The 72089-nt window shown below is 33.5% G+C and overlaps 5 protein-coding genes, 1 long non-coding RNA gene and 1 other non-coding gene across 7 annotated transcripts in view; 2 read left to right on the plus strand and 5 right to left on the minus strand.

Moving 5' to 3' along the window:
• Window positions 1-2059: 2059 nt before the first annotated feature.
• On the minus strand, window positions 2060-2544 carry LOC133321963 (uncharacterized). The gene has a single exon (XM_061531033.1). It carries the CDS (start codon window positions 2540-2542, stop codon window positions 2060-2062), a length of 483 nt encoding a protein of 160 aa, XP_061387017.1. The 5' UTR covers window positions 2543-2544.
• Window positions 2545-8247: 5703 nt separating this feature from the next.
• Window positions 8248-8319, plus strand: Trnap-agg (transfer RNA proline (anticodon AGG)). Its single transcript has one exon. It is a non-coding gene; the product is annotated as a tRNA-Pro (tRNA).
• Window positions 8320-11102: 2783 nt separating this feature from the next.
• Window positions 11103-11645, minus strand: LOC133321964 (uncharacterized). The gene has a single exon (XM_061531034.1). It carries the CDS (start codon window positions 11643-11645, stop codon window positions 11103-11105), a length of 543 nt encoding a protein of 180 aa, XP_061387018.1.
• A 4797-nt stretch (window positions 11646-16442) lies between these two features.
• LOC133321965 (uncharacterized) lies at window positions 16443-16949 on the minus strand. Its single transcript, XM_061531035.1, has one exon. It carries the CDS (start codon window positions 16947-16949, stop codon window positions 16443-16445), a length of 507 nt encoding a protein of 168 aa, XP_061387019.1.
• A 5763-nt stretch (window positions 16950-22712) lies between these two features.
• LOC133321966 (salivary glue protein Sgs-3) lies at window positions 22713-23168 on the minus strand. The gene has a single exon (XM_061531037.1). The coding sequence runs from the start codon at window positions 23166-23168 to the stop codon at window positions 22713-22715; it is 456 nt and encodes a 151-aa protein (XP_061387021.1).
• Window positions 23169-28743: 5575 nt separating this feature from the next.
• LOC133321960 (uncharacterized) lies at window positions 28744-33234 on the minus strand. The gene is made up of 2 exons (XR_009754024.1): window positions 33153-33234; window positions 28744-28800 (listed from the first exon to the last, which is right to left on the minus strand). It is a non-coding gene; the product is annotated as an uncharacterized LOC133321960 (long non-coding RNA).
• A 30492-nt stretch (window positions 33235-63726) lies between these two features.
• LOC133321967 (uncharacterized) overlaps window positions 63727-72089 on the plus strand; it is a gene marked incomplete at its 3' end in the record, with an annotated part of 14336 nt that continues 5973 nt past the window's right edge. The window contains exon 1 of the mRNA XM_061531038.1: window positions 63727-63961. Within this exon, the coding sequence (XP_061387022.1) occupies window positions 63727-63961 (235 nt within the window). The remainder of the gene's footprint in view (window positions 63962-72089) is intronic.

Consider the following 72089-nt stretch of genomic DNA (forward strand, 5'->3'; position numbering starts at 1 on the left):
TGAACTAAACATTGTACATATAAACTATTGTATTTACCAAGTTTAAATCAAGTCCGAAGATGGGACCAATTGGTCCACTCCTTCTGGTACGAAGGGCCAATATTTCATACATTTGTAAATTCAATTTGAAATGTTTTGAATAATGAATTCAAATGGTTCAACATTAAATCCGAAACCTACTAGATAAAAACATATACCTTACATAAAGCAAATAATACAACTTCTGTTTAATTGTAAAGAATTCGTCAGATTTCCTCTAAATTGTACACCATATGCGCACCATCTATCCGATTGAGATGAACAAAAATGCGGCATATTTGGTGTAAATCGCTTCCGATTTACATATATCTCTAATATATATTTTTTCAAATTTCGTTCTCCTCCTCTCTATATATCAAAAGTAGCGTATGGTATAATATAGTCGGTCCCAATTAAACACGGCTCATTAAAACTAGGACTCAATGATGGAGTTAAATGAATATCCTACTTTTATATAGGGATGTGTCGGTTAGAAAATGTGCCGAATTAAATAACATAAACACAAAATCACTTGAAAGGTTTTGGAATTTCGTAGAATGTAGACAATTTAGGGATTCATTTGTGGTACAGTCCACAGCAGCCTCTTTTAACATACTGTATGTCTTATTCAGTAAAAATTATAAATATGTATGTTACTGTGTATGAAAACGATTGTTGCACTGTAAAACTGGTTATTTTAGTTTATTGCTTATATTATTCATTTCAAGCATGATCTTTCTCATGGTTATTATCATTTTTATATTACAGTTCACTCCCAATAAAAGCAATTTATGTATGTTATGTTATGTTATTTATGTTATGTTTCGAAATTTTGGGGTTCTTGAGCGCCTTTTTCAACCAAATTCGCTGTAATTTGGCATTTTGTAGTATTATATGGTATCAAATCTCCCTCCCGCAACTTATTAATATTCGCCCACTTTTAGAAGTAGTCCCCATATTACCCCTTTTTTATTAAAACAGTTATGATTTGTTAGGCGGTTTGAATTCGGTTCTAATAGTACGTTTACATTTAACAGGATTTCGTTAACCCAGTGGGTTTCAATTGTCAATTCCTTTGCATAAATGCCAAATAAATCCTCATAAAGTAGGTTAACCCGGTAAAAAGTTCTAATGTATATGCCGTTTAAGACTTTGTGTAATAATTCTACCTGCTGAGGATATCGAGATAAAAAAAAACTATAAAGTGAGGTTCCGCCCGCAGTTAAGTCCAGCTCCCATATAATGATACCTACCGAATTTCGGTATTTTCAATATTTAGCGTAAAGGAAGTTATTCTGATGCAAAAATGTTAGATTCAAAATTGAGCTATATATAATGATAACTACAAATGTTCGATAATTCCTACACGGAATCCCGGTTTAGGTATCGCTGAAAATTGCTGAAATTTGTACTTGTTGTACAAATCGGTTTTGGAGAAATGTCGGTATAAGTCCACTTTTTGGTATGTACCTGTCAGTATACCTGTGGTGGAGGGTATGCAACGTTCGGCCCTCCCGAACATAACGTTTTTTAAGTCATATATCTGTTACGTGGAGTGCACTGTACTAATTACATATCTTACCCTATTGTTTGTGATACAAATCAATATTAAAACGAAATTTACAATACACAACGATAGGGTTGGCCTTTTGTTAATGTTGTTAATATAGCCCTTGCCCAAGTAATTGGTAATGCGCCGTGAGCACATTTAAAATGTCTAGATTTTAAACCGGTTATTCTTCTAGATGATGGCAGGTGCAAAACAAAGCTACAGGCATAACAATTTCAATGTCAGTAGACAACATTATTTGCCAACTGGATTTTTAATGCCATATTAATTTATTTATATTTGTATTTATTTATTTTTCTTCATACTTAACCTTTTATGGTATCCACATTTTAGCACAAACAGACAGACACACACTAGGTGTCCACTATTTTTTCCATGTTTGTTTTATTTATACCAATTACAAAAATAAAGAAGAAAGAATAGAAGGAAGAAAAGAAGAAAAAAACAAATAGAGAAATAACAAAAAACATTTCACACTCCGGCACGGCACTGATTTCTATGATCGCGTACTTGGCCATTTGGACAATCACGCCCCTGATACTGCAAAAGGAAACGATCATCTATAGCTTCTGGTACGACTGGTGTGGATTTGTAATGCTCACCTGTGCTGGATTTGGAGGCATCTTCGTGGCCAGGCAATGGTGCCAGTGGTATCTTCTCGGTGGATGTTACCACGGTGGCGGCTGGAGCGGAGGATGCTGCATCAGGCTTCTCCTCACTATCGGTAAGTTTATGTTTGACCTCATCGTATTTCTGAGCTACGGTATTACCGAATTCCTTGGCCTTAGTGGCGACAGTATCGGCATAGGGTTTCAAGGTGCAACCGGCATTTTTAAACCAAGCAGTAACTTGACCATCCTTTTCGGGATCACCGCAATCTTTCTTCTCTTCCTCGGCGTTGGTGGCCGACAGCAAAATCAATGCCAAAAATGTCCAAACGATTACGAATTTCATGTTAAGGTTTTGTTCTTGGCTTTCAAAATCCAGAGAAACAAATGCGATGAATTCAATTTAAAACGCGATAATAACAAAAACGATGCTTCTCCACTAAAGAGCTTTGAGCAACTAATCGTTGTTGTTTGCAATTCCGATTTGACTAAACCACACACTGGCCACTGTTGGTAATTTAAGCTTTGATTTGTTTTCTCAGTCTCCAAATCTCGTTTGACTTCTCACAGCACTGTAAAGAGAGTTAACATTTTAACACAAAGAGAGGGCCAGCTATAAATAAGACAATAGCGTTGCCATTTCGAAATTGGTCGGGTTTATGTATTTGTTCCATTTTCTAAAGTAAAAATAAAATTTTGCCTAAATTCAGGTTTTCTATAGGAAAACTTCAATTCAGCCTGGCTGAATGAGGTTTTCTATAGGAAAACTTCAATTCAGCCTGGCTGAATGAGGTTTTCTATAGGAAAACTTCAATTCAGCCTGGCTGAATGAGGTTTTCTATAGGAAAACTTCAATTCAGCCAGGCTGAATGAGGTTTTCTATAGAAAAACTTCAATTCAGCCAGGCTGAATGAGGTTTTCTATAGGAAAACTTCAATTCAGCCAGGCTGAATGAGGTTTTCTATAGGAAAACTTCAATTCAGCCTGGCTGAATGAGGTTTTCTATAGGAAAACTTCAATTCAGCCTGGCTGAATGAGGTTTTCTATAGGAAAACTTTGATTCAGTCTGGCTGAATTAGGTTTTCTATAGGAAAACTTTGATTCAGCCTGGCTGAATTAGGGTTTCTATAGGAAACCCGAATAAGGTTTTCTATAGAAATACTTCAATTCAGCCTGGCAGAATAAGGGTTTCTATAGAATTACTTCAATTCAGTCTGCCTGAATTCGGTTTTCTATAAGAAAACGTCAATTCAGCCTGGCTGAATGAGGTTTTCTATAAGAAAACTTTGATTCAGCCATGGCTAAATTAAGTTTTCAAACAATAAACTTCATGTGCCATTCTCTTTTCCATGTTTACTTACTTTTTTAATATTCAGCCTCTCGAAATTTTTGTTGTTGTTGTAAATTAATGAACATACGACTTATAATGCATACTTTTAGGATTTTATTATATTTCGTACATAACGTTTGATTTTAATCTTGTTTAATTTTTGTTCTTTATGTATTACATTTGTCACATCTTAACTGTGGGAATACATTCCCTACTTAAACTGCTGTTCTAGAGAGTGTTTATAAAAAAAGTATTCCAAAGAGCTATTTGGGTCAAATACACCGATGTATGTACATATTTAAAGAAAAAAGTGGAAGAACCAGAACAAGTTATTCCATATACAGGCTACTAAGGTATAATAACACCTATGCGGTTAGTGAACCACATTGGACATGCCCACATTCAGTTGAACGAAGACAATTACAATTACAACTTCTTCATTCATCAGCTTCCAAAGTCGATTGCAACATCAGTTAAGTGTCACATAACAGTTCGCGATCGCATCTTGAACGTAAAACATCATCAACCAACCAATAAATAACGGATAAACGATGGCATATCTTCCGTATTTCATTGCTGTCCAATTAATTGTCATTTCGCATTTTCTAATTTTTATGGAAAGTGCCGCTATAATATGCGACAATAATCGTTTCATTAAAAAATCAAATGATCTTGGTGACAAATTCGCCCACAACATTTCACACATTCACATCTCAGTGCAGACGGAAACGAACGAAAGTGAAGTAAACAAATTTCTACATAAAATTCAATGTACCCTGGAGAAGGCCAAACCGTGGATGGATGAATTGCAACAGGAAGCTAAGCGATTGGAGGAGGCAGCAAAGTTATTAGGTCTTGGTATTATAAATAGTTTTGGAGCATTTATTGATAAAATCACAGAGGATGATGAACCGAAAAAGCCTCTGCAAACGGTGGTGGTAATCTCAAACAGTGATGTGGATACTAATAGTTCGACAACAACTACATCTCCGGAAATAACAACAACCGAAATAATATCTGAATTTTTATGCCCTGAAGGATTTATTGCCGATCACAATGGTATTTGTGAGCGTATCGAATAATTTGAAGTGGAGTAGATGGAGTAGACAAAAAAACAATTTAATATTTAAATTTTATTATTTTGAATAAATAAAAAAATAACAATAGCGACAGTATAAAACCATAGGTGTATTTTCTTTCTCTAGGAGTAAAAGTTTTCCTATGGAAACACAAGGTTTTTCTGTAGAAACCCTTATTCAGCCAGGCTGAATTGAAGTTTTTCTATAGGAAAACCTTATTCAGCCAGGCTGAATTGAAGTTTTTCTATAGAAAACCTTATTCAGCCAGGCTGAATTGAAGTTTTTCTATAGAAAACCTTATTCAGCAAGGCTGAGTTGAAGTTTTTCTATAGAAAATCTTATTCAGCCAGGCTGAATTGAAGTTTTTCAGCCAGGCTGAATTGAAGTTTTTCTATAGAAAATCTTATTCAGCCAGGCTGAATTGAAGTTTTTCTATAGAAAATCTTATTCAGCCAGGCTGAATTGAAGTTTTTCTATAGAAAATCTTATTCAGCCAGGCTGAATTGAAGTTTTTCTATAGAAAATCTTATTCAGCCAGGCTGAATTGAAGTTTTTCTATAGAAAATCTTATTCAGCCAGGCTGAATTGAAGTTTTTCTATAGAAAATCTTATTCAGCCAGGCTGAATTGAAGTTTTTCTATAGAAAATCTTATTCAGCCAGGCTGAATTGAAGTTTTTCTATAGAAAATCTTATTCAGCCAGGCTGAATTGAAGTTTTTCTATAGAAAATCTTATTCAGCCAGGCTGAATTGAAGTTTTTCTATAGAAAATCTTATTCAGCCAGGCTGAATTGAAGTTTTTCTATAGAAAATCTTATTCAGCCAGGCTGAATTGAAGTTTTTTCTTTATGGGTATTCAAGGGGTTAAATCATTACAAAGCGTACAAGTAATTTCTTTTTATATTTGTAATCATGTTTTTATATAGAAAATCTTATTCAGCCAGGCTGAAATGAAGTTTTTCTATAGAAAATCTTATTCAGCCAGGCTGAATTGAAGTTTTTCTATAGAAAATCTTATTCAGCCAGGCTGAATTGAAGTTTTTCTATAGAAAATCTTATTCAGCCAGGCTGAATTGAAGTTTTTCTATAGAAAATCTTATTCAGCCAGGCTGAATTGAAGTTTTTCTATAGAAAATCTTATTCAGCCAGGCTGAATTGAAGTTTTTCTATAGAAAATCTTATTCAGCCAGGCTGAATTGAAGTTTTTCTATAGAAAATCTTATTCAGCCAGGCTGAATTGAAGTTTTTCTATAGAAAATCTTATTCAGCCAGGCTGAATTGAAGTTTTTCTATAGAAAATCTTATTCAGCCAGGCTGAATTGAAGTTTTTCTATAGAAAATCTTATTCAGCCAGGCTGAATTGAAGTTTTTCTATAGAAAATCTTATTCAGCCAGGCTGAATTGAAGTTTTTCTATAGAAAATCTTATTCAGCCAGGCTGAATTGAAGTTTTTCTATAGAAAATCTTATTCAGCCAGGCTGAATTGAAGTTTTTCTATAGAAAATCTTATTCAGCCAGGCTGAATTGAAGTTTTTCTATAGAAAATCTTATTCAGCCAGGCTGAATTGAAGTTTTTCTATAGAAAATCTTATTCAGCCAGGCTGAATTGAAGTTTTTCTATAGAAAATCTTATTCAGCCAGGCTGAATTGAAGTTTTTCTATAGAAAATCTTATTCAGCCAGGCTGAATTGAAGTTTTTCTATAGAAAATCTTATTCAGCCAGGCTGAATTGAAGTTTTTCTATAGAAAATCTTATTCAGCCAGGCTGAATTGAAGTTTTTCTATAGAAAATCTTATTCAGCCAGGCTGAATTGAAGTTTTTCTATAGAAAATCTTTTTCAGCTAGGCTGAATTGAAGTTTTTCTATAGAAAATCTTATTCAGCCAGGCTGAATTGAAGTTTTTCTATACAAAATCTTATTCAGCCAGGCTGAATTGAAGTTTTTTCTTTATGGGTATTCAAGGGGTTAAATCATTACAAAGCGTACAAGTAATTTCTTTTTATATTTGTAATCATGTTTTGCATGTTATACCACAATATCACTTATTTATCATCTAGTTTTATATATAAATTACCGCATGCCGATTATACATGATCGTCTATAAATATTATCATGATACAGCATTGTATATATTTTTTATTTATTCTTCATTTTCAAGCCATTTCATTTGAAATCGTAGAGTAGAATATTTCGATCCAGAGGAATCGCATCACCGTTATAAACAATAATGCAAATAGTATTTTCATTTGTTTTCTTGCTTTGCCTAATGGCCATTATCGGATGTAATGGAAATAATTCCGATACGCTCGGTAACGAAAAGTCTGCAATACAATATTTTTCGAGGCACCTTGTAAAACGTGACATCTCAAGTGCGCCTCGCAACTGCAAAGCTGGACCAAATAATAAATGTTATCGTACTCGTAGTGCCATGAAAGATAGTGACATACAGAGTGGTCAAGTGCGTGCGGTGAGTTATATTCAATAGTAATTTTAATGACGTATCTAAATAATGTCTGGTGTTTTTTTATTTTTAGGGTAACCGAAGGAAGAAGTCTTTTATGGGAAAGAAGTATTAGTCGTGTTATTAAGAGAAATGTGAATTTTATATAAATACCTGTCCGTTAATCATGTTCCATTTAGAAAAATAAATATATGTAAATTTTTTCGAACTATATCCTATTTCCTAAAATTTCTTTAAAAAGCTGGAAGTTTTCCTATAGAAAACCTTATTTAGCCAAACTGAGTTGATGTTTTTCCGAAGAAAACGTTATTCAGCCACGGAAAACCTTAACCAGTGGAAACCGATCGGGAATTTTATGTAGGGTCTAAATGTCTCAAATTCTACAAATACCCAAAATTGGAGTACTATTTTTCATTGGACTAACCTAAAACAGTGGACCAATGTTAATAATTTCTAATAAGTAGATTTGCCACCCAATGAAACAATTAATATATATATATATATATATATGTATATATATATATATATATATGTTTCAAATTCGATACCTGTTAATTAGGGCTGTACCAATGCCAGAAACGATATTCGATATTAAATGACAAAGCCACATAATCCTAAGCCTCGATATTGAATGACGATGTTCTACGCATAATGAATCCAAATCCACTTTGGTTGAAAAGCTTTGCCCGAACTCCTGAAAATATCGAAATGTATTAAGGTCAGCCCAAAAAAGTGGACCGCTACTTCTAATGCTTGGTAAGAAGACGGATTGTTCCATATTTGGTTTTTCAAGTCTATCTAAAGGGTGTTCAAGACTTAATTTTAACAAATCATGGCTCTATAGTACTGGAGTGTGATCAAATTAAAAATTTCTATATTTCATAAATACTTCTAAAAAATTTAAAAATTTTACATTTAAATGCAATTGAAAATTCTTTTTTGTTTTTTTTTTTTTTTTTGATATTTGTAATATGTACATATATTTTTTGTGTCACAAACGGAATTTTAAATTATCTTAATTTTATGCTATGCTCTGTGAATGTTATCACAACAAGAACAACAACAAAAACTATGCCCCCACACACATTAGTGTTTATGTGTTGTATGTTATTGATTGTTGTTTATAACTCTGCTATTTATAGCTCCACATTAGTGTTTAGGCAACAAAATGTTTAACAACTGGCTCGTTGGTCTAGGGGTATGATTTCCGCTTAGGGTGCGGGAGGTCCCGGGTTCAAATCCCGGACGAGCCCAAAGATGAAATATTTTTTACATTTCTTAAATATATATTTTAAAGAATATATTTTTTTAATACATAGAGGAAGGTGTTTTTAAAGGCTATTTGTAAAAAGTTTAGAAGAAAAGAGTAGAGGTTTCACAATATTTTTTAAATAATTCAAAACCGTGAATGTTTCAAAGGTTTTTTTTTAATAAGTTCACTAGCGTTGAATTTTTGAAAAAAAATTCGATAAAGAACACATGTTTGGATTTCTTGTGAGTATTTTGATACAATGAATATCGAAAGCTTAATTTTTAATTTTTTAAAGCTTAGATTTCTTAAAGATTTTTTTTTTTCAAAAAAAGTGAAAGAATATATTTTAATTTTCAAGATGTTTGTTTCTGTGGATTTTTAACCGATTTTTTACTCTCTGGGGATGATTTAATGAATATTTCAAACGAACATGAGAAGTGAGAGTTTTTAAATAATACTTTTTTCAGAAATAATCCGATATATTTTAAAAAGACATAATAGGAGTGTTTTTCTTGTATATTTTTCACGAATATCAGAGGCATAGATTTTTATTAAAATAATTTTTAACAATTTATTTAACAAAGCGTGCCATATTTAATTAATTTGTCATTCCATTTGCAAAACATCAAAATATCCATTTCAGATATAATAGAGCATATATTAGGTTGGGGAAAAAGAAATCCATTATTTTCGACAGATGGCTGTACCGATAGATTTCTCGTAAGGAATCGATCATATAATTTCACATTTATGACATTTCGCATTAAAAAAATATATTTTGCTGTTCTTTGTCTGGTGCATTCAATTGTGTGTTACAGGGTGTTAAAAATAGATGTGAACAAAGAGAAAATTCGGTACATTTACATTTGCTCTTCGACAAAGTGGAAAATGCAAGCCAAGCGGCTAATATTGTGAATAGTGTTTATGGTTCCGATACTGTATCAGTCAATTATGTGCAATTTTGGTTTCGTAGATCCGTTCAGGAATTTTTGATGTTAATGATGTACCTCGCACAGGTAGGCCGGTCGACGAAAATGTTGATAAAGGAAAAATGGTCGAAGTTGAGCGGCATGTTAGTAGTTGTAACAAAAATTTTTTAATGCCGACTTCTATGAGAGATGCATTATAAAGTTACCTTTAAAATGACAACAAATCATACAACAAAACGGTGCATATTCGGACATTCCGAAGCATGTTAAATAAAGTCCAAAGTTTATATACAAATAATGGATTTATGTTTCCCCAAACTAATATATTCTTGATCAGAATAAAATGTTTATATCGATTTTGCCATGTCCGATTAAATAGAGAGAACTTTGAAATTACATTACCACTGTTCCTATAACGATAACCTTAAGTTCTAGCATATTGGACATGTTCTGAAACTTTTTTAAATTGGCTGCAGTTTTTTCTTCGCCTTTTCGGAAACGTTGACATGAAATTGAACGAAACTAAATAAAAACATCAATCCATACAGATATCATTTTGCAATCTATGCTACATTTCATTCGCGCAGATTTAGAGTCATTGGCGTACAATGCGACAAAATTAGGTAAATCCATTTAAAGCTAACTTGTCATACGCTATTCGGTATGCTGCTCTGTTGAATATTTAATCACAATCAGACACCCGTTGATTATTTGGTGCACAATTACCATAAAGTCGGTCGAAAAAAACGCAATAACGTCATTTTAGTCTCAATTTGATACGTTGTGTAAAATTTCGTGTTAATCGGCAAACATTAGTAGTCTGTTGTCCATTTACTTATAATTGGACGAAAATGTATATAGGACCTATATCTTTTTCTGAACCGATTCCTATATAACATGACAAATGTTAGGCTACATCTAAATCTAAACCGATTTTTGTGAATTTGGACATTTATTCAGCTATATTTCTTTTATGTTGGATTCTCATTGAGTAACAAATTTCCCTATACAAATTATTTATTTTGGCTCACGGTTCGGGGTAGACTCCATATAACGGTACCCGCCATTATTCGATATTTTGGAATATCATTCTGTATTTAATTTACAAATAAGCGTGGATTTGTTAAATAATTATATTCAACCTTCCACGGACCCATAAGCGTGGATTTTTTAAAGAATTATTTTCAACCTTCCATGGACCCATAAGCGTGCATCTTTTAAAGAATTATTTTCAACCTTCCATGGACCCATAAGCGTGCATCTTTTAAAGAATTGTTTTCAATCATCCATATACCCCAAGCGTGAATTTTTTAAAGAATTATTTTCTACCTTCCATGGGCCCACAAGCGTGGATATTTTAAAGAATTATTATCAACCATCCATGGACCCATAGGCGTAGATTAAACAAAATTAACCTTCTATATATTTATAAGCGATGATTTTAAAGAATTATATTCAACCATTCATGGACCCATAAGAGTATATAGAACAAAATTAACCGTCAATATATCTATAAGCGAGGATTTTTAAAGAACTTCTTTCAACATGGATGGTCTTATTATATCGGATTTTTAGCCACACTTGCCAACATTATTTGCTGCACTAAATGCCTGTATTTACATGGTTCAGAATAGTAAAAAATCGGCTCTGTCCAAATTTAACACATTTTTCAAATGTATATATTTTATAAGCATAGTTGAATTACTTTATTGATATCCTCTAAATATTTTGTTACAATTATTCTACTATGATTCATAACACAAATTTTCCCACGCCTTAACGTAGTAATTTTTGGTGTATTCTTAGCATATACATTCACTTTTTTAACTTAATTTTATACACTCATTTCACTTAGTTAATTAATGATCTCGGTAAATTCGCGAAATTTCTTACAATTACCCAAGGCATCTAAAATATAGCCATTACCACATTTTTGAGTATCGATTATCACCACGTCAGTATCAATGACTTCCTCAGGTTTAAACAACAATTTCTTCTCCGTTCCACGTTCAAGATACTCAGCTGAATCCTGTTTCAAATTATCCTTGAAATCATTATATTTAGTTTGGATTTTCTTTCCCAAATCTTTAGATTTTTCTTTGAGTTTCTTTAGGCCTTCGCGTATATTTTCCGACCATTGTTTGGTTTTCTCTTTGACATTGGCCCCCAGATTTGCTGTACTCTTCTTGAGTTTACAACTCCATTCTTTGAGGACATCTTTTACTTTGTTTCCCGCGGCAATCTCCTCACTTTCGATTTTGTGACCAATTATTGATGCATCTGCAACACCGCTTGATAGTTTATCATCATCCTCATCGCAGTGCAGTAAATCAGCCTTGGTGGCAACAAAGCTTAATAGGAAAATTAATGCTGCTATAAATATTACTTGATGTTTCATCGTGTTGTAGTTTTTTTTATTATTTTTTTAATTCTCTTATCGGTTGTGTAGTTGTTGCTCTGACGTTGCTTGTTCGACTGATAGTAGTTCTGATACTATTATGTCGTTAGACATATTCAACAATACTGTTAAGTGATTTATTTTTCTTTTTTGTTTAATTTAATATAGGCAAATTGTCTCCCATCCCATGTAAGACCTCCACTACTCATTCAATTGTTGATCTTTTGTGTATTCACTGAAGAATATGCACTTTTGTGTGAGACCCACCGGCTAACAAGCAGCGGGTGGTCCACAACTTATTTATAATCATCATTTTCGTATTTATATTTCTATGTTATTCATCTTCGAAGAAAGTCATCAAATGAGAGAAGATTAAATGAATCACTTCTAGATTACTAAGAACTATAAGTTTTGTTAATCTTTAGATGTGTAAGTACCCTTCTGTAAATTGGTGTAGTGTGAAAAGTATTAAATGCCGCGTAATAAATGAATTAAAAAAACTCGAAAGAAATGCTTTAAAAAATCCACGCTTATGGTTCCATATGTGGTTGAAAATATTTATTTTAAAAATCCAGGCGTATGGTTCCATAGGCGGTTGAAAATATTTATTTTATAAATCCACGCTTATGGTTCCATAGGTGGTTGAAAATATTTATTTTATAAATCCACGCTTATGGTTCCATAGGTGGTTGAAAACATTTATTTTAAAAATCCACCCTTATGGTTCCATAGATGGTTGAAAATATTTATTTTATAAATCCACGCTTATGGTTCCGTAGGTGGTTGAAAATATTTATTTTATAAATCCACGCTTATGGTTCCATAGGTGGTTGAAAATATTTATTTTATAAATCCACGCTTATGGTTCCATAGGTGGTTGAAAACATTTATTTTAAAAATCCACCCTTATGGTTCCATAGGTGGTTGAAAATATTTATTTTATAAATCCACGCTTATGGTTCCATAGATGGTTGAAAATAATTCTTAAACAAAATCCACGCTTATGGTTCCATAGATGGTTGAAAATAATTCTTTAAAAAATCCACACATATGGGTCCATGGAAGATTGAAAATAATTCTTTAAAAAATCCACGCTTATGGGCCCATAGAAGGTTGAAAATAATTTTTTAAAAAATCCACGCTTATGGCTCCATAGGTGGTTGCAAATAATTCTTAAAAAAATTCACGCTTATGGTTCCATAGGTGGTTGAAAATAATTCTTTAAAAAATCCACGCTTATGGGTCCATGGAAGGTTGAAAATAATTCTTTAACAAAATCCACGCTTATAGTTCCATAGGTGGTTGAAAATAATTCTTAAAAAAAATCCACGCTTATGGTGCCATAGGTGGTTGAAAATAATTCTTTAAAAAATTCACGCTTATGGGTCTATGAATGGTTGTAAATAATACTTTAAAAAATCCACGCATATGGGTCCATGGAAGATTGAAAATAATTCTTTAAAAAATCCACGCTTATGGCTCCATAGGTGGTTGCAAATAATTCTTAAAAAAATTCACGCTTATGGTTCCATAGGTGGTTGAAAATAATTCTTTAAAAAATCCACGCTTATGGGTCCATGGAAGGTTGAAAATAATTCTTAAACAAAATCCACGCTTATGGTTCCATAGGTGGTTGAAAATAATTCTTTAAAAAATCCACGCTTATGGGTCCATGGAAGGTTGAAAATAATTCTTAAACAAAATCCACGCTTATGGTTCCATAGGTGGTTGAAAATAATTCTTTAAAAAATCCACGCTTATGGGTCCATGGAAGGTTGAAAATAATTCTTAAACAAAATCCACGCTTATGGTTCCATAGGTGGTTGAAAATAATTCTTTAAAAAATCCACGCTTATGGTTCCATAGGTGGTTGAAAATAATTCTTTAAAAAATCCACACTTATGGGTCTATGAATGGTTGGAAATAATTCTTTAAAAAATCCACGCTTGTGGTCAATGAATGGTTTGAAATAATTCTTTAAAAAATCCACGCTTATGGGTCAATGAATGGTTGTAAATAATTCTTTAAAAATTCCACGCTTATGGGCCAATGAATGGAAATAATTCTTTAAAAAATCCACGCTTATGGGTCTATGAATGGTTGGAAATAATTCTTTAAAAAATCCACGCTTATGGGCCCATAGAAGGTTGAAAATAATTTTTTAAAAAATCCACGCTTATGGCTCCATAGGTGGTTGCAAATAATTCTTAAAAAAATTCACGCTTATGGTTCCATAGGTGGTTGAAAATAATTCTTTAAAAAATCCACGCTTATGGGTCCATGGAAGGTTGAAAATAATTCTTTAACAAAATCCACGCTTATAGTTCCATAGGTGGTTGAAAATAATTCTTAAAAAAAATCCACGCTTATGGTGCCATAGGTGGTTGAAAATAATTCTTTAAAAAATCCACGCTTATGGGTCTATGAATGGTTGTAAATAATACTTTAAAAAATCCACGCATATGGGTCCATGGAAGATTGAAAATAATTCTTTAAAAAATCTACGCTTATGGGTCCATGGAAGGTTGAAAATAATTCTTTAAAAAATCCACGCTTATGGCTCCATAGGTGGTTGCAAATAATTCTTAAAAAAATTCACGCTTATGGTTCCATAGGTGGTTGAAAATAATTCTTTAAAAAATCCACGCTTATGGGTCCATGGAAGGTTGAAAATAATTCTTAAACAAAATCCACGCTTATGGTTCCATAGGTGGTTGAAAATAATTCTTTAAAAAATCCACGCTTATGGGTCCATGGAAGGTTGAAAATAATTCTTAAACAAAATCCACGCTTATGGTTCCATAGGTGGTTGAAAATAATTCTTTAAAAAATCCACGCTTATGGGTCCATGGAAGGTTGAAAATAATTCTTAAACAAAATCCACGCTTATGGTTCCATAGGTGGTTGAAAATAATTCTTTAAAAAATCCACGCTTATGGGTCCATGGAAGGTTGAAAATAATTCTTAAACAAAATCCACGCTTATGGTTCCATAGGTGGTTGAAAATAATTCTTTAAAAAATCCACGCTTATGGTTCCATAGGTGGTTGAAAATAATTCTTTAAAAAATCCACACTTATGGGTCTATGAATGGTTGGAAATAATTCTTTAAAAAATCCACGCTTGTGGTCAATGAATGGTTGGAAATAATTCTTTAAAAAATCCACGCTTGTGGTCAATGAATGGTTGGAAATAATTCTTTAAAAAATCCACGCTTATGGGTCAATGAATGGTTGTAAATAATTCTTTAAAAATTCCACGCTTATGGGCCAATGAATGGAAATAATTCTTTAAAAAATCCACGCTTATGGGTCTATGAATGGTTGGAATTAATTCCTTTAAAAATCCACACTTATGGGTCTATGAATGGTTGGAAATAATTCTTTAAAAAATCCACGCTTATGGGTCTATGAATGGTTGTAAGTAATTCTTTAAAAAATCCACGCTTATGGGTCTATGAATGGTTGTAAATAATTCTTTAAAAAATCCACGTTTATGGGTCTATGAATGGTTGTAAATAATTCTTTAAAAAATCCACGTTTATGGGTCTATGAATGGTTGTAAATAATTCTTTAAAAAATCCACGCTTATGGTTCCATATGTGGTTGGAAATAATTCTTTAAAAAATCCACGCTTATGGGTCTATGAATGGTTGGAATTAATTCCTTTAAAAATCCACACTTATGGGTCTATGAATGGTTGGAAATAATTCTTTAACAAATCCACGCTTATGGATCTATGAATGGTTGTAAGTAATTCTTTAAAAAATCCACGCTTATGGGTCTATGAATGGTTGTAAATAATTCTTTAAAAAATCCACGTTTATGGGTCTATGAATGGTTGTAAATAATTCTTTAAAAAATCCACTTTTATGGGTCTATGAATGGTTGTAAATAATTCTTTAAAAAATCCACGCTTATGGTTCCATATGTGGTTGGAAATAATTCTTTAAAAAATCCACGCCTATGGGTCTATGAATGGTTGGAAATAATTCTTTAAAAAATCCACGCTTATGGGTCCATGGAAGGTTGAAAATAATTCTTAAACAAAATCCACGCTTATGCTTCCATAGGTGTTTGAAAATAATTCTTAAACAAAATCCACGCTTATGCTTCCATAGGTGGTTGAAAATAATTCTTTAAAAAATCCACGCATATGGGTCCATGGAAGATTGAAAATAATTCTTTAAAAAATCCACGCATATGGGTCCATGGAAGATTGAAAATAATTTTTTAAAAAATCCACGCTTATGGTTCCATAGGTGGTTGCAAATAATTCTTAAAAAATTCACGCTTATGGTTCCATAGGTGGTTGAAGATAATTCTTTAAAAAATCCACGCTTATGGTTCCATAGGTGGTTGCAAATAATTCTTAAAAAAATTCACGCTTATGGTTCCATAGGTGGCCAAAAATAATTCTTTAAAAAAGCCTCGCTTATGATACCATAGGTGGTTGAAAATAATTCTTTAAAAAATCCACGCTTATGGTTCCATATGTGGTTAAAAATAATTCTTTAACAAATCCAGGCTTTATGGTTTCATAAATAATTGAAAAACTCACTATTATAGGTATATGGGGTCTACGAATGATTGAAAAAACACACACTTTCTTTAAATCACAGATTATATTTATTAAAAAATCGTATAGAAAACTAATTTGATTTCTTTTATTTATTTAAAAAACACACATTTTTATAAAGAAAAATATTTATACAAAAACGACAATCTCATCCTCAAATATTCATTTCATATCTCCCTCCATCCCAATTTGCCTTTGAATTGCTTTTCTCTTTCCCATTTTATTTTCTCACTTGTTTACAATTGCCCAATACATCCAAAATAAATCCATGACCACATTCCTGATCGGCCTTCAATTTGTCGGGATTTGTCATTTCAACATTTTCCAAAACGAATTTCTTATCCTTGTGTGGTACAAATTCAGCGGAATCCTTACTCAAATGATCTTTAAAATCATGGAACTTCGTTTCGATTTTCGTATGCAGTTCCTTGGATTTTTCGGTGAGTTTTTTAAAACCATCACGAACATCTTCACCCAGCTGTTTGGACTTCTCCTTGACACTGTCACCAAAATCGCTGGCAGTTTTCTTGAATTTACAGCCCCAATCCTTGAAGACACCCTTAACCTTGTCCCCAGTATCTTCGGTGCTGGCTATTTTCGGACCAATACCAGGTATTTCGGAGAGTGATGGTAAAATCTTATCATCACATTCAAATAAATCTGCATTGACACTGATGACCGCCAAGGTCAGGAGCAATGCGATTGTCAACAACGATGTGTGTTTCATTTTAACTTCAAAAAAATCGGATTTATTTGACTTAAGAAACTCAAGGAGTGTAGTTTTGTAACTAATTTTCTGTTATTTTTTGTAATTTGTGTGCGATTCTGTTGAAGTTTCGCGAAAAACTGATATAGTTATGATTGAGCTTACCAGCTATGCGTTCACTTTATTTATTTATTTATTTGAGAATTTGGCGAACCTTTGTATGCGATTTACAGTGTTTTTGTTTTTTAATTGAATCAAAACTAAATTGCCTATCGTCCTCTCACTTCCGCCCAAAATAATACATGAACCTCTCAGAACATTGTGTTATACGTCATTTCTACAGAAAGAATGAAATTTGTTGTGCGATGCGGTCGTTGTTTCGACGTCGTCTTGACATTCCCATTGTTGTGGCTGCAAAATTTCTCAATTAGAATTACAGTGAACTACCCTAATTTAAGGCTATTTTCGTATAAATATCTTAGTTGGAATTTTTGAAAATATAAGTAGGGGGAAATTCTTATATTTTGAAAAATTCCAACCTCAGTTGCCAGGTTCCACTGTACATGCATGCGAGCGATCTTTTATCGCAATAGGAGAGCAAATATTTAACATGTTCGTTCTTGTCGTTTTTATTTAAACATAGGGAATTATGTTTCGGCAGATTAAATTTCGAGTACTTTTGAAGTATCACTGTTTTGTTTAATTGTTTTGGACAGTGGGCTGCCAGAAGAGATAAGATAAAGCAATACAACAAATATATTTGTTGTTTAAATAAATAACATGATTAGAACATAATTTCATCTCATAATAGACTAAAAATGTATTATTTTTCGACTATTTTCATTGAACTGGTAACTTATTGTCCAAAAATAGATATAAAAGAATTCCAAGTGATTCTTTTTTCTGTAACACGAATGCATCAATTCCCTTAGAAGTATTTCTGAGGCTCTTAGGATCCACCCCAATAAAACGATACCAACTATTGGTTTGGTATTTTGGGTTTTCCGTGAGTAGTACATATTCTAACCAAAAACTATTTATATTGACTTAATATTCGGGGCATATATACCATTACCATGTTGGCGATTTTGGGTACGTTTTTTCACCTGTACTTTGGGTACATATTGTGTAATGTTCCTTTCAAACTTCATATTTTTGTAGAAGTTGGGTTCTCATGAAGTAGCATATCTTTGAAATTATTATTTTTATGGATTCGCAGTACCCTTTGGATTACTACCATTACATTCTCAGGACATTTTGGATTGTTTTTTTTTTTCAATAGAAAAATTGTTTTATTTCTTTTTATTATTTTCAACACATTTATTCTGGATAAAATATGTTTTCTATTAAAAAAATAATAAAAGAAAATTGTCCAAATTTGCTCTGTTCATAAAAATAGTAGTAATAATCTTAAAAGGAAAAAAGCACTAACTTTTTGGATAAAAGCAGCGGTATTTTGTTGTAAATACCTTATTTTTATTACAGGCTCGTAACGTCAAGGGTATAGTTGATTAGGTCCTTGCATCGCTGTTCTGGTATTTGGGCCCATATTTGTTGCACTGCATTCCATAGATCGGCTTTTGTTGTTGGTTTGGCATTGGTCACACATCGTCCTACATCTGCCAAAAAGTTTTCTATCAGATTAATATCCGGTGACTGCACAGGCCGTGGCATTACGTCAGTCCTTTCTGATACAAATCAGTACTTTGCGAGTTTGCTGTTTTGGATGTGTATTAAAGATGGTATTCCGTTTTTGGGGGTAATAAGAACATACTGCCTGAAGCCTGTTCTTCCATATAAGACCATTTTTTGTTTCATTTGTCCATAATATGTTACGCCACTTTTCTAGAGGCCAGCCTTTATGAGATTTTGCAAAATTCAACTTAGTGTTGGCATGCTTCCTGGTCAAAATGGGGACCTCTCTAGGACTTCTGGCATACAGATTATTTTCGATCAATCTCCGGCGTACAGTCACATCACTGATTTTTAGATTTAAATTAGTTTTTATCATTTCAGAGGTCGATGAAGGGTTCAACATACTGTACCGTACTAGGCACCTATTTCCCAAATTTCTAGTGCTACGCCTACGAATACGTTGTTCAAGTTTTTTTCTTATCCGTTATTGCGTTGAATACCCTTGTAGCACTGTATCCAATGATATTTTTCATGTCTTTGTACATTGTTATCAACCATCTTGACGCAGCCGTGCAAGGTTTTCCTCTTTCCACTAAAAATTAATACCATCAAACGGCACTATAGTGCTTGTTTACAAAACACTTATTTTTGGCATTATTTATCTGTTTTATTAACATTCACTTCGACCACTACTATTTTAATAAACAGTACATTTTTCATGAATTCTACCAAACTAGAGGAAGTTTAGAATGCAAATCTCTCGGGACGTTATTCGTTTTCATGATCTTTAGATTCCATTCTTAAAAATGTGTATACCAATGACGAATTTGGTTGTTTGAATGGCATTTGTAAATTGATCAATTCCACTACTATTTTTGTAAACACAACTGTATATACTTGATCTGTATATAATTCTATGTGGTCTGCTGAAATAAGATTAGAGCTCGCAATATTTAATATAGAATCTTTTGAATGTTCAGTATTGAAAATGGGATATATCAGTCCACATTTTGGTATAGCTCTCATATAACGGTTTGAACCAAATTCCTTGCAATTTAATATCTACACATTGGACAGAAAATCATCCTACCGTATATGGTTATCTACCTAATTTCGGGTCAAAAATCCCCAAATTTAGGGGACCCATATTATGGTGGCTACGCTTAAACGTAGACCAATATTAAAAAAATTGTGTACGGATATGTGCTATACAATTAGAACCCATAATACAAAATAACAGCCAATTTGATTGGAAAACATGTGCAAAATACGAAATACTTGGGGTACCATTATATGGTGGCTACCCTGAAACTTGGGTCAATCTTAGATATTTTTGGTACGGATATGTGCTACGTAATGAGAACCCAGAGTATCAAATTGCAATCAATTCTGTAAAACGTGTCTCTGAAACTTGCGTCAATATTAATATTTTTTGGTACGGAGCTATTCTATGAGAACACAAAATACAATTACGGTAGTACAAAATGAAAAAATTCGCTGTGGAAAACAGAAATTTACTGTGAAAAAAATGCATTCCGCCCCCCCCCCCCTTCTTACGTCCCTGATGGGAGCTATATCTACATCTGAAGAGATTTTCTCGAAAATCAACACACATCATTCTACACTTAATTCAGTACGCTATGCCAGATTTCGTGAGCCGTGCCAAATTTCATCGAATTTGATATAATTATAACCATGATGATTCATTTTTTGGACCATGACTTTATTTATAGAGACTACTCAGATTTCCTACATAAAAACTCAGGTTTAGATAATTATTCATTTCTAGAGAAGCAAATATTTGTATGGAATAGAAAATTCACTTATGTACCAAAAAATAACTTGAGAAATTATGGAAATAAACTCCTCAGGTCATTCTACGAAAAAATAAATAACTCAGGCTACCGAAGAAATTTCTTCTATTGAAAAAAATCTAAGGACTCTCAAACGTTTTTTTTTTTTAACATAAAAAATCGAGAAAGCCATTATTATTGAAAACCTCTAGAAATACATTACAACATGAAATTGAATATTTTTATATACGTGAAACCACTGTGTAACATATTGTCGTTATAGTTTACAGTGATAATTATTCCACATACATAGTATGTGATATTGCTATATATGTAAATACATATGTATTCTGGAATTCCTCAACAATGTGTACATCTGTGAAAAAAACTTTTAAGAACGAATTCATTTGATATTGTTTTCGTTATTTTTTTGTATTGATGACGTGTTCTCCCAAACACTTATTTGCTAATTAAACTGCATTCAGTCATTCATTCATTTTCCAACGTTGAATCATTTCGATACTGAGATTATTTCCGTCAAATCAAAACAATAAAACCGTTAACCGGCAAGCGAGTCGAATTGAGGAAAGGAATTTCACCTGTGAACAAAGTGCTTCACATTGTCTTGCCATTCACAACAATTAACGATGTTTGTGGATATGTATGTCATGTTATTTTGTGTATAATATAGGCATTTTTAAAATGTAATTTTCTTTGTTGGACCAGATTTTTATAAAAAAAAACCCTCGTAGCTTGACCATTAGGACTTTTTTAAGGTCAGGAGTCCTTAACTACAGACACTCAGACCGGGCTAGTTCCTTGAACATAGCGAAAATGAGACGTGACCTTTGTATTAGACCACATATAAAGAAGAACTATTAGGTTGGGAAAAATGTCGATAAAATCGGAGAAATGATCGACGTTGAGCGGCATGTTAACAGTCGCAACATCACCCAGGAGCTAAAATTCGACCATAAAAATGTTTCAAACCATTTAAATAAAGCTGGATTCGATAAGAAGTTCGATGTTTGGGCGCCACAAAAATTAACAGAAAAAATAGGATGTATCGAATTTACATTGGCGAAGCCTTGGCCAAACAGAATGAGATAGATCCATTTCTTAAACGGATGGCAATTGGAAATGAGAAATGGATCATATACGATAACCCTGTGCGAAAACGATCGTGGTCAAAGATCAATACCTGGCCAAACCAGGACTAACGGCCAGAAAGGTTCTGCTATGTATTTGGTGGGACTGGAAGGGGATTATTTATTATGAGCGACTCCCATATTGTCACACGCTAAATTCTGATCTCTACTGTCAACAACTAGACCGTTTGAAAATAGCAATTTAACTGAAACAGCCAGAATTGGCCAATAGGAGAGGTGTCGTGTTCCACCAGAACAACGCTAGGCCACAAACATCAACAGTGACTCGCCAGAAACTTCGGGAGCTTGGTTGGGAAGTTTTAATGCATCCGCCATACAGTCCGGACTTGGCAACAAACGATTACCATATTTTCCTTGCATTGCAAAATTTCTTTAATGATAAAAAAAATGGTATCTAGGGAAGATTGTGAAAATCGACTACTAGAGTTTTTTGCAAATAGAGAGCAGGACTTCTATGAGAGAGGCATTTGACCCAAACTGGACATTCCGAAGCATGTTAATGTCCTATAGTGTATATAAAAATAATGGATTTTTTTTTCCCCAACCTAATATATTGAATATGTTCTATGGTGGTGTTATATACCCTCTTATGAGGAGGCTATCCCGAGGTTTGGTCCTATATTGATAGATTTTCGGTAGACAGGTTTTCTATACGATTTTTCACTTAAAAGTCCGGGTCTCTTTGAAATGCAAAATATTGAACGATTATAATTATTATAACATCGGCAGTGACAAGTAAAACAGACTAGCAGGGCTAGACTTTAACCGATATTGAAGTATCAAATTCCACCTAATATCAGTGGGTGGAAAACTCCAAAAGCTAAAAATTTGACGTCCGAATTTAGCCCAGAATGATGTGTCTTGAGTTTTGTCGAATTTGGTTTAGATTTAGAACCCATTTATATTTTAATTCGATCATATGAACCAAATACCCAACATTTGTTCGATTCAATGACATTTTGCACAGAACTGTGTCCACCAGGGATGGTACGCCTACATTTACAATCAAAAATCATTAAAGTGGAATATTTGGAGCAGAGGGACTTAGGAGCATATCTTGTATAAATCCAAAGTGGTGTATCATATATTCGGTTCGTCTGACTTCGGTCTTTATTGGAATACACATATACAGGTATTTTATTTCCATGTAGATATATTTACATAATAAAATTTAATTCTCAAATTTACTAAAACAATTTAAATGGATTAAATCCAGACGATGGACCTTCTGTTGTTTTTTCTTCTTTTTCCATTTTTAAATTTTCTGTCTTCTCTTCGTCATCATCAAATGGGTTCGGTGACATTTCAGCTTCATAGTCCGCATCGTCACCATCTTCGCCATCGGCGAAATTGGAATCGTAAGTCTCATCATCCCACTCAACATCGGGTAATTTCTCCATTTCTGTAGGTTCGATTGTTGTTGTAGTAGTCATTGGAGTAGTTATGGTAGTTGTAGGTCTGGGTGTAGTTGAAGTCGACGGTCTGGTAGTAGTTGTTGTGGTAGTCGTAGGTCTAGCAGTAGTAGTTGTTGTGGTAGTAGTTGTTGGTCTAGCTGTAGTAGTTGTAGTCGTAGATGTGGCAGTAGTGGTTGTTGTGGTAGTCGTTTTGGCAGTTGTAGTGGTTGTCGTACTTGGGGGTGTCATTGTAGTGCTCGGCCTTTTATAGGGACCACCTTGTTTCCAATATTGTTGACCTAAATATATATTTTCGTTAAATCACTTTCCCTAATAATTATTTCTTAAGAAAAAGTAATCCTCAGGACCTGTGGGTCTTGACGAATTTTTTTCTATAGAAAAAAAACTGATCCTCAGGGTCCTGACGAATTTTTTTTCTATAGAAAAAACTGATCCTCAGGATCCTGACGAATTTTTTTTCTATAGAAAAAAGTGATCCTCAGGGTCGTGACGATTTTTTTCTATAGAAAAAAAACTAAGCCTCAGGGTCCTGACGATTTTTTTCTATAGAAAAAAACTGATCCTCAGGGTCCTGACGATTTTTTTTCTATAGAAAAAAGTAATTATTATTGGCCTGAGGATTTTTCTCTATAGAAAGAAATCTAGTCGTCACGGACCTGATCAATGAATCTGATATTTTTGTTTTTTTTTCACTATACTTACATTCTTCCAATTCCCGATGAAAATCACAAAATATATATCTGTCTAATTCCTCATCGGATATATGATACCATGGTGCTGGTGGCCTGCGACGTGTTTCAAATATCTCAAAATATTCATCCACATACTGGTCTGGCTCTGCAGATGGTCGACGTCGTACATAGCGGCGATATATTATAGGTGTATTACTTCCACTCGTTTGGAAATCTCTTCCACTTCGTAATCCGCCGTCAATGGGTATTGCATCGACATTACTAAAAGTGAAAGTGTACACAATCACTAAACTTACAGCTGATACAAGCGTTAATACGTTCATTACGATCGCAAATTTACGAGAAGAATGAATTCTAATATTTTTTTAGAAATGCAAATATAATTTTTTTTGTTATTTATAAATCAAGACATCGAGCATCTTGTTTTTGGTGTTTGCTGATAAAGTTAATTAAGTTCATGATCTTCATATTTTGTGATAGAGATAATGGAGACATTATATATTAAAAAAAGTATTGCACACTTATTTGCTAATTAAACTGCATTCAGTCATTCATTTATTTTCCAAAGTTGAATCATTTCAATACTGAGATTATTTCCGTCAAATCAAAACAATAAAACCGTTAACCGGCAAGCGAGTCGAATTGAGGAAAGGAATTTCACCTGTGAACAAAGTGCTTCACATTGTCTTGCCATTCACAACAATTAACGATGTTTGTGGATATGTATGTCATGTTATTTTGTGTATAATATAGGCATTTTTAAAATGTAATTTTCTTTGTTGGACCAGATTTTTATAAAAAAAAACCTCATCGCTTGACCATTAGGACTTTTTTAAGGTCAGGAGTCCTTAACTACAGACACTCAGGCCGGGCTAGTTCCTTGAACATAGCGAAAATGAGACGTGACCTTTGTATTAGACCACATATAAAGAAGAACTATTAGGTTGGGGAAAAATGTCGATAAAATCGGAGAAATGATCGACGTTGAGCGGCATGTTAACAGTCGCAACATCGCCCAGGAGCTAAAATTCGACCATAAAAATGTTTCAAACCATTTAAATAAAGCTGGATTCGATAAGAAGTTCGATGTTTGGGCGCCACAAAAATTAACAGAAAAAATAGGATGTATCGAATTTACATTGGCGAAGCCTTGGCCAAACAGAATGAGATAGATCCATTTCTTAAACGGATGGCAATTGGAACTGAGAAATGGATCATATACGATAACCCTGTGCGAAAACGATCGTGGTCAAAGATCAATACCTGGCCAAACCAGGACTAACGGCCAGAAAGGTTCTGCTATGTATTTGGTGGGACTGGAAGGGGATTATTTATTATGAGCGACTCCCATATTGTCACACGCTAAATTCTGTTCTCTACTGTCAACAACTAGACCGTTTGAAAATAGCAATTTAACTAAAACGGCCAGAATTGGCCAATAGTAGAGGTGTCGTGTTCCACCAGAACAACGCTAGGCCACAAACATCAACAGTGACTCGCCAGAAACTTCGGGAGCTTGGTTGGGAAGTTTTAATACATCCGCCATACAGTCCGGACTTGGCAACAAGCGATTATCATATTTTCCTTGCATTGCAAAATTTCTTTAATGATAAAAAAAATGGTATCTAGGGAAGATTGTGAAAATCGACTACTAGAGTTTTTTGCAAATAGAGAGCAGGACTTCTATGAGAGAGGCATTTGACCCAAACTGGACATTCCGAAGCATGTTAATGTCCTATAGTGTATATAAAAATAATGGATTTCTTTTTCCCCAACCTAATATATTGAATATGTTCTATGGTGGTGTTATATACCCTCTTATGAGGAGGCTATCCCGAGGTTTGGTCCTATATTGATAGATTTTCGGTAGACAGGTTTTCTATACGATTTTTCACTTAAAAGTCCGGGTCTATTTGAAATGCAAAATATTGAACGATTATAATGATTATAACATCGGCAGTGACAAGTAAAACAGACTAGCAGGGCTAGACTTCAACCGATATTGAAGTATCAAATTCCACCTAATATCTGTGGGTGGAAAACTCCAAAAGCTAAAAATTTGACGTCCGAATTTAGCCCAGAATGGTGTGTCTTGAGTTTTGTCGAATTTGGTTTAGATTTAGAACCCATTTATATTTTAATTCGATCATATGAACCAAATACCCAACATTTGTTCGATTCAATGACATTTTGCACAGAACTGTGTCCACCAGGGATGGTACGCCTACATTTAAAATCAAAAATCATTAAAGTGGAATATTTGGAGCAGAGGGACTTAGGAGCATATCTTGTATAAAACCAAAGTGGTGTATCATATATTCGGTTCGTCTGACTTCGGTCTTTATTGGAATACACATATACAGGTATTTTATTTCCATGTAGATATATTTACATAATAAAATTTAATTCTCAAATTTACTAAAACAATTTAAATGGATTAAATCCAGACGATGGACCTTCTGTTGTTTTTTCTTCTTTTTCCATTTTTAAATTTTCTGTATTCTCTTCGTCATCATCAAATGGGTTCGGTGACATTTCAGCTTCATAGTCCGCATCGTCACCATCTTCGCCATCGGCGAAATTGGAAGTAGTTATGGTAGTTGTAGGTCTGGGTGTAGTTGAAGTCGAAGGTCTGGTAGTAGTTGTTGTGGTAGTCGTTTTGGCAGTTGTAGTGGTTGTCGTACTTGGGGGTGTCATTGTAGTGCTCGGCCTTTTATAGGGACCACCTTGTTTCCAATATTGTTGACCTAAATATATATTTTCGTTAAATCACTTTCCCTAATAATTATTTCTTAAGAAAAAGTAATCCTCAGGACCTGTGGGTCTTGACGAATTTTTTTCTATAGAAAAAAAAACTGATCCTCAGGGTCCTGACGAATTTTTTTTCTATAGAAAAAAAGGATCCTCAGGATCCTGACGAATTTTTTTTCTATAGAAAAAAGTGATCCTCAGGGTCGTGACGATTTTTTTCTATAGAAAAAAAACTGAGCCTCAGGGTCCTGACGATTTTTTTCTATAGAAAAAAACTGATCCTCAGGGTCCTGACGATTTTTTTTCTATAGAAAAAAGTAATTATTATTGGCCTGAGGATTTTTCTCTATAGAAAGAAATCTAGTCGTCACGGACCTGATCAATGAATCTGATATTTTTGTTTTTTTTTTCACTATACTTACATTCTTCCAATTCCCGATGAAAATCACAAAATATATATCTGTCTAATTCCTCATCGGATATATGATGCCATGGTGCTGGTGGCCTGCGACGTGTTTCAAATATCTCAAAATATTCTGGCTCTGCAGATGGTCGACGTCGTACATAGCGGCGATATATTATAGGTGTATTACTTCCACTCGTTTGGAAATCTCTTCCACTTCGTAATCCGCCGTCAATGGGTATTGCATCGACATTACTAAAAGTGAAAGTGTACACAATCACTAAACTTACAGCTGATACAAGCGTTAATACGTTCATTACGATCGCAAATTTACGAGAAGAATGAATTCTAATATTTTTTTAGAAATACAAATATCATTTTTTTTTTTTTTGTTATTTATAAATCAAGACATCGAGCATCTTTTTTTGGTGTTTGCTGATAAAGTTAATTAAGTTCATGATCTTCATATTTTGTGATAGTGATCACGGGAAAATTATATACTACAAAAAGTATTGCATACCTTAGGGGATGTAAAAATAACGAGGCGATCTTCTATTGCCTTCGAATTCATGAAATTGACTTAACTGTAATATTGAATACTTTAGGGATTGTACTAACTGGAAAACACTTCAGAAATATTACACAGGGTAGTACAACCTTTCGAAATTTCTTATCAAATACACAAACCTATCAAATTAATAGTCTGAATTTTTGCATATATTTTTTTTATAACTATCAGATTATTAGGCGTGGATTTTTTAAATATATTTTTTCAATGACTATCAGATTATTAGGCGTGGATTTTTTAAATATATTTTTTCAATGACTATCAGATTATTAGGCGTGGATTTTTTAAATATATTTTTTCAATGACTATCAGATTATTAGGCGTGGATTTTTTAAATATATTTTTTCAATGACTATCAGATTATTAGGCGTGGATTTTTTAAATATATTTTTTCAATGACTATCAGATTATTAGGCGTGGATTTTTTAAATATATTTTTTCAAAGACTATCAGATTATTAGGCGTGGATTTTTTAAAAATATTTTTTCAATGACTATCTGATTATTAGGCGTGGATTTTTTAAATATATTTTTTCAATGACTATCAGATTATTAGGCGTGGATTTTTTAAATATATTTTTTCAATGACTATCAGAAGGACTAACTTGTAATTTTTTTAACATTTCCATGTTTTTCAATGACAATGAAATTTTTTCTATTCAATATCCCACAATAAAAATGCTTCATCTGCGGAATATGAATAAAATGTTAGCGTTACCAATAAAATGACGAATATTTCTTAGATATATGTAAATATTGTTTGAAATTATCTCTATGAAATGGACATTAAATGTGATTCACGTTATAGTGACTTTGTGTTAAATGTTTCTTGCAAAAATAAATCGTAGATATAGCTCGATATATTTATATAAATCTATTATAAATGAAAATTTAAATAAGAAATTAAACATTTATTTTCGTATTTGTTTATTTATAAATTGTGCGAAAATAATCTCTGCACAGCTAGCGAAACATAATTCAAACAAATAAAACAAAACAAAAATACTTTAAAATTAGTGATACATAAGATAGAACGTGTACATACATATATTTGCGAATGATTAGAAGTAAGAATATACATATATTTCAATATACATTATATTAATAATAAAGGCTGTAATTTCGGTTATAAGCGTGGATTTTTAAGGCATTATGGTGTTATAAGTTTTTTAAAATAATTGTTTGTTGTAACTCACATTTATTCAAGACGCACTATTGAGTGTGTTTTTCAAATACCTGCAAACTAAACTAATTTTTTAGAATAATACTTTTAACCTTCATATTAATTGAAATAAAAACTATTATCATTTTTTGTAAATTTTGGATTCATTTGGTATATTTTCGAGATTTTGTTATGTTTTTCATGATTATATGTTTTCTACAATATATATTTATCTAATTTTACCATTACGTTGTTGTCCCACGGTGGAAATACTCGCATTAAGATCTGAAAGTGAAAAAAACATTTGAAAATTTAATTATTAAACACACTTTATTTATTTGTATATATTATAGGTATGAGGTATGTTAAAGGGAGGGGGGTAACAATTGTTTTCATGAACTCTATAAGGAGAATTAGGAAGATGAAACACCATGTTTAACAAACATTTTATGTAAATGGTGCACCAAAGCCCCTATATGTCGTTCGATTTGCACGAAATTTGGCATAGGATACTGAATTTGGTGTAGAATGATGTGTGCTAAGTTTCGTGAAAATCGGTTCAGATATAGATATAGCTCCCACATATAGTTTCGTCCGATTTTAGGTAAATGGTGCACCAAAGTCCCTATATATCTTTCGATTTGCACGAAATTTGAATTAAGTGCAGAATGATGTGTATTAAGTTTCGTTAAAATCGGTTCAAATTTAGATATAACTTTATCAAATTTAGATATATATTTTCGTTCGATTTTATAGAAATAATGCCCAAAAGTCCGTAGATATCTTTCGATTTGCACGAAATTTGGCACAGGGTACTGAATTGAGTCCAGAAAGATGTGTGTGTGCTAAGTTTCGTGTACATCGGTTCAGATTTAGATATAGTCCCATTTGTATTTTCCAAGGGATTTAGGTAAATTTTGCACCGGTTGACACGAAACGTATCAAATTGAGACTAGAATGACGTTATAGCTTTCTTTAACTGGGGCAGATGCAGACACAAAAGGCTATCTGATTGAGATTAAATGTTTCCCATTATAAGCAATCGACGCTAAACTTGCCCGAATGTATGCCAGAAAGGCATACAGATCACATATTCAAGTTTGTTCAATGACATGTTAATGTTCTTTAGAAAAGGCGGAGTTTGTTAGGAGACATATGTAGAATATACCCAAAGAGGTGAAGGGTATCATATAGTCCGACTTTACTACTTTCCTTACTGGTTTATATTAAATTAGTTATCTGATTTGTTCCGCGTTTTGGGTATGGTTCTAAGACTCTGTTGAAATCATTTCACTTGCGGATAATATCGAGATAAAAAAATAGAACGTAAGGTTCGATAATGAACTTTATATGAACTATAGCCCGCATTTAGGCCTAGCCTCAGTCCCTGTGTGGGAGGTACCAGAAGGAGTGGACTGATATTCCCCATCTTCGAACTTGAACTAATTTTGGAAGAAATAATAAGATGAGCAAAGTTTGGATGAAATCCAAATTTTCTGAAACGGATTTGGTGCAAAGAAACATTTGGGTCTAGAACCAATATTTCGAAATAATATGAACACGATCTTACCATCACACGCAAAAAAAAAATGCGAATGGGGAGAACGATTACTCTTGTTCGTTCTTTTAATGAACTAAAACGAAGATCTTTGTAAGACCTAGTTCAGTCGCTCTTTTCAGGGAATCATTATTTTAGCTCGTTCGTGCTGTACAACTTTACTATAGACAAATAAAGTGTTGGAAATTGGTGAAAATCGGCTCACTTGCGGAGGATATATATATATATATGGGCAATATTGCCAATTTTTTAACATAGCTGAAGCGGAGGTTCACCCCTTTATAACTCGGGAATTACTTAAGTATACGAAAAAAAGTGAATAGTTTTGGGTTAATTGATCTGTCGTTGCAAACTGTTCATGATATTGACCTCCAAACTTTATTTTGGTGGAAGCTGTGTCGACTTTAATGTAAAAAAATGTGTAAAAACACGTTGAGGCGAACCAGTTTTTTTATGTTCTCTATCGATTTGTGACTAAATCACTCATTGCACGGTCTTCGTGTCAAAATAATACTAGAAGCCAACAAAATGGGGACTACGCCCCTTATGTACCATTTTTCAAAATTTTCACTACATCTACCTTTAAATGATGCTGACATTTTGAAGCTCGATTTTGAGTGTTTTTTTAATTTTACTTCTAGCTTTAATACGCAAACAGGAATTTATAAAAATCGATTATAAGATTATTGTAGTCGCGAATCTGCGTCATTTGATATGTATTTTGTGTATGTAGTATGCACAGCTTCAGAGTAATACTCATCCGAAGGTGCGAATTTTGTGCGATCAAATTTCTAAAAAACCTATTTTTCGGGCCAAATTTTTAGATCTGTCAACTGAATGATATGGGTACCCGCGATCAATAAGGGTTTTTACGTTTCGGATGATATAAAATCTTTTTCGTGAAAATCCATCTACTAGAACGGCGGGAACTGGCCTTCCAAAAACACGAAATTTGGCAAAAATTGTTTTTGAAAATATCGCGGATTTATTTGCGTTTTCTGTGCATCATTTCCGCTTCAATAAATGACCTCATACGGATTTTGATCTTTTTCGAAAAGAGAACTTTAAAAACTTCAGCCGAAAGAGAGATGTACGCAATTTATCTCAAAAATAGATTTTGCTGGCACATCCATGGTTCTTAATGGACCACATTGAAATCGGTATAGATCGATGTATTTTTTTAGGGTGCACACCGAAATCGGATGCGCGTTAATGGCATATGGAATTTTCGGAAATTATTCGCGTTTTACGATTTTTTGGGTACTTCAATGTAACGTGCGGCACATCTTAGCCGTCAAATGAAATTTCGCAAAATATACATGGATTGGAAGATAAACTTCAGTACTTCCTGGAAACCACATGCGCATCAAATGATTTTGAGGACTACGCGATTTAGACGCAATTTATCTCAAAAATAGTGTGAGCTGGCACATCCATGGTTCTTAATGGACCACATTGAAATCGGTATAGATCGATGTATTTTTTTAGGGTGCACACCGAAATCGGATGCGCGTGAATGGCATATGGAGTTTTCGGGAATTATTCGCGTTTTACGATTTTTTGGGTACTTCAATGTAACGTGTGGCACATCTTAGCCGTCAAATGAAATTTCGCAAAATATATATGAATTAGAAGATAAACTTCAGTACTTCCTGGAAACCGCATGCGCATAAAATCATTTTGAGAATTACGCGATTTACACGCAATTTAAAATGTATATTTCATAATATTATTTTATTTTAAGATATATTCCTATTTATAGAATTCTAAGATTTATGGGAGGCTCTTGATATAATCCGCAAGGCGTATACTTATACACAAAAAGTGATTATTATTATATATGTCAATTTTTCGGCGAAATTCGGGTAAAATAGCAGAATAACCCCAACATTTTTTTCTGAAATTTCTTGTATAAAATTAATAAAATAAATATGATGACATTATTTTTTCGAACCAAAAACAAATATTTTTCCTCAATATCTTGTTTTGTTGTCGCTGTGATTTACAAACCGCTACACGGACTTGTGTAATTTTGATATCATTTGATTCAATATGGTGTTTAGATTATGTAGATTTTTTTAAATTAATTTTTAGGTGTGTGTATGTCATTAATATAATGAAAATATTGATGTAATCTGCTAATTTTTTTTATTTTTCTCATATTTCGCGAATATGTGCAACTTTATCGTGATTATTATAATATATTCATATTCTTATTTTACGGAGGAAGATATATATCAACGTTTTTGGTCAATATAATAAACGGCGTAATTTTAAGATTTTTTTCTTATGCTCAAAATTAAAACCCCGATAACTTTTGCGCGCATCAACCAAAAATTTGATCGCGAACAGTTTCGGAGTCAGAACATTTTTCTCTATATGTGTACCAAAAATCATTGATGTGCCACAAAAACAAAAAAGCTGATTTTTTGAAAATGGAATATTAAAAAATTGGCAATATTGCCCATATATATTTTTTTTTTTTTGAAATCGGTTCAGATTTAATTTCGGATCCCATATAATTTATTTAAATGGTGCATCAAACTCCCAATGTTTGTCCGATTGAGACAACATTTTAAATAGGGTATTTAATTGAGTATTTGTTGAAATCGGTTCAGATTTAGATATAGCTCCCATATATTTTTCTTCCGATTTTATGCAAATGGTGCACCAAGCCCCTTGGTATAGAAAATATATCCCAACGTAATAGACGTGGAATCTGATAAAAGTATATATGGAGCTTTGGCTTAATCGGAACTGATTTTCATTTGGTCCTTGGGCCAATTTCATCACATTCGGATCATTTTGCACTTTGTGACAGACGAATGGACAGGTTCACTCAAAAAATAAATCTAAAATCGAGGTGATAAATATTCTGGTATGAATTACCCTCGCAGTCATTCGTGGGTCTTTGAAAACAACAGAACCTACCCTTGAGCAACCGGACGAAACTTATAGTTATACATAATGCTGCAGATTATAAAAACAATAATTCTATCCGATACAATTCTAGAAAATACACGCTTTATTTTTGCACACCGAGTATGTTATTTTTGTGCGAATGCTGGTGATATCCTACCTTTGGTTTCATTACGTTTATATCGCCGATGATGGACACAATTGCAGCCACCACTTTGGACAACGGCTGGTTCGGGTTCAATGACAATTTTTGGGTTCTCCTCCCGTATTTCTTCAATATTATTTTCTTCCTTCTTTGTGTCATCTTTACTGATGACCGTTACGGCCAATGACTCATCTCGATCCTCTGATAATAATTTATCCTTATTGGGTAATATAACGTTATTATCACTTAATAGGCGACGTATTGGCAACAACTTCCTTCTTCGTTCCTTGGTGGATGGGGTGGTGGAGGCCTCACTCAATGGACTGGCGGCGGCATCAAAAACGGGTGGTGTCAGCGACAATTTTGACGGCGTTTCATTACGATTAAGGCTATCACTGGAGGAGATGTATTTTTGTGGCTTACGTCGCAGACGGGTACGGGAATTTTGACTACTGGAACTATCCTGATGCACTATTAAAGTACCAGCTTCATCAGTGCGTAGAGAATAACGTGGACCAGCAGCCTCATCGCCATCTTCCGATTCGGGCGACGAAAAACGACCCTTTTGATAACTTAAACGTTCCAAAATGGAACTACTTGTTCGACTGGGCAGTCTACCGGAACTGTGAGAACGACGATATTTACGTTTCTCACGAGGACCCGACGATGATGAGGTGGTGGGTGTTGTCGTTGAGGGGGGAGTGGGTAGAAAATCGGGTATTTTAGAATCATGATCAACATTGAATCGAACACCCTTGAGGGACGAGGAACGTGGCGATGAATCGGGTAAATCACCGATGTGTAAATCGATGGGTTTGCGACTGTGACTGCGACTACGGTTACGTATTGTGCTCGTTGGCGTCGTCGTGGAGGTATTTGTTGTGAAGGCGGAATTTTTCCTTGGGGTCGGCGGTACCTCTTCTATGTGCAGGCCATCGAATTCTTTTTCCAAAGCTTTACGTACGGAATGCGTTAAGTTGGTGGTGGCAGATCTATGCGAAGAGTATGGACGTTTTTTGGGTTTCGCTGGGGTAGGTTCATAGTCTTCTTGTTTGTAAATTTGTTCGCTGTTGGCATCGCCACCTGCATCCGGGGGTGCATCCACCAGCAGATTACCCTTGTGATCGTAAAGTAAGATGCGGGGTAAGGCAATGTTGGAACATGACTTTGAGGTGGTCAATTCCCATTTCCAATGATTGGGTTTACGTAGTTGTAGGCTGAGGATATTCGCCAGAGGATCATAGTCGTTGTGGTTGTTGGTGTTTTGGCTGGACTTCTCAACATATTCTAGTTCGTCGGACGAATCATTGTTATCGATATGATAACTAAAATAATTATTGTTTGCTTTTAATGCACCAGGTGTGCCAGCTCTTGTTGATCTTGACGTTTTCTTAATTGGTGTCGTTGTAAAGGAGGTTGAGGCGGAGGATGATGCGGCATCAGCTGTTGCTAGGTGTTGTTGTGGATTCCAACGTTGATGTCGCCGTCGCTGTTTGTTCATAAACAAATCTGACATTGTAAAATTGCATTCAGGAAACACTTGTGAGATTTTCGTTAACACCCACAAAGACGTGTGACCATACGCCTCGTGATCCTCTCCTTTCTGCTCTCTTGATCACCCACAATGAAAGACCACTGCCCCTCAAAGTCTTTGGGGTTTTTTTGTTTTTCCTTTTTATGAAAAATTAATGATTCAGTGTAAAATATTTTGGTCGGTTTTGTTTTGAGTTATTTTTCGCGTTTGTGTGTTGTTTTTTTGCTAATTTTTTGACATTCACATTCACATCAAATTGTTTTGTTGTTTTTGTTGGGCAAATCTTTTTGCAATCCATCCATCCACCTGTTGTCAGAAAAACGGATTCAGCTACTCTGTCATCAGCATGAACTCATTTTACGGATACTTGTAGATCGCGTTATTAGTGCATCTATGAGGTGGCTTGGATACATGTATGTGTGTATGTCACCATAGAAATTGGGAAAAAGGGGACAACGGACGCTTCTCGTCGTCGTTGCTTGGCCAAATGTTGAAGATCAACATTTAGCCGCTGGCCCGAAGCCAACTGCCACAACAACAAAATAAACAAAAATATTTAAATTTTATTGTTGTTGTTGTTTGATTTTTCACTTGCTTTATAACACGAACACACACAAAAAATATTTGTTCTTCTATTTATTTCAGATCTCAATGAGCCGATGGCAGTTTATTTTTATTATAGTTTTTATTTTTTCAACTCCCCTCCTGCACTGCACGGTCTAGGTATTTTTAGAATTATTTTCTATTTTTCAGATATTTTGATTTGGTGTTCCCACAACAACAACACCAAGAGTACATATATGAATATGTGACGCCACTGAATGGGCTATTGTAAGTCAACAGCAAGTGAAATGGGCCTGACGGTGGGTGGTGGTGTTCGATCGTTCGGTCACAGGCAGCCGACATGCATGCATTGATGTTCCGATACTCTTGATTTCAAGTGGTTGGTTGCAGGTTTTTCCTTTCATTTGGTTTTCAATGAAACTCTTCAAAAGTAATTGTTTTTGTAGTTTCAAGATTTTTTTTTTTTTGCAATTTTTACAATAACAAATATATTTATTATTCAATGAATTTTTTTTATGTTTTTTTTTCACTTGATTTCAGCACTCATATATTATATACACATCCATAATATTTTTTATATTTTAAATAATTTCACTTCGATGTGGATTATTGTGCGTACACATGTGACGTTCAGTGTTGGCCAGATGATGATATTTGTGTGTAAACAAAAACAAATGGCGTTCTCCTCAACTTCTGTTTTCAAAAATTATGGTTTTTTCTTTTTTAGTATTTTCTATATTATTATTATTTTTTTAATTAAAAAAAAAATAATTCACTCTGCCACACACAAAATTACCGTCCGAATGCCTTAGAACATTTTGCCCAACTGTTTTCGGCAACTGAGCAGCATCCGTGATCAGATAGCACAATACTGCGTAATCACGGCACGCTCACTCTCACCGTAAATGTGTTGAGTTGAGAGAGCCCAAAAAACATATGACCAATTTCTTTTTGGTAGCTTTTCATTAGCTGTGTTTTTCACGATTCGCATATTTTTTTCGCATATATTTTCTCACATAGTATTTGGAAACAAACTAACAACAAAATGGCATATGTTGCTCCCACAATATTATTTTTTTCGCATAGATTATATATACTTTGGTGGTCAGGGTTAGGATGTCATGATAGAGGGTTCATAATTTCGGAAAGAGAATAAGAGATATTTAACCAGTAAGGAATGTAGTAAAGTCGGACGAGACCGACTATATTGTTACGTTATTGGATTTTACCGTGTAGACGTTGTTTTATTTCCCAATACAGCTCGTACCAAATAAAACGCGGGTTCCTTCGGATTACGATTATTACAATGATTTTATTCACACAACTTTACTTTGCACTTTACTTTACTCGACGGTTTCAATTCGCGATCTGATTCACAACTGACTAACTGCCTTTCCATTTCCCTATTTATATGAGCCTCGCCTGTCGCTACAGAAGTTTCTAGATGATCTGGTAACATCTAGATTACGAACAATCTACATATGCAACAAACACATACAACCTTACAGTGAGTAAACAATAACAACAACACATATACAGGCGAGGGGGTAACAAAGAAAGAGGAATTGAGCGATCATCAATGATGACGTTTAACAAAAATTGTACGCCAACAACAAAATAGACAATGAAAGAGGAAATGGAAGGATGTAGAAAAATCTATACAGTAGTTGTTGTTGTGAAGTTATTCAAATAAACTGCGTAGTAAAAATTTAGGTTAAAATTCAAATCCTTAAATTAACGGAATTCATCTAAATTAACTTAAATCTAAAGTTATATTCGTAACAATATGATACCCTTCACCACTTTGGGTATATTAGACATATGAATTCTAACAGACGTCGCATTTTTAAAAGACGAGTAAAATTAAATTGGCTCCATAAACATGTCACTCTACAACCGAAACTAGATTTTTCATTTGGCCAGATATAGAATATATATCTAAATCTGAACCGAACCACACGTCATTATAGACCTAAGTCATTACGCTGTGCCAAATTTCGTGCAAACCGAAAGATATTAAGGGACTTTGGTACACCATTTACATTAAATCGGACCAAAATATATATGGGAGCTATATCCAAATCTGAACCGATTTTCAAGAAACTTGACACACATCATTCTAGACCTAATTCATGCCAAATTTCGTGCAGATCGAAAGATATATAGGGACTTTGATGCACCATTTGCATTAAATCGGACGAAAATATATATGGGAGCTATATCCAAATCTGAACCGATTTTCAAGAAACTTGACACACATCATTCTAGACCTAATTCATTACGCTGTGCCAAATTTCGTGCAAATCGAAATATATATAGGGACTTTGGTGTACCATTTACCTTAAATCGGACGAAAATATACATGGGAGCTATATCTAAATCTGTGCCGATTTTCAGGAAACGTAACACACATTATTCTAGACTTAAATCTATCGAAAGATATATAGAGACTTTGGTGCACCATTTACATTAAATCGGACAAATATATATATATATATATATATGGGAACTATATCTAAATCTGAACCGATTTTTCCCAATTTCAATAGGGTCCGTCCTTGGACCGAATAAGTGACCTATGCCAAATTTCATCCAATTCGGATCATAAATGCGACCTGTACTTTGTTCACAATTTAACATGGACGGACAGACGGACGGATGGACGGACATGCATAAATCGACTTAGAAAGTGATTCTATGCATATTCTCAAAAGGATCCATTTGTCTATCTCGTTTCCTTTTGCCTGTTACAAACATATGTACAAAGACATAATACCCTGTACCACAGTGTGGTGAAGGGTATAAAAAGTGTCTGTCAGTTTTGCCGACATACATATAGCCTCAGCATATCGTAAGTAGTATACACTAATATAGATAGAGGAGGTCCCAGAGATGATGGTTCCTTATATCCGATTGTACTAAATACCAAATTTTTACTGAATCGAATACATGATTCGATGGTTTTCTTCTTTAGTCTTGGTTTGGGTTTGGGAAAAATATGACGACGTGCAATGTTAGAATCAAACCGGATATTCAAGTCGGATTTGGATTGAATTTTCAACATTTTGACACTTTGTGGAGGCTATATTATATTATAATTTATTTTCAATATATTATTTTACCCTCAAGAATGGAAAATTCTGATGAAAACTACAAAATAATGAAACCGAAGACTTTGGTGCAGGCACATATTAATGTATATTACGGTATAAATGTATTCCACTAGCCAAGATGAGTTCACAATGGTAATCATTCGGCTGAAGAGTAAGAAATCAGCAGGAGCCGATGGGTTACCAGCCGAACGATTAAATATTGGTGGTCAGATGTTGGTCAGGAGCATGCATCGGTTGATTCGTACAATTTGGCTAGAGGAATATATGCCCAATGATTGGAACCTCAGCATCCTGTACGCCTTGCACAAAAAGGAGACAAGACGATATGTGCCAATATAGAGGAATTAGTCTTCTTCCCATAGCATATGAAGTGCTATCCAGTGCGCTGTGTTAACGACTGAAGCCAAGCAAATCCACCATTGACCAGATTTTCACTCCTGGAAAAGAAAAACACATCGACACCTTCCACCTATTCGTCGACTATAAAACTGCTTTCGACAGTCCTATGGGTTCAGAGTTGTTTGGAGCCATGTCTGCGTTCGGCATTCCTGCAAAATTAATACGGCTAAGCAGGATAACTTTATGTGGGGCAAGGTCAGCAGTTAAAGTCGGAAAGGTCCTATCGGAACCCATCAATACCGAGCGAGGATTCAGACAAGGTGACAGTTTGTCGTGTGATATTTTTAATATCCTACTGGAAAAGGTCAAAGGTGAATGGCACTCTGTTCACCCAACACAACATGTTACTCGCCTACGCCAATGACATCGATATAATGGGTCGAATATTGCAAGCGGTAACAGCCACCTTTGATCAAATGGAGAAGGGGTCTGCCAAAGCTGGTGGTATCAACGCGCAAGACGTCCAGTAGACTCGGACCAACTGTGGAACTTGAGAACTACAGCTTCGAGGTAGTTAAAGATTTTATATACCTTGTTACCGCCATAAATAAAATGACATCAGTTTTGAAATTCGGAGAAGGATAGTGTTGGCCAACAGATGCTACTATGGTCTAAGGTAGCAGGTTAGAAACAAGGCCACCAAACTCACACTTTACAAAACGCTGATACTACCCATGCTGTTATATGGATCTGAAGCATGGGTACTTGCGCAAACAGATGAGGCAGCTATTGGGGTGTTTGATAGAACAATTATCTGAAAAATCTACGGGCCGATCTTCATAGACCGTGATAGTCGGCGTCGAATGAACCACTAGCTTTACAATATATACGCGGACAACGACATAGTCAATCGAATAGAGCTGCAGCGACTACGGTGGCTAGGCCATGTTGTTCGAATGAATGAGAATGCCCCAGCTCAAAAGGCATGAAAAACGAGCCTACTGATGGTTCACGCAGAAGAGGAAGGCCACGAATTAGATGGAAAGATCAAGTGGAAGACAACATATCGGAATGTTTTCTTTGAAATTGGAGTAGATTCGCACTAGACCGACGCGCTTGAAAATCTTTTAAAGCTCAGCTTATGGAACAACCGTTCTGTAACAAGTCAGCTAAGTAAGTAATATAAAGGTTTCCCATCTATATCGTAGATAATTTTTAGCGAAGACGTTCCTATATACCTTATATACCAAATTATATGTACTGATGTTGGAAAACTGGGCTACGAACTGTGGAAAGTGCGCTCAAAACCTATAAAATATCGGTCGTTACCGTCGTTATCCTAAAAAAGATTTATGAAAATATGAGCAAATATTATGATCCCTCTTGCCACATGACATAGAATATTTCATTAGGTTGTCAATATTTAATTAGGATGCCAATATTTTATTAGGTTGACATACTTAATATACACTCCTCCCAGCCAAATGGTAATCATGAGCACTGTTACAAGACCAAATACATTTATTTAAAGTTCTTTATAAGCAAATCGCGAGCTGGATATCCTATGACCTTGATAGCCTCACGAATTCTATCTTAAATCGACGCGGACTTAATAGTTCATGTGGCCTGAAAGGAAGAAGATAAAAGTATAATTTATCTTCATCAATGCTATCCAACTCCTACCATCGTAAACCATTTATAATTTATCGATATCGGAATCCATTCACTGTATACTATAACATATTATCGAAAAAGTAAGGACCAACGAACCTATCCTTACAAATTTATTTGGCATAGCTATAAACGTCCAAGGTCTCTCATACCCAACAGACATTTGATATGCCCATCTTTCGCGAATCAACTATTTTATTTCGGGCCAGATTAATATTGACCGACCAATATCAAAATATACAGGATTATTCCTTGTCAGATTTTTCGATACACTAATTTTCAACCAATCTTCCGATTCAAAATTGTAAACAAAAATCATAAATTCATTCATTAATATTAAGCACACAATTTATATTTCGTACCCTGCATTGTTATTGGCGAAAATACATATCATATGTTTCTTGGCTAGTGAGAGGATTTTATAATTTGACGTAAATATGTATATTATGTTGTTCAATTTCTTGTTCCTCTTCTTTTTCTTCTATACTATTTACAATTTGTTTTGCGCCTATTTGATCGCACAGATTCGTTGGGAACATTTAAATGTTTGGTTCTGTTGTGTTGTTTTGTTTATTGATGTTTTTTTATTCTTCAAACATTGTTAATGTTTGAAATTTAATGGATTTTTTCTATTGATTAATTATTTTCATTATTTCCCAAAAATTTGTAAACAAGACCTTTGATTTGTAGTGAACTTATGTGCATGCGAGTGTACAACTATGAATTTGACATTGAGATATGTAATTTTGATAGGCAATTGAAAAGTCAAGTTAAAAGGTTAAAAACGTGCCCTTTTTTGTGTAAATAAAACAAATTTAATGATTTGGTATTTGTATATTTTTAATTGCCTATTGTAAACAGACGCTGGATATTTAGTTAGAATGTTTTCTTGGAAAATGTTCTTTGTGCTCTTTAAGTTAAAGAGTACATGGGAAGTGCAAAAATCATTAAATATATTTGTACTACACACACTTCGAATGATCTATTTTTTTCGGCATGTGCTAATTAATATTTTTTCCCCATGTATAGGTTCATTGGCCTGAAAATTGTGACACGTCTGTGAGAATGTTTTACTAATAATACAAAATTAATAATTTTGTATAGAACAATTCTCGTATTTATTTTTTAAAATACAATAATCATTTATTTTCTCCGACAGCGGTATTTCAATTTATTTCTAATAATTCAAATATTCGTCACACTTGAGGATTTTTGTTGGCGCAGCAGAATTATACATTTGAATCAATGCATTGACCTTCATATGCAGATGAAAACCTAATATCCGCAATGAAATTTTGGATGAATAATTTTGTATATTATGTGTGGGTAATTGAAAAAAATCTCCGGGTATTAAATCAATTGTTGTTTATATATGTATTAGTGTTGCGTTATACGTGACTAAGTGATCATCAGTGACTGAAGCTAAAATCTTAGCATTTTTTGTCAATGATATGATTGAAGGTTGTGACAATGCTAGGTTTTTAGGAAATATGTTCTACGACATTCTGAATGTTGTGCAGCCGGGGTTGTGATAAATTTAGAACTCTGAAATTTAGCATTTAACTTTTATTATGGTATTTTTTTTACACGAAGAAGGGAAAGTTGACACTATATCCAGGAGCTTTAGTAGGTATTATTTGGGATTCCATTTCTTCAGTACAATAGAATGAGGAATTTTTTGAAGAACATTTCTTCCTTCTAACTCCATTCCTTCCTTAATATATTAAACCAAACTACAATTATCACAGTATGATATTTTTAATACTCGCATTATTCTATGTAAATGTTGTTGATAATATTTTAAATGGGGTCCTCAAAGAAAAGATGTCGATATTTTAAGGTTTTAATGTTGAATTCAAGCCGTAATATTAAAATCGTTTGTGTATGTACTTCTAAAGAACCAGCCATTTTTTTTTTTTTTTTTTTTTGAATTATTGTCGGATTCGTCAGAATTATTTTCTAACATCAAATATTATTTTACCTAATACAAAAAAAAAAAAAAAGAAGTGAACATCGAGGAAGAATCGATGTAATCTCAACTAATACATACAATAGCTACATATGAAGCTATCTCTTCGTGTATAATAGGGTCTCTAGCAAAAAATGCTCCTGCCATTTCTCCGAACTTTGACCGTACTGAGGTTTTCATATACTCACCAAGATTTTTTATCCCCAATAATAATATTCCACCCTTAAGACCATGACTTCACAGTGTAATCGGGTAATATTAATTAGATCAAATAGACAAAAACAGGGGAACGAATAATCAGGCATGTCTACATGATAATTACTGTGGCAAATTATAAATCTTTCATTGTTCTCATAGAAGACAGGGTTTAGAGAATTTGGCTTCAAAAACCCCCTCCTACCACTCCAAATTCGCACAATCTCCTTTGCATATCGTCAATCGGTATCGCATATTAAAAGCACTAACTCAACAATTTAAACTCCGGTGGAATGAAGAGTATAGCAAAAGTCTCCATAAGCGTAGTATTCCGAGCTCGATATAAAAACGTATGATGTTGTAGTAATTCGTTACCTCCCACCGTGTCGAAGTTAGGTCCTGGTACCGACGGTCGCGTTAGAGTAGTCAATGTAAAAACGGAATTGTAAAACGACCAGTAACCAAGTTGGTCATTCTGATCATTAAAAAAAATAGTTTAAATTTCTTAAATTCTCAGCCTATCTATTTTTGGTAGAATGGAAAATTTAAATGACTATGAAGATGATGTCCCCATGTCGGATGACAACAGATATTATGATATTGTAATGTTTCAGCTAACAGATTTGGAACACATTCCACCAATTGGCACTGTTTCCGAAGCTGTCGCTCCTCGTAATGATCTTGCTCCCTCAGAGGTATTAAGTGTCCAACCAGCTGTGAGCGGGATGTCGTCTGAAATAGCAGCTCATCCACAGGAGACTGCACCTGTTTGTTCAGATAGACGCTCCTGTGAAAGCGACCCAAAGGCTTCGGGGAACTCATTTGAGGGCTCAAAGATTTAGATTTTAAATTACCTACACTTAAGTTGGGAGGTTAATTAAGAAGTATTTATTCACGAAGATTCCGCTATTCCAAATTACAGCCACTTTGACTAAAACGGCCAAAAATAGAGCGTTGGTAAAATTGTATATAATAGTTCAATGTATCGAAAAAATACCGAGACTTTCGCATAGAGGCCACATCGACAATTTTCTGCACATATGATTATTTAATGCCGCAGTAAATTATGGCTTTACTAAAACGGGGCCCTGTATCGAAAATTTTTATAAATATAATTTTCACCACACATGAACTTCTAATGGCATATTTTAGTCACGTCTATAAAAATTTTTGGTTACCACCTTAAAAATACAGAAACATGGTTAGATTCCTGTCTTATATTAAGGCTAACCAAAACATTGTTCACGAGAATACCAAATTAGTGCTACTTCGAGGGGAGTTTGCAACTAAAACCTTCAAAGTATCGATTATGTCAATTATGGTCTACATAAAACATTTTAGCATATACCTGTATCCAATAACCCGGTCCGGCAAATTACAATCGCATTCGTGGAAATTGTGTCTATGTATGGGGACTATGCAGAAACATAGACCTGTATCACACTGCTTAAAGGGAATTATTTACTTGTGCTTATAGGTTTATAGTTCCGATTAATAAATTAACAAAGGTGGACAAAAATTATACATGTCATACCAAATTAATTCCAAAATGACGTGTATTAAGTTTTATTGAAATTTTCTCCGATTTTATGTAAATCGTGCACCAATAACGCAATATTGTGCTTCGAATGACAAATTTAAGTCAAATTGGTTCAGATTTATATATAGATCTTATATAATTGGTATCACTAAAGTTGACACTTAAATTCGCAATAATGTTGGCATATACTACCGACATGAGACAAAAACGACGAGTATTAAGTTTTGTTCCTATCAGTTCAGATTTTCATACACCTCCCATAGACACGTATTTCCGATTTTATGTGTATGGATCACTAAACAACTATGTTTTGTCTGACTGAAATTTGTCACAGCGTACCAAGTTGAGTCTAGAATGGCGTTTGTTGGGAAGTGTTGGAAAGTGGTACTGGGTGAAAGAAAATAGCTTGAACCCTAGTACGAATTGTTCTACATAAAAAATTGGGCGACTTTTGTCCGAACGATTAGAGCTGAAATTTATTATTCGAGTCAAAGATTCTGTGTATGATTTAGATAAATGCCGCTATGATGAAGGATGAAATATTGTAAATAGAACCTTTGCTTTCATAACTATATCAAAATTTGCATAATTCTTCAAATATGTTGAAGTGACATCATTCCATTCTACAGTTGGCGCACTTTGGGGCTTAACATTTAGAATAGAAAATTTTCCCCACATACTTCTACTAATATATCAATGTCATATTTGCAAAAATGTATATATTTTATCATTTAATTTTTTTTTTGGAAACGTTCCCAAAAGTTCCACATGCCAAAGAAATAAAAGCCTAGAACGGCGACCAGCATTTAGTAAATATTCTAAAATGCCACTCGCCAACTAACTATAATTTGAAACAATGATTTCCGCTTTCAATCAGGCGGGAAAACAATTATACAAGAATTTAATTTCACCCATCATTGCCACTTTGTGTATAGACAAATAACTTTTACGTAGATTACTATTTTCTTTATTTATTTCAATGATTTATTTTCGACAGATGAAATATTAAGCAAACGAATACAACATTTTTTTATGAGCATAAACAACAAAAGTTAATAATTTCTTTCTCATCAAAAATAGCATAACAAGGCAACGAACATAAAAGACAACTTTTATGGCTTATGAATGAATGAAATTTTCTTCGGAAAGTTAATACCTTTCTCTCAAGGCCGAAAATTGGCACACAGCATCATCTTTGACGTAGCCAAAAAGTACTTTAAGCCAATTTTCATTCCATTTAATTTTGTGTAAAGAAAACAATAGTTTATTAATTGGTTTTTCTTTCGTCCATTTTTTGTTTACATTTGTTGAAAGCTATGTGTGTATGTTAAGTGGATTAGAATGTATTCTAAATTATATGACGCGAATCACGTATGACCTAGAGGTATTTAAAAATAGTTTTTATAAGACGACGGTAACAAGGTCAATTCCAAACAAAAGAATGTGATTTTTCAATGACCTTTTGACATCGATGGATAATGAAGGGTATATGATCGGCCGGGAGTTGTAGTGAAAAAGTTGGTGAACGGACACACATAGCAAGATCACTTCATAACTTTACTAATGACCTTATAACTTAGTTGTGATAAAACAAAAACAAGAAAGTGTGCAACACATATAATAAGAATGATCAAGAATGCAAAATAAAACCAGTAAGAAAAGCTCAAAAGTCGGACGGGGCCAACTATAAGATACCCTTCACCACTTTGGATATATACAAGACGTGGTAATATATATAATATCCTGTAGATAGAACAGACGTATAACCATTAGAGGACCAATGAAATGGAATCGGGCGAAACTAAATGTGTGATCTACATAGATATTTGAACCTATTAAAAAATCCATACACATACAATTCTGAAATCTATGAAAGATTTCATGTCAATCGGATACTTTGGTGTACCATTTGTATGAAATCGAATAAAATAATGTATATGGAGCTATACGTAAGTCTGGACCTGAGTAACCGTGGTCGTAAATGTCGATAAAATCGGAAAAACTATCGATGTTGACCGGCATGTTAGCAGTCGTAACATCGTTCGGGAGCTAAAAATAATGTATTTCTTTTTCCCCAACCTAATATTTTGACATTTTATATATAAAACTAGCAGACCCTACAAACGTTGTTTGCCTTATCAAAATTGCATCAATATTGGTTGGTTGGTAAATATTAAGGAAGTTATCGAAAACATATTAGAGTATGTTGTGGTATTTCGGTATGTTAATCGGTTAAACTTATTCCACCAAACGTTTTTCAATTGAAGATAAAGTTTTGATACATATTTGGACATTTTCTAATTTGTCCATTATTGAAAGATTCTTAATTAGAATTTGATTTTTAATTAGTAGGACACATTTGAATAATTGCTGTCATAAATATGTATAGAAAATGCCGTTGATATTGAAAAAAATTTTCCTAAGCAATTGTATTTCACCATAACATTAGTTGCGTTCCAGAACCTAAAATAATCTACTCATTTTACATGTTTTGCAACTTTTTACTCGAAAACCGTTCCCCAACCCACAAAACTGGTAAAACATTGAATTAAATTTAAGAGAGCACAAAACAAAATGACGTTCTCTTTGTAAACTTTTTACTCGAGAAATTTGACCGAGTAAAAATGGTAAACAGGAATGCCTACTTCTGATTGGCTGTTATGTTGATTTTGAAGTATTGCCATCTAATGTTGGCATATTTACTAGATTTGCGTTCCCGAACTTTTGAAATTATTTTGTACTCTGAAGGCAATTTTGAAATGTTTCCCTTTTACTAGATTTACTATTAAAAAAAGTACTGGAACAGACCAATTATTATAGCTGTGGTTGGTGTCATGGGTGGTTATTATTTTATCAGGAATAGACAGAAGTGATCGTTGACTTCGATGGAAAATTAAGCCGAGACATAAATCGGTTGAGTGACACCACATTGTAGTGTATATTTTTTACCGCTAGATGCTGGCCATATCATGAAATATACGACATCCCATCCGTTTTCAGTACGCCTGGTCAGAGTAGAAACATCAAGGAGTCTTTCAAACGGTAAGATCATTATCCGAGTGTTCTAGGTTTAATAAACAATCGATGCCAATTACGGCGAGATCTGACTTAAGGGGACCCCCCTTCTCGGTGTAAAATTGTTTTTGATTTAATTCGAATCTACACTAATTCTAGAATGTCCCTACAAAATTTCAAGTGAAAATCTCAAAAACTCTTGAAGATATAGCCGATTTATTGTGACAGCATGAAGTGACGGCAACAGTGATTCTCAAACATTAAACGCATTTTCTCGAATCAATGTTTTTATGAATGGCGGGCACGAAAACTCAAACAATTATAAACCAAGCGGTTCCAAATTTAGAAACGTTTCTCTGGGAGTGTATAGCTATCGTATCAACTAGGATAAAGGTAATCGGTAAATAACTTCCTTATTTTTTAACATAGGTTGTGGTCAAAAATAGGCGATTTTGCAAAAAAAAAAAAATAAAAAAATAATCAAAGGTCCGCCATCTTGTTAATATTTAATCCTAGTTCATATGAGAGCCACACATGAACTCTTTCTAACACCGTTGGAATTTTCGGATTCCGATGTTACAGTGAAGAGTTATCATGCCCGCCATCAAAAAAACATCGGAATCCCAAAATTTCAACGGTGTTAAGCTAAGGTCACACGCAAATATTTGACTCAAATGTCTATTTTTTGTTTGCCCCAAAATTTTCATATTTGCACACTCTTGATTTTGTGAGCAAATAGTGCCAAATAATGAAATGGGAAAACATGTTTGACGTGTGGTCACATTGAAAAATATATTTGCACCTTGAAACAGAAACTGTCAGAAAGCATAAAATTATTTGCCAGCAAATATTTAGAGAAATTATGGCCCACTTCGATTATTTTTTGAATCCTGTCATATATTTTATAAGTTTTTAATAAGGTATTTTATGCAATTATTCTAAATAGTACAATATACATCATACCCTTACGGAATCAGCTTATATATTAAATTGGATGTAACGTATATATGAAGGCTGTAGCTAGATCTTGCCAGGATTGAATTATGAATGAAACAATTTGCGATTAAGTTCAGCCGTGCCGAACATTTTAATACCCCCCACGAAATTAGATCCCATTTGGTAATAACATTCGGATTGTACCAAATGGGGCGGGACCTTTATATGGAGAATATGTCAAAACTCCATGTTTGTCTAGACCATATGTCGAGATTTGAAAATTGTATGTGACGAGATAATTTACTTCTGAGAACCCGAAATACAAAATAAAAGTTTTTACATAATATAAATCCCAAATGCCAACCACGGCCACATCGCTTGACAATATGTTTAAAACCTACAACAGATCGAAAATCGGGCTTTGCCATTATATCGCAGCTACATATATACAAATGTTGACCTATGTTGAACATTGCCGGTGTCTTCCCTAAAAAGGATTTGAAATGCCAATATTAAGCTTAATCGGTTTGAAAGCGTACCTAGGGCCTGAAATTGTGTTTCCACTCATAAAAATGTCATATTTGATTGGATAATGTGTCAAAAATGTTTTGTTTTAAAACGATATGAATTTCAACAATATTAATGCCAACACAATGAATTCATCAGCTGTTATTTTCCATTGTTTGTCCGTACAAAAATATTGTAAGGTCAAATAAATGTTTGCCCAAAAATAAGGCAAATATTTGCTAGTCGGCGTTCACATTGTGGACATTTTACGCAAAATTTTGTTTACTGTCAAATAATTTAGTTTGCCTAAAATCTGCTGTTTTTATGCTTGCCATTGAAAATATTTTGTGGTCAGATTATGGCAAAGAAATATTTGACACTTTTCGTCAAATATTTGCCTAGTGTGACCTTACCTTTAGAAAGAGTACAAGTCTGGCTCTCATATGAACTAGTATTATTGACTTCGCTCTAAAATTAACTTCGCTTATAAAAACAACAAACTGGGATTCAGCCCGACTATTTTGCAAAAACAAAATGGCGGACCTATGAAAAAATATTTTTGGAAAATCGCCGATTTTTGACCAAAAACCAAGTCAAAAAATAGGGAAGATCTTCACCGATTGGCTTTATCCTAGTTCATACGATAGCTATACACTCACAGAGAAACGTGTAAAAATTTGGAATCGATTGGGTTATTAGTTTTTGAGTTATCGTGCCCGCCATTCGCAAAAGAGAAAAACGCGTTTAAAGTTTGAGAAGCCCTTTAGCCGTCACTTGATGCTGACACAATAAATCGGCTATATATATTCAAGAGTTCTTGAGATTTTCACTTGAAATTTTGTAGGGACATTCTTGAATTAGTGTAGATTCGAATTAAATCAAAAAAATGTTTGACCCCGAGAATGGGGGGGGGGTCCCCTTATATGTTAACGATATGGATTCAAAAATCAACGTTGAATATCGCAAGAATATCTATGGGAGCTTTAACCAAATCTTGCCACACGTTAGGCTATACTATACGTTGTTCAAAATGTTGTGCCAATCGGCCATATTTTGGGTCTTTGCGTCATTATTGACTTAAAATCAGACTAAGATATTTATGGAGCTATAATCGTCTTTACTTTGAGTCTTTGTTGCACCATTTACTTAAAATCGGAAGACACTACATATGGAAACTATTTCTAAATCTGAACCGATTTCTGCGAAACTGTTCACACAGTGGTTTATATTAACTTCAGTACGCTGTGCAAAATTTTGTGTCAATCGGCCATATTTTGGGGCTTTGGTGCACCATTTACTGAAAATCGGACGAAACTATATATAAGAGGTATATCTAAATCTAAACTGATTTTTCCCAAGTTGAATAGGGTTCCTTGAGGTCCTTGGTCCTTGAGCTGAATAAGTGAGCTGTGCCAAATTTCATCCAATTCGAATCATAAATGCGATTTAACAGGGACAGACGGACGGACGTACATGCATACATCGACTCAGAAAGTGATTTTATGCATATTCTCAAAAGGAACCATGGGTCTATCTCGTTTCCTATTGCCTGTTACAAACATATGTACAAAGACATACTACCCTGTAGCACAGAGTGGTGAAGGGTGTAAAGAGAGAGAGAGCGAGAAAGAGCGCAAATAGTGGTAAAGTAGTGTCAAGTAGGAAAATAGTTCTGATATTAATGAAATATTTACATTTTTGGAAAAATAGTGGCTTTCTCATGATTATACGAATTTTTACTTGTATTCAAAGCGAGGTACATGTACAATAAGGAAAAATATAAGTTTAAAGGAAACTATGAAAAAAATCAGCAAAAATTTTTTTTCTGTGTTTCATAGATTTCGAGCAACTATCTGCTATAAAAATGTCAATATCACGTTCTTATTAATTATGTTCCAAAATGTACTCAATATTTTTCATACAGATACATAATTATATTAATTATAGGGTGCCAAAATGTCGACCCACTTTCTAATATTTTTTTATTATTTACTCCCATAATAAATATAAACAAAACATATGCATTTGATTTATTTGCGATAAGAATAATAAAACAATTTGTCGGTATTTGTAATCTTTTAATAGCGAATTAATTTAGTATGTTTTCAAATTTTAACGAAGGCACAACGTTACGCTAATTTTTTAAAAACAAATCTTAAATCTCAAGCAACAATACATATTTCTATTACGAACATAGCAACATGAAATTCTTATGGCTGATAATGTTGCTGATCACATTTTTCGGAACATTTAGTGTACGCACTTCGTCAACAATAAATGCTACCAAAGTGATTTTCTTCAATCCCAATAGATCGGATATAGTAAAGAAATCCAGCCTATTTTTTGTACCGCCAAAATGTGCAAGAGTGGATCATAGAGGAAGATGTCGTCGAAATTTCGCCCAATTTGTATAAAAATTTACTTTTGTTGTATTATGAAATTATGAAAATACAAATAGAATTTGTCATCATAAAAAAATAATAACTACGGTCTTTGTTTTGTTTTTGTCCCTAGCTGATGGGAATTTAGTTCCACACGTTGATCGTGCGTTTTATAATTTCTTTGTTGTTTTTGTGTTTTTCGGTAAATGCGTCAAATGGTGATAAGGAACAGACGACGCTCTTTGGTGTGGAATTCTCAAATTCCACTAATCAGTTGCTGCCTCCATAAAACCCATTTAGGGGGGACTATTAGGTTTTCAGTTCATAAAGTAATTTGCAATCTATCATTTTGTGGATGGTTGGGTGGGTGCACAACAACAAAATAGCTACACCAATAAAATATATGACGAAACACTTCAACTGAACTTTGTATCGTGAACGTGATTTTTGACATTCGTACAAGGAGTTACGCAAATTGGATACCCAGAAGAAAAATATATCAAGACATGTTTTTTAAAACATAATGACTTGGTTACCAAAAACAAACAAATGGAAATCTATATCTCGAAAAGAGCTCGAGCTGAGTCAACTTATGGACTGTGTACTGATTGTTCGAGGTTTGTTATTGTCGATACCTTTATGGGGGTGATATTAAATTTGGGTTTCTAAGTCATGAGGTGTGCGAATTGGCCCATAAATGTGATATAGAAAGAAATGGGTGTTGAAAGTGTGTTCCCTGATTATCATAGTAACTAACAGGTCTATGATTGTTAACACTAATTCCATGCTGGTTGTTTTCCATTTTAAGATTTTTATTATTAACTGTTTAAAATTTGTATTACAAATAGTTGCCAACAGAGTGAGCGGATATTATAATCTACTCAAGTATGTTATAAGGTAGTTTAGTTTCAAGGGTTTGTAACCATACTACCATTAAATATAGCTATAATATAGCTATAATCTTTACTAATTGCAAGATAAAGCTTCATGTGACAGTCTTTCATCGGTCTGTCCAACATAACTTTTTATGAAATTACTATTATTCACCAAATGTTAGCCTAGGTGTAGATAATATTCTAGACGAATTTATATGCCCGCTTTAATAAATTTTGGTCAATATTTGGCGGGACAAATGGACCCTGACTTTTGTGTGAAAAAATACAAAATTTGTATTCCATGGTGTATATATTTACCCCTAAAGGATAAAGACCCGATAAGTTTAAAGTATAACCAATATAATTGGTTGATCTTTAAAGCGATACCAATTATATTGCCGTATGTACTCTGATGTTCGAGTTACACTTAAAAATTTACAGATGCTTACGTATTCATATATTATTTAGTAATCCATTACCACAGTAGAGGGCGGAAATACAGAGCTGATCGCTTTGAAATTTTCCATGAGGATCCAGCTATGGTCAAGGACAACGACTATAATTTTCGGTGATGATCAGAATATAATTTTGGGATGAAGTGTACCGAAAAATTATTTTGTGTTTTTTTTTTTCGAGTCGATCTATAGACCACAATTATAAGCCGAACATCACAACACAGCCCACGGCGAAGGTAATATAGACAAGTAATTAGAAGGACTGTACTGAATATTAGTAATATACGGAAAATATGTCAGTGTAAGGAAGAGCTGCTGTTGACCTCTAATCGGACAAAATGGTGCAACTGTCACGAAATGTTGCCCATGCTCGGAATAAAAATCCGTAAAGTATTAAAGTATAACCAAGATAAGTGGTTGACCTTTAAAGCGATACCAATTATATGTATGTACTCTGATGTTCGAGTTACACTTAAAAATTTACAGGTGCTTACGTATTCATATATTATTTAGTAGCCCATTACCACACTAGAGGGCGGAAATATAGAGCTGATCACTTTGAAATTTTCCATGAGGATCCAGCTATGGTCAAGGACTACGACTATAATTTTCGGTGATGATCAGATAATAATTTTGGGATGAAGTGGACCGAAAACTTATTTTTTTGTGTTTTTTTTTTTCGAGTCGATCTATAGGACACACTTATAAGCCGAACATCACAACACAACCCACGTTGAAGGTAATATATACAAGTAATTAGAAGGACTTTACTGAATATTAGTAATATACGGAAAATATGTCAGTGTAAGGAAGAGCTGCTGTTGGCCTCTAATCAGGCAAGAGGGGGCAACTGTCACGAAATGTTGCCCATGCTCGAAATAAAAATCCGCAGATTTCCGTGGTACTTGTGTATCAAGGGTATCGTATGGTCTCACTGGGTTTTTATTTATTTGATTTTTACCTGTAAGCGCGATGATCATTTGAACGAATTTTTAAGTGAGATACTTATACTCTTTCGAGTTTAACTTAATAATCTAAGTTTTGCAATGAAAAGCAAAGGAATTTTGGATTGATTCTGTACCGATGCGCAGTTCTAAATGCCTGCAAAGGTTTGTTATTCGACTCCAGTCTAATTACTGTGTAGGTGAATCCTTGCACGTGTCCGGAACAACTAATATGGTTGGTGTTGAAGAATGCCAACCAAGAAATGGAACTTATTTGTTCTGTTGTTTGGCTGCCCCTAGTCTTATCCTAAAATCCCAAATGTATTTATTTTCTATTTTTTTTTTTTTTTTGTCAGAAAAATTTAGTACTTTTTCACAAAAGTGGCACAAAACAACATTTCAAAAAGGCCCTAGAATTTTGCACATACATTGTCATTACTCATAAAAAGTTTGGTATTGAAGATACCCCAAATATTCGATTTTATGCGGATTTTTACACGTTTTTCAACCGAATTGGCTGTAATTTGCTCCGTTTGTAGCTGTAATTTCGAATTTTGGATTCAGATCTGTCTTTGAAAAATTGTCGATATTATCTTGTTTCGGGGTAGGTCCCAAATACCGGATGGTTTCGGTCACATGTTGGTTGTAATTGGATATTTTGTGTTGTGGTGGTATTAAAACTACTAACTATAAATTATGAATATTGGTCAAACTTTTAGGGAAGCCCCCATATAATGGAACATCCAACAAATCGGTATTTTGTTGGGTTTGAGCACGTGTTTTCAGAACTTCGGGAGCAATTTAATATTTATACCCTTCACCACACTGTGGTACAGGGTATTATGTCTTTGTGCATATGTTTGTAACAGGCAAAAGGAATCGAGATAGACCCATGGTTCCTTTTGAGAATATGCATAAAATCACTTTCTGAGTCGATTTATGCATGTCCGTCCGTCCGACTGTCCGTCTGTCCGTCCGTCTGTTGATGTTAAATTGTAAACAAAGTACAGGTCGCATTTATAATCCGATTTGGCTGAAATTTGGCACAGCTCATTTATTTGGCCCAAGGACGAACCCTATTGAAATTGGGAAAAATCGGTTCAGATTTAGAGATAGCTCCCATATATATTTTTGTCTGATTTACGGACTTTAGTCCCTGAAAATCATTCCATTTGCATGAATTTTGGTATAGCGTACTGAATTAAGTCTAAAATGATGTGTGCTAAGTTTCGTGAAAATCGGTTTAGATTTAGATATAGCTCCCATATATAGTTTCGCCCGATTTTTGGTAAATGGTGCACCAAAGTCCCTGAAAATCTTTCGACTTGCACAAATTTTGACATAGCGTACTGAATTATGTCTAGAATGATGTGTGCTAAGTTTCGTAAAAATCGGCCCGATTTTAGGTAAATAGTGCACCAAAGTCCCTCAAAATCTCTCGATTTGCACGGATTTTGGCATAGCGTACTGAATTAAGTCTAGAAAGACGTGTGCTAAGTTTTATGAAAATCGGTTCAGATTTAGATATAGCTCCCATATATAGTTTCGCCCGATTTCTGGTAAATGGTGCATTAAGTCCTTCAAAATCTCTCGATTTGCACGAATTTTGGCATAGCGTACTGAATTAAGTCTAGAAAGACGTGTGCTAAGTTTTGTGAAAATCGGTTCAGATTAAGATATAGGTGCCATATATATTTTCGCCCGATTTTATGTAAATAGTGCACCAAAGTCCCCATATATCTTTAGATTTTGGGATAGCGTACTGATTTAAATCTAGAATGATGTGTGCAAAGTTTCGTGAAAATCGGTTCAGATTTACATTCACCTCTATATATATATTTCCGTCCGATTTTAAGTAAATGGTCCATAGCTAGGCCGATTGACACAACGTACTGAAGTTAATATAAATTAATCTCTGATAAGTTTCCTTGAAATCGGTTCAGATATAGATATATCATAGCTTCCATATATAATTTCGACTTTAGGATACATATGCTGAATATACCCAAAGTGGTGAAGGGTATCATATAGTCGGCTCAGTCCGACTTTACTACTTTCCTTACTGGTTTTCGATTCTAATTGTGTAGAAAATGTCTCTACCAAGAATTATAAACATTGGCCAATGTATCAGGGTAGCTCATATAACCCCATTATTCAGTATTTTGTCTCGTCTCTAATCATCGTCTCTGTATGTCTGTAATTCGGAACACTATTTTTTCGAAGCATGAACAACCCACAATCACATAACACCACAACATAGTCCCCATATACATGTCCCGATCGACTTAATGAATTTTATGTCGGCCCTGCGGAACGTAAGCTCTTTCTCTTATTCTTTGTAGCAAGTTCGTGATAACCAACTTAAAATATATGAAAACAGATTGTTGTTCGTTCGTTATAAAAAAGTTCACTATATCCGTAGTTTGATATAAGAGTAGAGGTTTGTATGAAAAATATGTCTTAAAACTGTCAGTTCGTTATAATCGCTGTTCGTTATAAGCGTACACGACTCTACTAGATACTGTACTTGTTTTGAAGATTTTAGAGATCAAATAAACTTTAAATTGCAACTGGGAAAGCCTAAAATTGTTTTATTAAATATTGACCTTCTTTGGGGGATATACCAGGAGGAGTGACACAATAAAATACATGGGGAGTGACACAATAAAATTTGGCACAGAGTACAGTACTAGGTCCAGAAGGATGTGTGCCATGTTTCGAGAAAATCGGTTCAGATTTAAATATAGCTCCCATATATAGTTTCGTCCGATTTAATTATATATAGGGACTTTGGCGCACCAAAGTCCCTATATATAATTCGATTTGCACGAAATTTGGCATAGAGTACTGAATTAGGTCCAGAGGGATGTGTGCCAAGTTTCGAGAAAATTGGTTCATGTTTATATATAGCTCTCATATATAGTTTCGTCGATATGCTCGAAACTTGGTATAGAGTACTGAATTAGGTTTAGAAAAATGTGTGCTAAGTTTCCTGAAAATCGGCCTAGATTTAGATATAGCTCCCATATATAATTTCGTCCGATTTAAGGTAAATGGTGCACCAAAGTCCCTAAATATCTTTCGATTTTCACGAAATTTGATACAGCGTACTGAATTGAGCCTAGAATGATGTGTGCTACGTTTCGTGAAAATCGGTTCAGATTTAGATATATATATATACCCATATATATTTTCGTCCGATTTAAGGTAAATGGTGCACCAAAGATCCTATATATCTTTCGATTTGCACGAAATTTGTCATAGGATACTGAATCAACTCCAGAATGATGTGTCCTATTGTCCTATTTTAGATAAATGGTGCACCAAACTCCTAAATATTGTCCGATTAACACGATTTTGCACAACGTATCAATTGTGACAGCCATAGCTTCCATATTTATTTCGAACGGGTGTCTGATTGAAATTATTTTTTATTTTTTTTTTTATTTATTTAATTTTTTTTTTTTTGCTATAAATGTTTTTCCATAAATTTTTCCATTTTCCATAAATTTGTCCATACGGACTTAAGTACTCTCAACACTCTACTTTAAAACTGCATTAATGTTTTAAAGTTTCCTTCAACTTCATTTTTTTTATTTTCTGCGCGCTAGATCTGCATTTTTTCCCACTGTGAGTCGGCCCCGTCCGACTTTACTACATTCCTTACTGGTTAGTACTAACTAACTCTTTTGTACACAATTTCTAAAGCTTTATGTGGTAACCCACATAAATTTTAGTAAATTTCAAAATTGATCTCAAATTACTTCGGGGAGTCACAATATATATTTATTTTATTTTACTTTATAGTACTATTGATTGATAATAAAAAATACCCTATATGCATATTCATTGATTTCATAGCTATTAGTCACAAAATTTAAAAAAAGAACCATAATTTCCATATTAAATGATTATAAATATTTTATTAAATATCACTTCTCATGATCGTGTTATAGTATTATGATAGTCAAAATTAATAAAAACGTCAATGATACTTAACACCATAGTTATTTTTAGTTTAAAATTGTTCACTGAATACCAGAAATAGATTTCCAACACAACACTAACTCTTCACCATATATCACTCACATTTAAAATTAAGTTATTTATTTTGATGAAAATTACAAATTCATTTATAAATATCAAAATTAGAAAATAATTAAAAAACTATACATCATTATTATTAATTGTAAACATGATAATCATTATCTGTTGGTATTTCTATAGAATTATACGATTTCAAATGTGATTTTTTATACAATTTTTGAAATTCAATGTTAAGCTATGAAGAATTTTGGTATTACTCATAATAACCCATAAAAAATACGTCAAAGAAATATTTTTTTTAATTTGGCACCTTTGATTTATTTCTTATTAAGCTTTGCTGATAGCAAAAAAATGTTTGTATTCTAATTATTGCATACGTCATTGTTTTCCAAACAAATGGTATTTTCTTCGTACAAACCTATTATCTGTGATATGATATCATATGGCCGGTTATGATGTATGAATACCCCGAGTTCAACCAAAACTCGCGGTAATGGAATTTAAGCACGTGCTATTTTGCATGGCATCGAACAGTGTTTTATAATCATGTTTTGTGCAAATATGCATGGAAGGAATTTAAGTGGAAAAATAAAATTAAATATGGGATTTATTATTTTATAAGTGTTTTGGACGTCATTGTGCCCCAAAAAAATTTTATCTTGACATAAAATTGAAAAAAAATGTTTGCACTAAGAATAGTTGACGTCATGAGAATCATATATCCAAATGTGTTTGGTAAATGTGAAATTAGACTGGAGTATTTTAATTTCCTTTAAAAATCGTGTTTTGTAAATCGTTTGCTAGGCAGTTTAAATAATGAGAGCTACTATATAGGGAGGATTTTTAGTTATTCACCCAAGGTTCCTTTTGAGAATATGCATAGAATCACTTTCTGAGTCGATTCATGCATGTCCGTCCGTCTGTGCATGTTAAATTGTAAACAAAGTAGAGAAATTTGGCACAGCTCATTCATTTGAATTTGGGAAAATCGGTTCCAACGTAGATATAGCTCCCATACATATTTTAGTTCGATTTAATGTAAATGGTGCAACAAAGTCCCTATATATCATTCGATTTGCACGGAATTTGGCATAACGTACTGAATTAAGTCTAATATGGCGTAGGTTAAGTTTCGTGAAAATCGGTTCAGATTGAGATATAGCTACCACATATATGATTTTAAGTAAATAATGTAATGTAAATCGACGTGGACGAAGTTTAGAATAGCGTACTGAATTAAGTCTCGTATGATTTATATTACGTTTCGTGTAAATCGGTACAGGTTTAAATATAGCTCCCATATATATTTTCGTCCCATTTAATGTAAATGGTGCACCAAAGTCCCTATATATCATACGTTTGCACGGAATTTGGCATATCGTATTGAATTGAGTCTAGAATGATGTGTGCTAAGTTTCTTAGAAATTCGTTCAGATTTAGATATAGCCCCAATATATATTTTCGTCAGATCTAATGTAAATGGTGCAGCGAAGTCCCTATATATCTTTCGATTTGCACGACATTTAGCATATCGTACTGAATTAAGTCTAGAATGACGCATGTTAAGTTTCGTACAAATCGGTTCACATTTAGATATATCTGCCACATATATTTTCCTCCGATTTAATGTATAAGGTCCACCAAATTCCCTATATTTCTTTCGATTTGCATGAAATTCGCATAGTGTACTGAATCAAGTCTAGAATGATGTGAGATAATTTTCGTGATAATCGGTTCAAATTTAGATAAAGCTTCCATATATATTTTCTGCATTGTTCCTTCGAAGGAATATACGCAAAGTGGTGAAGGGTATCATAGAGTCGGCCCAGTACGACTTTACTACTTTCCTTACAGGTTTTATTTCTGAAGGTATCTCATTATAAATTATTAAACGATTTTACTCTAATACCATTTAAAATAAATATTATTCCACCACAATTGGGGGAACCCTATACCAATGATGATAAGACAATTTACTATGCCGGCGGCCGACTGCAATGATACGTTTGTTCGCAATCTAGATTATTTGTTTGTGTGCTTTTTTTGCAGAATCATTTAAATATTTGCTCTGAATGAATTCTATTTCACAATAATTGTAAAAGTTTAAAGATACTAGGGTGGCCAGAATATGAAAGATTTCCCACGAAAATAATAATTCAAAATTAGTTAATTGTTATTTTGTTTTATTATATTTGGGATAAAAAAGCAAACATCTATAAACCAAAACACAATGCAATGAATTCAAAATGCATTTGAGAATTTGGGCATGAATCACAAATATCTGCACTGCGATATTTCATACCGCCCGCCATATGTCATACACTTCTAATTACTGTTGTGTATTTTAAAAGGGGAAGGGTAGGGGAGACTGGGGCACCTTCGGCATCGGGGCACCTTCGGCAATCGCGTTTTCAATATGAAGCTCTCACCGTACATCACTAGTTTCGATACATAGGTATCGAATATCGAAATAAATAACTGACACAAAGTTTGAAAGTTCTAGCTAATAAGCTTATTTAGATACATAGATTTTTGTATTTTTATAGATGTTTCTGTAATATTTCAATTCCATATCGTAAGTATTTCGTGTATACAACTTTTAAAAATTTTAACACAATATTATTAAAAAGTTGTTAACTACGATGTGTATTATTATAAAAATATTTAAAAATATAATGTTTTTACAAATCTGATCAAAAAAATGAAAAAAACTATAAAAAGTACATTCGGGGTACATTCGGCATTTTAAAGTGGGGCACATTCGGCCATATACAGATTGTGCAATAGAATTTCCTTAAAATCTTTTTGAGTTTGTCTTTAAAACGAATCCTTTAATATGGCCCGAAAATGCATATATAAGATCAAACGTGCTTGTATTGACGAAAATGCGATAGAAAACCTCTATTTCTGATGTTGTGTGCGACCTTGAGATGTAAACGTCCGCCGCTAGAAAATAAAGCCCTATAATTCAAACATTGTGTGGCGTATTAAAACCAAATAGAGCCTTTAGAGGATCAGAATTTCAACCAGACTGATAGCGATGACAATTACCCGGCTATGACTATGGTGCCGAATGTGCCCCATCAAATGCCGAAGGTACCCCGGGTTGGGGCACATTCGGCGAATTTGACTTTTTTTACAAAACTGAAAATTTTTTTAACTAATACTATTTTTATATATCTTTTTGGTACTATTTTTGATAATTAAGAGTCAGAGGACAATAATCAGCCATAAATTTGTTATATATGTTCAATAAGTACTGAGATATAGAGCTCTAAAAAAAAGTGCCGAAGGTGCCCCAGTCTCCCCTATTGTTCATTCACCCACCACCTGTTTTAAAATTTGCTGTTATCAAAATTTGATAAAAAAAATAGTGTCAATTAATACGTAATCTTTTTAACGCGTTTTCGAATGGGGTGACCAGATTGCAAAGAATTTTTGTGAATATTAAATATTATGAAAGTGCTAAAATTAACTCATTTTTTTCAAACCAATGGGCTGTAATTTGATATTTTGCATTTTCATGTGGTGTCAAATCTTTCCATTAAAATATATTAAAATCGATCCACGATGTTCACGTATCCCCCATATGAAATACCGCAATATTTCCGATACTTTGAAGGTTTTAGCCCAATTCTCCCCTTTTTTCGTCCCAATTGCGTAGTTTTAAGGTGTAGGAGCGATGTTAACGACGTTTATACGAGTTTTTATTGATTTCCAAAATTTCGCAATTTATAAAATAGAATTTCAGAATTCTAGCCCTATCGGTTCACCTATATTTAAATTGTATCAAATATAGTACTACTAGCAGACCCGGCAAACGTTGTTTTGTCGTATCAGAATTGGTTTTGTAAAAATTAACGAAATCTTAAAAAATATATTTCAGAAACTATTTATTTATTTTATTTATGGTAAGTAGTAAAGTCGGACTGGGCCGACTATATGATACCCTTCACCACTTTGGGTATATTGTACATATGTATTTTAACCCTTTGAGCCCCGAATTTTTTTCCATAATCATAGAACAATTTTCTGTTCACAGATTTAATGAAACTATCCTAGATAGGATATAGACAAAATTTTACATCACTACATCCTTGCATTCGGGAGATACAGTACATTATTTCTAAAAAATAAAAGTCCAATATCAAAAAACCATATAAAAAATCGACGAAAAAATCATTTTCTATTATTCTCTATATTCTGTTCTACTAGAATCAAATATAATTCTTATGACAGAATTCGCACATTTCAAAGACAAAGCGATTTAAATAATTTGGAGTATATACACAAATTAGTACTGTACACATTTTTGCCCTCTTCTCTATATTGAAAAGCTCATAACATAACCAAAAATTTGAATTTTTTAGATTTTTCTTTTGATATGTGTCGTCCATAATCAGGACTTGACATATGAAATCCAAAGAATATATATCTACTAGCTATATATTAAATATAAGCTCTAAAACATTTTGTTGCCTGTGGGCAACATTGGGCCACAAAGGGTTAATAATTGCATGTCTATGTTCCCTCTTTCTCCGACCTACCCTAACTTAAATTTCATTCGAGCAGATTTAGAGTCGCCTGCGTAACATGGGGAAAACGATTTATTGATACACGCTACTCGCTACGCCGCGTTGTTAAAAATATAATCTATATGTGGGAGCTATTGATAACACACACGCTATTCGCTACGCCGCGTTGTTAAAAATATAATCTATATGTGGGAGCTATATATAAATCTGAACCGGTATCCACGAAATTTAACACACATCGTTTTAGACTTAATTCAGTACCCTGTGCCAAATTTCGTGCAAATCGAAGGATATATAGAGACGTTGGTGCATCATTTACATAAAATCGGACGAATATATATGGGAGCTATAACCAAATCTGAACCGATTTTAACGACACTTTGCACATATCATTCTAGGCCTAAGTTATTACGCTGCACCTAATTTCGTGCAAATCTAAAGATATATAGGGACTTTGGTACACCATTTACCTTAAATCGGACGAAAATATATATGGGAGCTATATCTAAATCTGAACCGATTTTTCCCAATTTCAATAGGGTTCGTCCTTGAGCCAAATAAGTGGCCTGTGCCAAATTTCATCCAATTCGGATTATAAATGCGACCTGTACTTTGTTTACAATTTAACATCGACAGACAGACGCACGGACGGACGGACATGCATAAATCGACTCAGAAAGTGATTCTATGCATATTCTCAAAAGGAACCTGTATCACAGAGTGGTGAAGGGTATAAATACCTTCGAACGACGAATGACCCTCACCCCACATTTTAAGATTTAAATTTCAGTCTGTGCGTGGATGTATCGTTGAGTCAGTCAATAACTTTACTGTCTTATTAATATACATAAGTATTTGGGAGGTCATATCCGCTTTCTCAAATTTCTGCAGGACATGTTTGACTTATTAGGATTGTTTATCCATCACAATTTACAGCCATGTTTTGATGTAGTACCCTCGTAGAATCCTAACATATGTTAGGTATTTTGAATTCCAAGGTATAAGGTATGAGAAATCCGGTCTGGCCGAAAAAGTTTTACTTATTTGAATTATTTCATTCCCACACATATAGCTCTATATTAAGCAACATAAAACAAATAATTCCGATCGTATCAACACTTATTTTATATTTTGTAATTGGCATTTATATCCAAATAATTTGGAAAATACATATGCGAATTTTATAACACAGTACAGTAACATTGTCAAAAGTAAAGAAACAATGAAATGTAAAACTAACCACACAATCGAGTGAGTGGAGAGACGGCGCTTGTTACCAAAAGAAAAACTAGTTAAACGGTATTAAAATGTATTGTTGGGAGTACTACATTTGTTTCTGTATAAAATAGAAAGAGAGAGAGAAAGGAAAATATGAGCGCAAATAGTGGTAAAATAGATCAAAGTAGGAAAATAATTTTGATATTAATGAAGATCATACATTTTTTGGAAAAAATAGTGTCTTCCGCATGATTATAAGAATTTTTACTATAAACCATGGATTAAATTATGAAAATATTCATTAAACATTTTTCACTTTATGTCAATCCAAAGACCTCTGTTGATCAATTTTTTTGAGAATCCGAAATACAACTTTTAATACACATTTTATTTTAACCAACAAAATTCTATTCATAAGACTGAGTGTATAATTATCGCAGTACAATCTAAAATCTTATCTATAAAAAAATTTCAAACCTGGTCACCCTAACAGCGACGAAATAATTTTTTGTATATATATAAAGTTGAAAAAATGCCATCAGTATTAATCAGTCGAATACCGGCATTTCTACAAGTAACAAGCAAAGTGTTACAAATATTGACATTTGAATAAAGTACCAAAACAAACGGAAAAAAACGTGAATTATTGAAAAGTGACAATATAACACTGAAGTGCTCTTAACATAGATATACTCGTATATTTACATTACAATATAAAACAAAGCAATTATCCAACATTACACACAAAAAAATGTTATCCTTAAAAGTAAATAGATTATGTGCAGCTGTATGTTTACTTCTATTAGTGATACTGTGCTGCAAATCGGATACAACTGAAGCGGGACGTGTTATCTTTTACGCGCCAAGAACAAATCAAATCTATACGGGACAAATATTATCGGCACAACCAAAAAAGGAACCCTGCCCCAGATGTCAAATGAGAGATCATCGTGGTCGCTGTCGTCGCATTATTAAATTTAATCCTGGTAAGTTGTGGAGTGTCTCTTCAACAATTTGTGTATTATTCGTATCATACCTACCACTACAGAATTTTCATGATGACTGATTGGTGCGATAGAAACATGTTGACGTATCGACATCGACAAATTAATTAATTTCCAATTTTTGTTTAGTGTCATCATGAGTTTGATATGAAAATGCATACAGCAGGGGCTCGATTCTTGTTTTGTGAATATTCGAAATGGTTCTGGGATTCAAATGGCAATAATTGTAACTCTTGTACCCAATTTCAAATAAAATAATAGGTCTTTATTAGGATCCGAAGATCATTATATTTTAATGTGATTGCAGTATTGTGAGGTCTAATAGCCCTTGACTACTTCGAGAAAGACTGCGAAGTAATTCAAATAGTAAACATTCAGGATCTTGTAATAGGTAAAAACATTCCCAGAACAGTTGTGAAGCATATTAATATTTTCGACTTCGACGTAGTACGACATTTCCTTCATGGCTTATTATTAACTGAACGTCCTCAGAATAACATTCGCCATATGTCTCGTTTTTGAGTTATGGTGAGAAAAATTTATTGCTGTTGGCCCTAAAATTTATAAAGACATATCGCAGATTGGGAAGATCTGTCAGATTTGAGTGAATCATAAATAGTTCTCATTATGCCAAGTACGTTAACACCTGTTATTCGCATAAAAACCTGAAACATTAATAATCACGTGAAATAAAAATACGAACAATTTTTCAAAATTTTTATAACCCACTCGGCACTTTTCGATATGATTAAAATTTTATACCCCCATCAGAAGCCAAAAGCCGCTGGATTTGCTTTTCACTTCATACGAAATTTAGAAGTTTTCAAAATATTTGTGTTAGTCATTACGTTTTTATGAAAAAGTTGACCACACGTGGGTTGGAGTTACCTAAAGGAGTGACTCATTAAACCCGAACTTCTTATTTGTTGTATAGGTTATACAAATATTGTGATATGCTGTTGATTGATTAGATCGGATACTCTTTCAATTTATTTGAAATTTAGATTTTTCAAAATGGATGTGTTGGAAGATACTGAATAAGTATCGCATCACTTTTTGCCGGATTTTCGGTTTTGATCGAGGTTTGGTACAAATATAACGATGTGCAAAGTTTGAATCAATCAGTATACTCTATTAGTTTCATATGAGACTTGCCAGCTTTAAAAACATTGATCATTTGTGAAGAAGGTATTAGTAGCATCGGACCCCATCTTCGATCATAGGTTTCTTATAATATTAGGTTGTGCAAAATTTGATAATAGGAAATTATTTGTCAGTCTAGTGATGACTATGTTTTAGGAAATTACCAAAAGGAGTACACCGATATTTTCTATCTGCAGGGGATCAATAGACCAAATCTTCCCACAAAATTAAATTTCTGATATCGCAGGTTATTAGAAATTTAATTTCAGAAAATATTGTCAAATTTGCGGGAAGGTTCCAAAAAGAGTAGTCCGATATATTCGAACTTTATATATTTTTTTGGTAGATATATGTCTATAGGTTCACCCAAATCTAAATTTTACCATATTTAGTACGATTTAGTAAACATTAATACAAAACCAATAAAAACCTAATTTCAGGATTCACCAATTTTTATACCATTTAGAACACATTAGTACAATCTTCCAAAACTTCAAATTCCAGCTCTATCGGTTTACTCATAATTCATATTGTACCAAATAAAGTACCACTTAAGTATGTATTTCTAAAACTACCTACACATCGCTATCCTACACTCCGGCGGTAATGTTAATTCCAAATTTCAGTATTCCAGCTTCATCCGTTTGTCTAAATTTTAATTGTACCAAATGTAGTACAGTTTAGTACTTTGTATTCCTGAGTACACACTTTCAAAACTACATCCTTATATCGATCCTACATTTCAATCTTGATTCACATTCCAAATTTCAAGTTTTTAGCTCTATCCATTCACATGCTATGAAATTGTACCAATTTAGTGCTTTTTGGATACTTATAGTTCGAATGTCCAAAAAACCTTTTCCTACATCTATTCTACATTCCATCAATGGCCCACAATACAAATTTCAGAGGTTTAGCTCCAGCCATTTCGTTTGTCCAATCGTTAAGTCAATCAAACACATTACTCTTTAATTAGTATAGATTGACGGGTCCCATTTTCGGACTTTATCTAGGCTGGTAAATATATGTAATAGAAAGCGCAAATATTAGTTCAAATTGGACATTTTATTCGCCTGATATTGAAAATGATGACCATTTGTAGAGAGGTACCAGAAGGAGTGGGCCAATGTGTTCCATTGTTGGAAATGATAGGCTTGATAATAGGTTGTGTAAAGTTCAAATCGGAAATTCCAATCGCCTGATATTGGATTTATAAATATTGAAAATATTGACCATATGTGGAGGAGTTACCAGAAGGAGTCTACCAATGGGTCCAATAATTCGACATGTTCTAGGCTTGGTAAAGATAATATGTTGTACAAAGTTTGGATCAAATCGGATAGTCCGTTCGCATGATATTAGAAAATTAATTGTAGCACAATTTTGGCCATTTTGTGGGAGAGATACCAGAGGAAGTGGATCGATATTCCTCATCTTCGAATTTGAAATAAGTTTGAAAGAAATATTACAATCTAAAAAGTTTGTATGAAGTCGGTTACTCCTTTCGAGAATTATCGTATTCCCTAGCCATCCAGACGTAAGTCGACTCAAAATTGTGTGAAAGAGTCCAAGTATCATGGGGTATAAAACCAATACTTCGTAGATGCACATTTTTGCCGTAGGGCTTAGGGTATACTAATAATTCAGCTGGTATAAACATTTAAGGCGTGTGCCCATTTTGTGCATAGGTATATATTATAAGATATATTCACCAGTGGCTCCATGCACTCTATACATTTTTGAATACAATGTAATGTGCATAACCACATTTTGTTATAACCTTCATATATCGGTACTGCTCAATATTCGGCATTATAGAAATCTTTTGGTATTTCGTTTTCTACCGACCACAATTTGACACAAAATAGCCACATATAAAATTCTAGAACGATTTTGGTATTCTGAATTTCCATCTCATGGTGGAGGGTACAACTATTTAGGCTATTTAGGGCCAGCGACCGTTTTACTAGTTCTAATATTTTTTTCCATTTCAAACATATTACTTACATGTATATATCCCCATTTGGTAGTCTAATTGGAAGGGATTTAAAATTGTTTGCTTCTATATGGGTGATAACAATCTCTCTACAAAATTATCAATGTAATGTAAGCAATGGATTCCCCGGCGTTGACCATTAATTGAATGGTTTACTTAATAAAAAATGTTTAGGGATTTCCAATATTTCGATTGGAAAATTGATAATAAATTTGAAAATTTCGAATTATGAAATCGTGTGCTTGTCTCACTGATTTTCTTGAATTATTATACCATTTTTTTATAAAAAAAACTATTCGATACAATGACAAGTATCTACCAAAATGATTATCACAACTGTTTCAATAGCCACAGAAAATTAAAATTTTCTACTCAGATATAAATCGCGCATATCTATAAGGTTAACAGTCTTTGTGCTATCAATACACAGCCATTTGAATTGTTATCTATGGATGAACAACGAACACACATACATATGTTATGTGCGATCGCATTGTCAATAAAACGATGTGGGTTCTGTCAACAATATCAATAAAATAATATATAAATATAATTTTGTTGTTGTTGCTTTAATAATAATTTAATGTTTTGATATTATTTTAAAGCTCTCCTAAGTCACTAAACTTACGTTGTCTATTTCTTAAGCAAACAACAACAACAAATGCCCGTTCATTTATTTTACATTGTCCTTATCATTTCATAATGTCTCACATATTATATGACTGTCTATGAAAAAGATTATTTTAATTATTTGATTTATATTGCGAATATTAATTTTGTAATGTATTTTGTTTCTATTTTTAGGTGAAAGCTGTTGAACACACATTTTCATTTGTTAAATAAAACCATGCACGACATTTGGTTTGCCTAGACATTCCAAGAATCTCTTAAGACTGCTGATGTTGTTTCTACTTGAACAAAAAACGCTCGCCATAAAAGTATTCCTAGAATTAAATTATTTATTTAATATAAGTTCTATGTATATAGATGTATATTTTGTTGTTAACTTATTTAATTAATGTATAATAAAAAATGAATTGTTAATGAAAAAAGGTTGTTTTTTTTTTTTAATTTTTTGCGATTGTTATAAAATTGGAGCATGAGAATCAAACCTCGTCTTAGGGAGTAGCTTTGGAGTTAAACAAAAGGAATAGTTTTAAATGAAATCACGCCTATGGGCAGAGCTTAAAAATAAATTTTAAAAAGGGATCACACCTTTGGGCGGCATTTAAAATAGTTTTGACAGATTCCATGCCTATGGCTTTCATATAATTTCAAATGGACCCAATTCTATGGCTTTAAAGTAGCTTAAACATACACTTCTATGAAAACACGTCTTTGAGCGGAGCTTAAAAATATTTTTGAATGGAACCACGCAGATGGACGTAGATAAAAAAAATAGTTTTTGAATATATTAAAAATAATGTTGAAATCACGCCTATAGACAGTGATTATATTAAAAATAATTCTGGAAAAAAACTCAGGCCCATAGCCGTGCCTGAGCTTTAAATTAATTTTGAAGGAAATTATGCCTATGGTCGGGGCTTAAAAATAGTTTTAAAGGGAACTACGCCTATGGAAAGAAATACAAAATATTTTTGGAACATAAAAAATTTTGAAAGAAACGCCTTAAATATTCTGAGCTTAAAATATTTTTGAAAGGAAGCGAAATAAAAAAAAAATTGTTGAATATAACCTCGCCTTTGCGTGTAGCTTGAAACCATTTTTAAAGAAATCACGCCTATATCTTAACAAACGTTTTGGAAGAGTGGAGCTTAAACATAGTTTTGAAAGAAATCACGCATATGAGCCTAAGCTTAAAAATAGTTTTTAAAGAAACCATGGCTATCGGCGGAGTTTGAGCTTAAAAACAGTTTTAAAGGAAGGAACAACTTTGGGCTATCCTAAAATACATTTTTGGTGGGAATCTGCCCAACCCCCTCGATGATGAAACAACGATCTTATCGAATAAATAAATAATCGATGAGGTCCCATCACAACTCAAAACGACAGGCTACTTTCTTCTTGAAATTTACCAATGTGGATCGCCAGATCAAATAAAATTGAAGTTCATTTTTAACATTTTTGAAAACCATTAATAAAAGAACGACAGTGTCTAATTTTTGAATTTAAATTGTTGAAAGTGTATTTAATTTGCTGACAAAAAACGTAAGTATCCCCTGTATACTCATTGTACTATTGTAGTTGCAAATATCATATTGTTGTCGGTCCTTGTTCAACAATAAATTTCGCCTCTAAAACTACTCTGTCGATTTAAACCCCCTACATGTCCTTTCGACTGTATCGGAGCATGTACAGTTTTAAAATAAACAACGCCTTGGACCATAAAAAATACACTGTACCGTTATAATTGGCCTATACATAAACGTCTGGTATTTCCGAAACATCGTAAGAGAGGGTGTAATGTATGTGAGAAGGTGTAATGTATGTGGTTTCAACAGACATACATATAACAAGAAATGACTAATCAAAAATATATTTCCGGTGAATATTACTAGATATAGCTAATGGAATGTAAAATATTTGTTTCGTTTGAGGCGATCGGAACTGCATAAAATTGTACATTGTGACCTAGAATTAGATCTTAGCAAGCTACAATGTAATACAATATTTTACTTTCTATGTATAATTATGTATATTATTGTAATATGTACAGAAACAGATTGTATCACACCATAACTAATGTTATTAATTTTTAGAATGGGACTTTTCTATATTTAAACAATTGTCTAGTTTTAGGTATATTTTTTATCTGAGAATCCTACTCTTATAATATACAATTAATCGTATAAAAACATATTGAAATTAAATATATTTACAAAATATATTGCATACATTTAGGGTTTGTTATAAAAATAAGTCTCCACAATTTTAACAACAAGTAAGAAAACCGACATGCTCGGACGGACTTGACTTTTTATAACTTCCACCATAGAGTAGAAATCGTCGTGTGTACTCATGGCAAATTATATATGAGAACTATTATAAATTGGCTAAAATTCAAGAGACTAATCAAAGAGAATTTCAGCAACCTACAGTATGCAAAATCCGTATTTCTACACCCATGATAAATCTAACAATCATTAATAATTCAAACTAAGGAATGTAAAATTCCAAAAATGTATAATTTTTTTTGTATATGAACAAATAGCACAAAAAAAGTGACATCCCGTTTCGTGAATACCATATAATTTCTGGAAAAGAAAGTTTTTTTTGGTATGAGTCCAAACATAATACAAATGAATGTTTAAAGGAAGTTCAAAAGTCGGACGGGCCGACTATATGATACCCTTCACCACTTTAGGTACATACAAGATTTGCTAATATGGCATCTAGTAGCATCAAGTAGAGTCGGCCGAAATTAAATCTGTGAACTACATAGATATTTTAAACAATATCTGATATGTATGGACAATTGCATATCTATCGGATAGACTTCGAGTCTTTGGTGTACCATATGTATGAAATCGAGCAAAATGATGTATGGGAGCTATATGCATATCAAAACCTAATTGAGCAACCGTAGCATACACCATTTAATGTAAGAAAATCCTTTATTATTTGGTGCACAAATTGCATGAACTAAGACGAAAATACAGGAGTTATATTTACATGTGAATATTTTTGACAAAATCCAATACACGTTATTGTAGCTCCAATACGATACGTTGTGCAGAAATTCATCCCTTAGTTCTCTGGTACACCATTTAGATTAAATCGGATGGAAATACATGTGGAAGCTATATTTAAGGGAACCCCCACCATTCTCGATTTTAATTTTTCAAGATTTTCAATGGGCTGGTATATCAATACCAATGCTTGTTAATGTTTGTAACCTTGCACATATATATTTGAAGATTTATAAGAGAAGAAAAATAATTTACAAAAAATTTTTGTTATTGTTTTGTTGTTGTTTTTTGTAATTAAAGAAAAGTCCTTATTTTTGATGGCGGGCATGATAACTCCCCATTGGAACATCGGAATCCGAAAATTCCAACGGTGCAAGAAAGAGCACATGTCTATCTCTCGTATGAAATAGGATTATTGACTTCGCTCTAAAATTAACAAAATGGCGGACATTTGAAAAATATTTTTGGAAAATGACTGATTTTTTTCCAAAAACGAAGTTAAAAAATAGGGAAGATCTTCACAGATTGACTTTATCCTAGTTCATACGATAACTACACACTCACAGAGAAACGTGTAAAAATTTGGAATCGATTGGGTCATTAGTTTTTGAGTTATCGTGCCCGTCATTCACAAAAGAGAAAAACGCGTTTAAAGTTTGAGAAGCCCTTTAACCGTCACATGATGCTGACACAATAAATCGGCTATAACTTCACGAGTTCTTGAAATTTTCTCTTGAAATTTTGAAGGGACATTCATGAATTAGTGTAGATTCGAATTAAATCAAAAAAATTTTCGACCCCGAGAATGGGTGGTCCCCTTAAACCTGAACCGATTTCAACAAATTTCAATCCAATACTCTCTGCAATATTTCATGTAAAGCGAACAAGTATAAGCTCCTCGGTGCATCTTTTACATGAAATCGGACGAAACTATATATGGGAGCTATATCTAAAACTGCACCCATTTCACCAAAACTTCACATACACCAAACTGGACATAATTCAGTTTTCTATGCAAAATTTGGTCCTAATCGGATATTTAATTTCATACGTTATGTCAAATTTCGTCTCAATCTGGCAAAAAGTGGGAGTTTGGTGCACCGTTTACGTAAAATCAGTCGAATCTATATATGAAAGCAATATCTAAATCTGAACCGATTTCACCAAAAATTTACAGACATAAAAATGAACTCAATTCTGTTCTCTATGCAAAATATGGTCTTAATCGGACAAATCTTGGGAGTTTGGAGTGTCATTTACCCAAAATCGGACGGATCTATATATGGAAGCTGTATCTAAATCTGAACCGATTTTCTCGAAA

Source organism: Musca vetustissima, unplaced genomic scaffold (genome assembly GCF_032173495.1).
Source record: "Musca vetustissima isolate MV318-11 ecotype Yass unplaced genomic scaffold, APGP_CSIRO_Mvet_v1 utg833, whole genome shotgun sequence".
Classification (NCBI taxonomy): domain Eukaryota; kingdom Metazoa; phylum Arthropoda; class Insecta; order Diptera; family Muscidae; genus Musca; species Musca vetustissima.

What these genes read in the sequence shown, in the direction of transcription:
- LOC133321965 (XM_061531035.1), bottom strand. Translation starts at nt 16,949, where the DNA reads ATGAAACACACATCGTTGTTGACAATCGCATTGCTCCTGACCTTGGCG.
- LOC133321964 (XM_061531034.1), bottom strand. Translation starts at nt 11,645, where the DNA reads ATGAAACATCAAGTAATATTTATAGCAGCATTAATTTTCCTATTAAGC.
- LOC133321966 (XM_061531037.1), bottom strand. Translation starts at nt 23,168, where the DNA reads ATGACACCCCCAAGTACGACAACCACTACAACTGCCAAAACGACTACC.
- LOC133321963 (XM_061531033.1), bottom strand. Translation starts at nt 2,542, where the DNA reads ATGAAATTCGTAATCGTTTGGACATTTTTGGCATTGATTTTGCTGTCG.